The sequence below is a fragment of the Poromitra crassiceps genome, assembly GCF_964638095.1.
Source record: "Poromitra crassiceps genome assembly, chromosome: 3".
Taxonomy (NCBI): Eukaryota; Metazoa; Chordata; class Actinopteri; order Beryciformes; family Melamphaidae; genus Poromitra; species Poromitra crassiceps.
In genome coordinates this window covers 62,178,140-62,250,228 of record NC_139625.1, presented here as the reverse complement: position 1 = coordinate 62,250,228, position 72,089 = coordinate 62,178,140, and the positions used below count along the sequence as shown (strand labels likewise).

The 72,089-nt window shown below is 42.6% G+C and overlaps 3 protein-coding genes across 7 annotated transcripts in view; 2 read left to right on the top strand and 1 right to left on the bottom strand.

Moving 5' to 3' along the window:
- The window catches only part of LOC310772574 (FERM, ARHGEF and pleckstrin domain-containing protein 1-like), a 135,072-nt gene extending 114,127 nt beyond the window's left edge, over nt 1-20,945 (top strand). For all 3 annotated transcript variants that reach the window (XM_083632405.1, XM_083632406.1, XM_083632404.1), the window contains exons 16-28: nt 1,781-1,914; nt 5,313-5,394; nt 5,720-5,781; nt 6,590-6,765; nt 7,533-7,663; nt 9,730-9,798; nt 10,314-10,403; nt 10,827-10,909; nt 12,263-12,375; nt 15,304-15,464; nt 17,645-17,752; nt 18,638-18,789; nt 19,859-20,945. In XM_083632405.1, coding sequence (XP_083488531.1) covers nt 1,781-1,914; nt 5,313-5,394; nt 5,720-5,781; nt 6,590-6,765; nt 7,533-7,663; nt 9,730-9,798; nt 10,314-10,403; nt 10,827-10,909; nt 12,263-12,375; nt 15,304-15,464; nt 17,645-17,752; nt 18,638-18,789; nt 19,859-19,934 — 1,437 coding nt within the window. In that variant the 3' untranslated portion in view covers nt 19,935-20,945. The remainder of the gene's footprint in view (nt 1-1,780; nt 1,915-5,312; nt 5,395-5,719; nt 5,782-6,589; nt 6,766-7,532; nt 7,664-9,729; nt 9,799-10,313; nt 10,404-10,826; nt 10,910-12,262; nt 12,376-15,303; nt 15,465-17,644; nt 17,753-18,637; nt 18,790-19,858) is intronic.
- A 7,384-nt stretch (nt 20,946-28,329) lies between these two features.
- LOC310772842 (gamma-glutamylaminecyclotransferase-like) lies at nt 28,330-35,126 on the bottom strand. The gene is made up of 2 exons (XM_083632771.1): nt 34,992-35,126; nt 28,330-31,383 (listed from the first exon to the last, which is right to left on the bottom strand). The coding sequence occupies exon 2, from the start codon at nt 31,357-31,359 to the stop codon at nt 30,889-30,891; it is 471 nt and encodes a 156-aa protein (XP_083488897.1). The 5' UTR covers nt 31,360-31,383; nt 34,992-35,126; the 3' UTR covers nt 28,330-30,888.
- Nucleotides 35,127-39,430: 4,304 nt separating this feature from the next.
- arl13b (ADP-ribosylation factor-like 13b) lies at nt 39,431-55,689 on the top strand. 3 transcript variants are annotated; one of them, XM_083634086.1, is made up of 10 exons: nt 39,431-40,016; nt 42,281-42,351; nt 43,371-43,620; nt 43,972-44,077; nt 45,705-45,907; nt 46,370-46,481; nt 46,978-47,128; nt 48,952-49,071; nt 50,196-50,264; nt 53,161-55,689. In XM_083634086.1, the coding sequence occupies exons 1-10, from the start codon at nt 39,958-39,960 to the stop codon at nt 53,172-53,174; spliced, it is 1,155 nt and encodes a 384-aa protein (XP_083490212.1). In that variant the 5' UTR covers nt 39,431-39,957; the 3' UTR covers nt 53,175-55,689. The 3 variants fall into 3 exon arrangements, with proteins under 3 accessions (XP_083490212.1, XP_083490211.1, XP_083490213.1); XM_083634085.1 differs by having other exon boundaries at nt 53,007-55,689; XM_083634087.1 differs by lacking the exon at nt 50,196-50,264.
- The last annotated feature ends 16,400 nt before the right edge of the window (nt 55,690-72,089 follow it).

Below are 72,089 nucleotides of genomic sequence, written 5' to 3'. Positions count from 1 at the left end.
CCAGTTACAGTTCAAATTAAAATACAAATAAAACACATCAAACCGAGACTAAAATCCAGCTCAGTTGCATTTCTCGGTTATAAAGACCTACCTGCCTCTGAGGCAGTATAAGAGCATGTCTTCTGTGTAGAAAAGAAGACACAAAAAGTGCCTATAAGTAAAGTAGAATCACAGGTAGAGAAAACAACAAGAATGTTCTTGCTTTCGTATGTCACAGGATTGTAATGCAGGAGTAACCTATGAACCCACCACACAGGCTGAGCTATGAACGCACCACACAGGCTGAGCTCTTCAATCTTGGCACTTGAATAATTAGCGTCCTCCTGTTTTGAAGCAGTAAACTGCCTTTGAAGCCGCTAGTAGGCTTGAACATCTTGCTTATTCCAGGACTACACAGCCATCCTGCTGGTTAGCCTCCAGTTGTTTACAGTAAAACCACTGAAATCAACACAGGAGGGAAACCAGTCTGCATTCATAAAAACATAGATCCTGTTCCCTAGAATGGAGGTGCAGCTTAATGTGGATGGGATAGAATCTTGAACCTAGGGGTTTCCCAAAAAATTTATTCATCTAAGAATCGCAAACCTTATCTTCCACGATTATGAATCGATTCACAACTCCCAAGAATCGTTTGATTTTTGATTTTATTTTAATTATTATTATTGACTTATTTGAATTATTTTCCTTATTCTTCTTTAAGTCACTGAGAACTACTAAGAAATGTGTATGTGTGCAAGGTTAGCATGAATACATGTTACCATTTCTCTTAGGTTTGCCTTTGTGTGTACATTATGGCAATCAGTTGATACAACTTTTTCAAATAAAAAAGTACATATTCTTATACACTTTATTCTGCTTTCATGCACACAGTGGACTGGAGTAGATCCAGAAATCCCCCTATGTACTGAATCGAGAATCAACTTTGAATCGGAAATCCTTTAGAATCAAAAACTGATTTTGAATCTAATCGTGAGATACCCAAAGATTTGCACCCCTACTTGAACCCCTTGCCACCCAAGGTCTGTAGCTGACCCTAACCTCCCTGTGGGTGGGTGTGGGACATCTCTCTGCATCCCCATCTGTCTGTCTCTCATTTACCCTTGTCTTTTTTCCCTCTCAGCTGTTTTTTTAACAGTAGTTTCCATCCGCTTTGATGTGGGAGGAAGGCGTGCGCTGGCGCTTTTCAAAGAAAAAAAAACTAAAATATTTTCTTTGGCTGGCGATACTGGGGCCAGAGATCCCACACCCTTCTCTCTCCCCCCCCCCCCCCCCCCCTGCGACCTTCTGTGAAACAGCTGGACTTCTCTTTGGCCACACTAGCTGATGTTTTTGTCTCAGTGGAATTCAACACCTCAGTGTCAGGTGTTGAAGTGCAGTCCCTTGGGGCCACAAGGATCAAGTGTGTGCGCGCGTGTGTCTGTGTGTGTTCGTGTGTGTGTGTATGTGTGTGTGTGTGTTTGTGTTTGCTCGAGTGTGTCTATTTCTGGTTGCCAGCTAGCTAATCATTATCACTGGTGCAAACACATGCAATTGCACTTTCAAGTCAAATCAATCATTTTGCTTAATTAAGTTAAACATCCTTAGAAAACTATAATTTGTTGCAATTTTGTGCTGTCAGTCATTCTGGAAATCAAGGTCTCACTTTTTTCTTATTTTTTTTAAATGGTGGATATCTAATTTTAGGATGAAACTTACTTTTTTAGGATGAAACTTACTATATGTTGTGTGTGTGTGTGTGTGTGTGTGTGTGTGTGCGCGCGTGCGTGCGTGTGTGTCCCAGTCCTTTCAGAGTGTTGTGGGGAAAGACGAGGCCTTGCCAGACTCCGTTACGAACCTGATTTCTGCCAGCTACGATCCGGTCTACAAGTTCCACCAGGGATTCCTCAAAGAGGTGGAGCAGAGACTGGCACAGTGGTCAGTCCCCTTCTGAAATCTTTCAATGTCTCGCATGGGTCAGAGAATCATCTTAAACGTCGGCTAAAATGGCACATAACGCAGGCATTTATATTGAAATACACTTACCAGTACATACAGCACATATCTATATTGTAGGCTTTTACTGTTGTACATCACCAACATTTCAGGCAACCAATAGACAAGAAAGAGTCAGGGCATACAAGAAAGAGAGACTAAATACTACAATAAAGACCAAAAGAAAGTAAGAAGAAATATGCAAACATGTTGAGATGTGCAGAGATGCACGTAAACACTTATTTAAACTAGGTATTGATGTGGGAAAGCCAAAGAGACAGACAGGCAGCAAGTCTTCAATAGAAGTCTGTCTGAGTGTGTGTGAGATCTACGTTGATAGATCGCACCCCGAAGGGGTGGGTGTGTGTGTGTGTGTGGGTGGGTGGGTGGGTGGGTGGGTGGGTGTGTGTGTGTGTGTGTGTGTGTGTGTGTGTGTGTGTGTGAGTGAGTGAGTGTGTGTGTGAGTGAGTGAGATCTGTTTTGGAAAATTCCCCTCATCCTATTTGAGAGATGGGTTGAGTGTACAGAAAGTAAGGAAGGATATGCTAGGGTAGCAGGTAGTATACCTGCTGTAGCCATCCGACCGCTTCAGCTCATTCAGAACGCTGCAGCCCGTCTGGTATTCAACCAACCCAAATTCTCTCATGTCACTCCCCTCTTCCGGGACCTTCACTGGCTTCCCATCTCGGCACGCATTCAATTCAAAACCCTAGTTCTAGCCTACAGGGCAGTACACCAGACAGCCCCTCGGTACTTACAATCTATGGTCAGGCTCCAAATCTCTCACCGTTCCCTTCACTCCTCCACCAGCGCAGGACGCCTCGCCCCCTCTTCACTACGGGGGCTCAAAAGTCGCTCATCCCGTTCCCGACTCTTCTCGTCCCTGGCACCTCAATGGTGGAATGAGCTTCCACCTTCGGTCAGCATGGCCAAATCACTGCCGATCTTTCGGAAAAGACTAAAGACACACCTTTTCAGGCTCCATCTGGGCCCTTCTTGATCTAACTTCTTTCTCTCTCTTAAAAATAAATAAATAAATAACCTTAAAGGAGAATTTCGTTTTTTTTTAACCCCTCTCCTCACATTAATTATGATCTGACGACTCACCCAGCGATCTCCGCAGCGTTTCTGGCCGTCCTAGCGTTGTTTTGAGATCAATAGCGTCCAAGCCAGTCCTAAAATGGAGCTCCGAGGGGGCCAAGTGGCAGCCTGTCTTTCCTGCATCTAAATAGCCAGTTTTATTCCCGTTTTCGCCACATATCGTCATAATCTCATCCCGCAATAAGCACCAGACTGATATTTCCTCCCGGGCTGTTCCCTGGAGTCTCCCAGGGATCAAATTACCTCATTCGTGATCTCGGTCACCAAGTCTCGTCAAGTCCCGAAATACTTTCCTGCCGGCTGGCCAACGTATCGTTCCAATTTAGTAGGCTATACTAAAATTGGAACGTCGCACGCCAGTCTTCTCTGTATCGTTCCAATTTAGTACCGGTAGGCTATACTAAAATTGGAACGATACAGAGAAGACTGGCGTGCGGTCGTGTATCGTTCCAATTTTAGTATAGCCTACTAAATTGGAGCGATACAGAGAAGACTGGCGTGCAGTCGTGTATCGTTCTAATTTAGTAGGCTATACTAAAATTGGAATGATACACTGGCCAGCCGGCAGGAAAGTATTGCGGGACTTGAAGAGACTTGGTGACCGAGATCACGAATGAGGTAATTTGATCCCTGGGAGACTCCAGGGAACAGCCCGGGAGGAAATATCAGTCTGGTGGTTGTTGCGGGATGAGATTATGACGATATGTGGCGAAAATGGGAATAAAACTGGCTATTTAGATGCAGGAAAGACAGGCTGCCACTTGGCCCCCTCGGAGCTCCATTTTAGGACTGGCTTGGACGCTATTGATCTCAAAACAACGCTAGGACGGCCAGAAACGCTGCGGAGATCGCTGGGTGAGTCATCAGATCATAATTAATGTGAGGAGAGGGGTCCAGGTTAAAAAAAAACGAAATTCTCCTTTAACTTGTACCACTGTTCCTTCAGAAGTTGTAGTTATCATAGACTGTGTTACATAGTGGATTGCTCTATTGCTGACAAAAATGTGTTATTGTAAGTCGTTTTGGATAAAAGCGTCTGCCAAATGACGTAATGTAATGTAATGTAATGTAATGTAATGTAATGTAATGGTAGCACCTTTTTTTGTGTTAAAACACAAAACACAAATTGTTCAAAAATCATGTTTTGGGATTAAACAGTAGAGCAGCTTATAAGATATAATGACGATAATAAACTATTTGTATAGCAGCTTCAGAACAAAGACATTAGAAATCAAAAATATAATGCAAATTAGGTGTGTTTGCATTAGCTGAGTTGAGGCAGAAAAGGAGAGAAAGAAAGGATTCCTGAATGTCATTGAACACATCCAGTAGAAAAATGGCAAACATGAAGAACAGATTAGTATTGGGCAAGTTGTTGCTGTTATTTTGGGTCAGCTAATGTTGCCCATATTTTATGCTTTTATTTGAGGATAAAAACTGAGTCTTGGCAATACTCGAATTTCGAACATTTCGAATTTAGTTGTTTCCATTCAGCTCTTTTCTGCTAAAATGTGACACATCATAATTAACATTCTTCACCAAAAAAATGCTTGACTGGAAATCCAGTTTTTGTGGTAGGTCCACAGGAAATAAACTACATGGAGGAAGAAGGAAGAGTAAGGTCTGTGTTAGCTCTGGTTCAGTGGGAGAAACTGCACTCACACCGCAGGCTGCTGAAGCAGCCAGTGGTAGGAAGTCCATTACTTTTCTGACCTGAGACAAATTAACCAATCATGTTCTCCATGACCGTCGCTGTCGCCATAAAACTCGGTGGTTTGACGTTGCATTGGGAGTGACGTGCACACGCAAACATCAAGTCCTCATTACCCCCATAGGAGCCTTTTCGTTTTATAATGGCCGACAGGAGAAGAAATTGTGTTTTGGTTCTGCTTCAAAGTGCCTTATACTGGCTCACACACACACACACACACACACACACACACACACACACACACACACACACACACACACACACACACACACACACACACACACACACACACACACACACACACACACACACACACACACACACACAGAGCATGATTGTGAACCTTGTTCTTGGAGTGGGCCCAGGGACTTGCTGGTAAGATGAATGGGGTTGTGGGAATGGATTGAATATTTTCCATTTGTCAGGCCCTGCCTGTGTCAAACCCAGCTGTGGCCTGACACCTACTGGTGAAAACACATTACTGCATGCTGCTGATGAATATCACTCTGTCTGTCTCTCTCTCACACAGGGAGGGCCGTTCCAATGCCCATATTAAGGGAGACTATCAGCGGATTGGCGACGTTCTCCTTAAGAACATCCAGGGACTCAGGGTAACTATCTCACTGCACTCACATTACAAGCATTCCTGTGAAACTAGAGTGATCATGAAGGAGAGAAGTGCTGGGAAAAGGAATGAGAAAACAGAGCTTAGAAGAGAGGTAGAAGAGAAGTGATTTAGCCTGTTTTGACTCCTTCTCTTTCTCTCTCTCTCCCTCTGTCTGTCTCTCTCTCTCCGTCTGTCTGTCTCTCTCTCTCTCTCTCTCTCTGTCTCTCCCTCTCTCTCTGTCTCTCTCTCTCTCTCTGTGTCTCTCTCTCTCTCTCTCTCTCTCTCTGTCTGTCTGTCTGTCTCTCTCTCTCTCTCTCTGGCGTCTGCAGCAGTTGACAGTGCAGCTCCAGAAGCACTCAGAATGCCTGGTGGAAGTAGAGCGAGCCTGCAGGTGGGTACCTGATGTGAAACGTAACTATTTGTTGTGTCTGCCTGTGACTTTCATACTGGGCTAGTATGCAATATCCTTACCAGCCAAACCTGTTGTTGTTGTTGTTGTTAACAATAAGTTTCATGAAATTCCACAATTGAAAATATACAACACATGCACTTCCTTACTCATAAATGCATCAAAAATAAATGAATGAATGAATAAATAAATAATTACATTTTAGAGTAATATAGAGTACCCCAGGTATGACATATTTTTGTATGCTTAACCAGAAGTCCCTGCACTTCCTGGTTTGTAGCCAGGTGAAAAAGGCAATGGGGCTTTTGTATCAGATTTCAGTTAAATTAAGGTAACGAGCCCTCTCCTCTGCCTGTGTGCCTCAGGGACAGTCGCAGGCTGGAGGCAGTGTCACAGCATTTAGTAACGAGCCCTCTCCTCTGCCTGTGTGCCTCAGGACCAGTCGCAGGCTGGAGGCAGTGTCACAGCGTTTAGTAACGAGCCCTCTCCTCTGCCTGTGTGCCTCAGGACCAGTCGCAGGCTGGAGGCAGTGTCACAGCGTTTAGTAACGAGCCCTCTCCTCTGCCTGTGTGCCTCAGGGACAGTCGCAGGCTGGAGGCAGTGTCACAGCGTTTAGTAACGAGCCCTCTCCTCTGCTGTGTGCCTCAGGACCAGTCGCAGGCTGGAGGCAGTGTCACAGCGTTTAGTAACGAGCCCTCTCCTCTGCCTGTGTGCCTCAGGGCCAGGCGCAGGCTGGAGGCAGTGTCACAGCGTTTAGTAACGAGCCCTCTCCTCTGCCTGTGTGCCTTAGGGCCAGTCGCAGGCTGGAGGCTCTGTGCAGGGACTTTGAGCAACAGAAGGCCTGCTACCTGCCCTTCAACATCTTCCTCCTCCGGCCACTCCACCGCCTGCTGCACTACAAACTCATCCTGGAGAGGCTCTGCAAGCACTACCCACCCACGCACGACGACTTCAGGGACTCCAGAGGTGGGTGTTCGGGTGTGGGTGGGTGCTAGGGGTTGTGTTTGTGTGTGAGGATGATTCTGACCCTCCCCTTAAAGCCCCTGACACACCCAGCCAATAATCGGCAGTCGGCAATGTCTGGGCCATCGGTGAGTGTCTGTCACCCTAGTTTTTGCAGTGTGTCCCGACCCATTGGGGTCTAGTCGGCCACTTGTCGACTTTTTCTGCCAATTCTACGTTGATTCTACGGCATTGGGCCCTCGGTGAGAGAACTCACTCTCATTGGCTGGCCAGCAGGAGAAGAGAGAGCATGTGCAAAACTTTCTTCTCATTTTTCAACTTCATCTCACGTGATCATTCCAATAGATAAATATTTTCACGACGTGGCCTTCGGGAAAGCCCCTTGAGCCTGTCGCTGTATGATATCGCCCAATTAGCATGGTTTTCCCCTTATTTGTCCACCTCCGCCTCTTCCTTTCTTTCTTCCACCAGCAAAAGACAAAAGATTCTTGATTAGAAGTAGCTATATTATGAAACCGTCAGTGGTGCGAAAATGCTAGGCAAATGCTGCTTTGTTTCCTGTATCTGGTTTGTAAATCTCCAGTCCTATACAGTAGGTCTCACAGGCGCGGAACGTACGAGCTAGTTGACCTTCGGCTGTAGTCTTTGCGGTGTGTTCAAGTGCAACTTTTTGGCCCCGACACAGGAGACATAACAGTCTGACATCATTGCTGCTAGTCCTTTCAACTTGAGTTGGTGTGTCACAGCCTCAACACTCCTTTTCTCTCCAGCGGCCCTGGCGGACATCTCAGAGATGGTGCTGCAGCTCCAAGGCACCATGATGAAGATGGAGAACTTCCAGAAACTCCTGGAACTGAAGAAGGACCTAACGAGCATTGAAAACCTTGCCATCCCAGGACGGGTGAGAGAGAGGGACAGAGGTTTATTTTTGTCTTCGTAGCATCTGTTCTCAAAGCACAAAAAGCTCATAAAAATGAGCAACAACAAGAAATGATCACCACTCATCAGTTGGAATAATCAGTTGGAATAATATTCCAACTGATGAGTGGTGATAATTTTTTTGTCCTCCAATTTAAAACATCTTCTGTGAAAGTTGTAGGATCTGTTGATTCTATACATTGAGAACTAAATTGTTGTAACTAAAACAAATGCTGTTTAGCCCTTTTTCTATGATGAAAACTAGGGCTGGGCGATATGGATCAAAAATCATATCTCTATTTTTAGGCTGAATGGCTAAACAACATTTATCTCTGTGTTTTCTACAAAGTAGTCTAAATGTTCACTTATAATTTTGTCCTTTCACAAAATATGTACACAATGAGATGTTTGATAAATAATCATCACTAAAGGCAAATACGGTAAATAATAGAACAACTACAACAGTTTGGTAAGTTCAGAAAATTACATCATTTTACTGTAATGCAGCCTTTTAAACCCAGGAAAATACAACACTTATGCTATCACAATATCCAGAATCTAAGATGATATCTAGTCTCATATCACAATATTGATATAATATCGATATATTGCTCAACCCTAATGAAAACATTTTGTCAGTGAATCGAAGTTGAGACTAAAATAGTTTCAATAATCGATAACCTAATAATCTACTAATCAGATTCATCTCAGTGAATTTTAATCAGAAGATCGTAAACATGAATGCATTCTTGGGAAAATATCTGAGTTCGATAGCAACTTTTACTGATCTGTTTTAGATTGTTTTTGCATTTTTTTTAATATATATTTTTGCCTTGGTTTGACAGTCACAGTAGAGTGAAAAATGAGTGCCATGCTTTTTATGGTTTTAGGGAACAGATAGTGTCCATGTATGAGTTGATAAATTATTCAGCAGGACATGAAATATTTCCCTGACAACACCACATAAACTGGGGATTATGTCCATCCATGTCCATCCAAAATAAGTAGTTTACACCTGCAACAAAAAGTGACTCACCCTGCCCTTTTGTAGTCCTTGGTTTTCTCTCCATATTGTTCTGATGTTGTTTATGTTTGTGTTGTTCTGATGTTGTTTATGTTTGTGTTCTGATGATGTTTATGTTTGTGTTGTTCTGATGATGTTTGTTTGTGTTGTTCTGCTGTTGTTTGTTTGTGTTGTTCTGATGTTGTTTATGTTTGTGTTCTGATGTTGTTTATGTTTGTGTTGTTCTGATGTTGTTTGTTTGTGTTGTTCTGATGTTGTATGTTTGTGTTGTTCTGATGTTGTATGTTTGTGTTGTTCTGATGTTGTATGTTTGTGTTGTTCTGATGTTTGTTTGTGTTGTTCTGATGTTGTTTGTTTGTGTTGTTCTGATGTTGTTTATGTTTGTGTTGTTCTGATGTTTGTTTGTGTTGTTCTGATGTTGTTTGTTTGTGTTGTTCTGATGTTTGTTTGTGTTGTTCTGATGTTGTTTGTTTGTGTTGTTCTGATGTTTGTTTGTGTTGTTCTGATGTTGTTTGTTTGTGTTGTTCTGATGTTGTTTATGTTTGTGTTGTTCTGATGTTGTTTGTTTGTGTTGTTCTGATGTTGTTTATGTTTGTGTTCTGATGTTGTTTATGTTTGTGTTCTGATGTTGTTTATGTTTGTGTTCTGATGATGTTTATGTTTGTGTTGTTCTGATGATGTTTGTTTGTGTTGTTCTGATGTTTGTTTGTGTTGTTCTGATGTTGTTTGTTTGTGTTGTTCTGATGTTTGTTTGTGTTGTTCTGATGTTGTTTGTTTGTGTTGTTCTGATGTTGTTTGTTTGTGTTGTTCTGATGTTTGTTTGTGTTGTTCTGATGTTGTTTGTTTGTGTTGTTCTGATGTTGTTTATGTTTGTGTTGTTCTGATGTTGTTTATGTTTGTGTTGTTCTGATGTTGTTTGTTTGTGTTGTTCTGATGTTTGTGTTTGTGTTGTTCTCATGTTTATGTTTGTGTTGTTCTGATGTTGTTTATGTTTGTGTTGTTCTGATTATGTTTGCGTGTGACAGGAATTCATCAGGCTCGGCTGCCTCAGCAAGCTCTCAGGGAAAGGTCTTCAGCAGAGAATGTTCTTCCTGGTATGACATCACAGCTTTTCTCAACCATACCTTCCAAATTTGGCGTCTAGGTAGTACAGCGGTAGATTCCCTGCCTACCAACACAAGGGTCGCAGGTTCGAGCCCCCGTGTTACCTCCGTCTTAGTCGTGCATTGCATTGCATTAAGGGTATGAGTCCTGGTCCCTGCACTAGCGCCTCCTCTGGTTGGTCAGGGTGCCTTTTCGTGGGGGAGGGGAACTGGGGGGGAATAGCGTGATCCTCCCACGCGCTATGTCCTGCCGGTGAAACACCTCGCTGCCAGGTGAAAAGAAGCAGCTGACGACTGCACATGTATCAGAGGAAGCATGTGCTAGTCTACAACTCTCCCCAGATTAGTGGAGCCACGACCGAGACAGCAGGGGGAACTGGCAAAGTGCAATTGGGGAAAGAACTGGGAGGAAATCCGGGTGGAAAACAATAACAACATATCTTCAAAATCTCTCTAATGTTGCATACGCCATGAAATGTAACTATAACCTTCTGTCCTCCCTCCAGTTCAGTGATTCCTTGGTGTACACGAGTCGAGGGATGACCCCGTCCAACCAGTTCAAAGTTCACGGCCAGCTGCCCCTCTATGGAATGACGGTACCTAACCTGATTTTTTTAGGGACATTTATGTGTTTTGGTGACTGCACTGCAACTGTGAGATTGATAGGAACAACAGTCAAATGTTCTTCTTTTCTGTTTGAATCACTCGCTATCTCTCCCTGAAAGTAGTGTTTAAGTACAATACATTTTAGAATAATGGATTTTATTTGATTTATTTTTATTCTATTTTATTTAGATGTTATGGCTTACTTTCATATCACATGTTGTGGTTCTAAGCAATTGTGGAGTGTGTGTGTATACATGCATGGTAATGTGTGATGTGTGTGTGCGTGTGTGTGTGTGTGTGTGTGTGTGTGTGTGTGTGTGTCTGTCTGTCTGTCTGTCTGTCTGTCTGTCTGTCTGTCTGTCTGTCTGTCTGTCTGTGTGTGTGTGTGTGTGTCTGTGTGTGTCTGTGTGTAGATCAGAGAGAGTGAGGAGGAGTGGGGAGTCCCTCACTCGTTTACCCTGTTCGGACAGCGGCAATCTGTGGTGGTGGCAGCAAGGTACACACACACACACACACACACACACACACACACACACACACACACACACACACACACACACACACACACAGAAAAAAAGTAAATGAAAGAAATGCAGGATAAATAAATAAATATGACTGAACATGACCAAAAAAAACAATTGTTTTGAATTGAAGCTGTGCCATCCATTATGAATGGATACCATTATGCTCTTAAAAATAACTGTCTGAAAGATTAATACAGGTCAATCTCATTAAATATGCATTCATACAGGACCCAAACCACTATTACAATGAAGTTTACCTGTGTGACCTACTTCCCATTCCCCTGGTCACATTTGCATCATGAAGGTTGTGCTGATTGGCTGTCCATTGTGTGAATAAGTATACACAGTATATACATGCTGGATATATCATTTTCTCATATCCTCATCATGATGTTATGCTTGCTTGCTATGTTGAATTGAGTAAGATTTATTGGCTTCGATACTGCCACTGCATCCCTAAACCCTAACCCTTGCTATGTGAATTCAGTGTACTTTATATGAGGGATCAGCCGAGCAGCATTTTGGTAAACAAACCGCGTCACTGGGTGGAAATGGCAATGGAACCCTATGGAGCCTGAGTTTGAGCGTCTGACTCTAGCCGGCTGACCCTGTTTACATTTTAAAAACGACAGTTCACACAACTTTAACACGACATGCATATATTATACATCAAACTCTTGAGCTAATTCTGCTCTCACTCAGAATGTCAAAATATAAGCGATGTGCTGTATAACTTTTTTTATACACATATACACCCCCCCGATTTTTTTATCCCATTTTTATCCCCCATTAGTGCTAATTGATATTTATCCTGGTTGCTGCTCCAGCATCTGCCGATCTGGGGAGAGCCGAAAACTGGCTCTATGCTTCCTCCGAGACATGGGCAGTTAGCCAGCCGCTTCTTTTCACCTGACAGGGGAAGCTTCACCGGTAGGACATAGCACGTGGGAGGATCACGCTATTCCAACGAGTTCCCCTCCCTCCGAACAGGCGCCCTTCATGACCAGAGGAAGCGCCACATCAGCAACCAGGATATTGCATGTTTTGGTGAAGGGGTTCCTATATGAAGTAAACCCCCGGGAGGCACGGGGAGAACATGCAAACTCCACACAGAAAGGCCCTTTTGACGTATAGTTTTTGAGATAATAATGTTTGTTTGTCACAACTCATACTAGTTGACTGCCGCGGGGTTCCGCATTTCTGGGTGGCAGTGACGTCACGCTGATTCGTCCTATTGATGTTCAAGTTGAGAATGATATTGCCACAGAATGAAGATCACATTTCTTACAGGAGGAAATCATTTCAAAATCTCTCTCTCTCTCCAGCTGTGTGTCAGAGATGGAGAGGTGGGTGGAGGACATCAGGATGGCCATTGACCTGGCAGAGCAGAGCAGCAGCACTCACACTGACCTGCTCTCCACCAGCCTCACTGACAACAGTAAGTGTGTGTGTTGGTGCGTGCGTGCGTATATGTGTGTATGTGTGTGTGTGTGAGTGAGAGAGAGAGAGAAAGAGACTCCTACGCAAGCCACACTTTTCACCCTTGACATCTCTCTCACATTCACCAAATATAGCACCTACAAGTCATCACTATGCCTCAGCTGTCTTGACGTCAACACTTAACATCCCGAGGAAAACCATTTGATGTATATGATGAAAGGTTTTTGCCCAGCATCATATCTTACCCCCAAAAACATTTTGAGTCCTTGAATTTCACCACACAAGACCTTGAAAGCCATTGGGGGAAAAAACACACATTGAATTCAATGTCCAAGTAAGTGTAGGAGGCCTGTTTATAGGGTTTGACATGTGTATAAAAGAAAAAACACTATATGCATTAGGGTGGCAACTAACGATTATTTTCATTATCGATTAATTGATTAACCATTTAATCAAAATGGCCATTGCAAGTTACCAGAGTCCAGAGTGATTCTTCAAATTGCTTACTTAGTCTGACCATCAGATAAAAAACAAAACAAAGTATTCATTATATATTGATATGAAACAGAGGAAAGCAGCAAATCTAAGCATTTGTGAAGCTATAAATGTATATAAATATATATACAAATGTTTGGGATTTGTACTTCATAAATGACTAAAATCGATGGACTAATCAATTAATCGTTTCAGCACTACAATGTATATATAGTGTATATTCTAGTTGAACTAGAAAACTCTCAAGCCTGCTTCTTTAAGCAGGAGGTGTCTGCTGTCCCCAGATAGCATGGTATAGCATAGCATAGCTCAGCTTTGAGGGATTAAGCTGTTGTACCTGTTCACTGATGGGGCCCGGAAACATCCAGCAGGGGAGGAACTAGGTCATAAACAAAATTCCAGAGAAGAGTTATTTATGGAAACGTTACCCGGCCAGTGGGACTTATTGCCCACACAAAGTCTCCTAGTTGAAGTTAATGCGTGTGTGTCACTGACTGGCATTTGTTGGAAAGGGTTTATAAGGGACATTGGTGGTGTTCATAACATATTGATATCGGTGATGTTCTTAACATCATTCAAGAGACTTTTCTCTGCCTTTTTAAATCACAGTGAAGTGGATCAGGAACAGGCGAGCGCTTGCATATTCCTATGGTTTCCATAACTCTGCCTTTCCCACAGAGAGGACAGATATGTTTCACTCCTTCTCTTCCTTTCTTTGCTCCTCACAAGACAGACAGTCGCTGTCAGCGCCTCCTATAGGAATAATATGGTTGGATTGTTCCAGTTTTTCTTTCATCTTAGATTTGTTTTATGTTACCTGATGTATGTAGGTCCCCTGCCCAGCTGTCACTGCCTTTTCTGTTCTATACAGCCTCCACCTGGTGACCTTTGGCTTGACTTCTCTCCATTGTGTCGTAGCTAAACCACCTGCTATGTACAGTTTTACACAAATAGATCCTGAGTATTGGCTTACAAGTGGCAACAAAAGGATAGTGTTTCTCAATATTTTGACGACAGAATTGAAATATAGGTGACTTTGATCTTCTGGCTCCGTTTTCAATGGCAGAGATTTGTTACAAGTCGTAATGTTTTTGCTGCCAGCTGTTTTCGATTTTGTTTCATCTCACTGTGATGATATTATACAATACATACGAAGGCAGGGATAAGCAGAAAAATGCAACAGGATAAGAAATGCTAGCAGGTTACACACTGGACCCCTGCTAAAGTTTTCCTGACCAAAACACATATTTTTAGATTCTGATTATTGTATCTACTGTTATTAATCTATCATGATTTTAGTCATGTCTGCTTTGATATATTTTGCTTCATTGGCAGTCAACAGACTCTAAAATAGAGAATTGATACATGTGTTGTGCTAAAAGGCATTGAGAGAGTGCTAGCTTCTTTCATTCTTCATTTCATTATTAAAGGTCACAAGTGTAATAGTGTGACAACTATAGACTTAATGTGCTACAAGAAGATTGGTAGCAGTTTGAGGTCTTTGTGTTCAGTATTTAGTGGAGAGAAGAGCAAACTAAATACAGAACACACACAGGTGAAACTGCTGCTAAACTTTCACTCAACAGTTGATGAATGCGTCTGTTTGCCAAAAATGCAATGTATTCTTTTAACCACTCACACACAAAAGAAAGCTTACCTTATTCACTATTGTAACAGACTACTTTAGACAACAACACAGTCCTGACATATTTTATCCACTATGTCAAATGTGTAAGAACTCAGGATTTCTACTATGCTAATATTTGCTCATCATGTGCAGACTTGTACCCATTTTGGAAAGAAAAGCTACCTTAAAATTAGGGCAGGGTGATATGGACCAACAATCATATCTCTGTATTTTTAGGCTGAATGGCGACACACAATATATACATTCTCCGTATTTTCTACAAAGTGGGCTGAATGTTCAGTTAGAAGTCAAAGCCACATGTGAGATATCGCAAGCACTTTTATTAAAACAAGACTGTGATCAACATAAAATGCAAAGACAGGGTTTCCTTCCCTGACGATTGGAGCTTTCACAAAATATTTACACAATGGGATTTTTGATAAATAACCATGAGTAATATGGATATAATGACGAAGTCTGTAAAGGCAAATAATAGAACAGCTAAAACAGTCTAGTAAGTTCAGAAAATGACCTCACTCTACTGTAATATGCAGCATTTAAAACCAGGAAAAGACAACACTTATGCCATATCATGATATTATATCCAAAATCTAAGACGATATCTAGTTTCATATCACAATATTGATATAATATTATGTTACTGTTGTATAATTATATTATATAATGCCCAGCCCTACTTAAAAGTCATCAGTCCATATCTCCAACACAAATCGCTTCATCTCTTTTAGCCCTTTCTTTCCTTTCTATTAACCGTCCCATGTGACCCGTGCGTCGTTCCCTCAGAGCTGTCGGAGGATGGAGGGGCGGAGCTTGAGTCAGAGGAGGAGCTGTGCAGCTCACGCTCGTCCCTGGAGCGCCAAGGTCATCGCGGCAACACCACCGTGCACGTTTGCTGGCACCGCAACACCAGCGTGTCCATGGTGGACTTTAGTGTGGCCGTGGAGGTACCTAGACTGTCGTTTGTGTGTCTCTCAATCCTTCTCTCCCTCACATCCCATACTGTTCTCTCTCTCAAGCCTGTCGCTGCGGATTCCGCTCTTCTGCCTTTGTCCTGTGTGTTTAGATGGGAAATGAAAATTCAGTCATTATCTACTCACCCCCATGCCGATGGAGGATGGGTGACGTTTTTCTAGTCCACATCCACAAAACAGTCCTGGAGTTTCACAGCAATACACCGTTGCAGAATTCTGTAAACAATTGAAGTTCAAACATAAAAAACAATCGAAAAAATAAATAAAATGCCTCCATACTGTTCGTCTGGCATAATCCAAGTCTCCAGAAGCTCCAAGATGCCAAGTTGACTTGAAAATACGTTTATTTACACCCTGTTTTTAGCTGAGGCAGGCTTCAGAGTTCAACCACAGGAGTTTTAACGGAGAGCCAGGCATTCATTCATTCATTTATTTATTTATTTATTTTAGGTTTGAGAAGTTGCAAAACAGATTAGTACTAAAACATTATACAACAGAGAATTCAAAGAAATACACAGAACTAGGCTGAAACCTAAACATAGCAACCATGAATAACTTGGGCCCTGTCTGTCAGGCCAGCAGTCCTGGTGCATCGCATGTGGAATAAGGCAGTCTCCAGCACCCATAGGAGCTAGGCTATATACCCTAAGCCCCTCCTACAAGCACAAATCAACAAGTGCAAAAAATAAATTAGCAATTGGCTTCCAAAAAACACCATAATACACGAAGGGTTTAATTCCACACAATTTGTTACATTGGCATCACTGCATACCTGGATGACCAATTGTAATGTCCCATCAGTATTCCAAGCCTGACTCAAAAGAGATACAGAGATATTTAGATTGCAATCAATTTGACCCCTCTCTACTCAACACACCAATGAGAAGGACTACCAGGTGCAGCAGAGAAGACAAAAAACAATTAAACATATCAAGCAGGTAATAATAATTGGCATGGGCTATAGGTCATGCGGGCATCCCCATGACACAGGGTGTAAATAACGTATTTTCAATTTGGTTCAATTCAATTGAGTAGACTGAATTTTCATTTTTGGGTGACTTGTTCCTTTAAACCACTGAGTCTTGGTCTCCCCCCTCTTTGTATCTCTCTGTGGGCAAACAAAGGACCATTCTTCCAAAGTCTTTTGTATTATTTTTCTCCTCATGTCTGTGTTTTTCTCCTCTCTCCCTCTTTCTGCCAATCCATCTCTTTGTATCACTGTCTTTACCTCCTCTCATCTGTCTTTCCACTCCTCCGCCCACCTTCACCTCTGTCTGTCTGTCTGCCTGCCTGTCTGTCTGTCTGTCTGCCTGTCTGTCTGTCTGTCTGTCTGTCTGTCTGTCCACACTAAATGTTGCTAGAAGCCAGTAGTCTGGCTGGTGAGTCGGAGCGGCCCCTCAGCAGACATCAGGGGCCCATCCCTCTCTCTGTGGTCTGCTGGTACAGAGCACACAGCCTGTCCTTTAGTGACACCTGCTGGAGTAGAGAGGTACTGCAATAGTCACAACTTCAGTTTGTACCAAGAAATGCCACTAGAAGTGCATAGAGCGTAAACGAAACAAGTCTCTCAATTTGCCCCTGGGATGACTTATATTGGTAAATAAATGGAGAAGTATAAAAAAATCTAGAGAGAACCATGTTTTTCTCCACAAAAACCACCCATGTATTATGCAAAATGCTGATGAGCAAGGCTACTGGATCCTATCCACTGTCAACTGTCAGGAAAGACCGGCCCCAGTCCTCCAACTTCCAAATCCACTCCAGTCAAACAAATTCACTGTGAAGGCAAGGCCAAGAAAAAAATGACCACAAATCAGGCCTTGGGAAAGTGCTTCACATATTGAATTGATATGCTGCTATGCACAAGCAAGGCTCAGCTAAATATAGATGCATGCACTGACAGTAGCTCAGAGATAGATTTCTGAAATTATGTAACCTAGAAACTAAACTAAACTAATCTTGTATTTGTAATTGTGTGCCAAAATGTCCCAAAGGATTAGTGATTGAATTAGAGCTTGTAGCTGACACATTTCTCTCCTGTCTTATTTTCTATTTTAACACTAAAACTGAATCACCAACATTGTGTGTTTCTTTGTTGAACCCTGTATATCCTTTATTTAATCTGTTTTCTCTCTCTTCGTGTGTGTCTCCAGAACCAGCTGTCTGGTAACCTGCTGAGGAAGTTCAAGAACAGTAACGGCTGGCAGAAACTCTGGGTGGTGTTCACCAACTTCAGTCTCTTCTTCTACAAGTCCCACCAGGTTAGATATAGCTAGCCTGGGTGAACGCAGCCTTCAACGTGACGTCACAGGCTAGGCCTGTAACGCAAGTTCCTTTCTCTTCGTGACTGATAGTACATAGAGGTCACGTGGAGGCTGGGTTTACCCAGGCTAAGATATAGCCTATCAGGGTCGCAACTAACGATTATTTTCATTGTTGATTAATCTGTCGATTATTTTCTCGATCAATCGATTAGTCGTTTGGTCTATATAAAATGTCCGAAAATGGTGAAAAATGACGATCAGTGTTTCCCAAATCGCAAGATGACGTTCTCAAATGTTTTGTCGACAACCCAAAGATATTGAGTTTACTGTCATAGTAAATAAACCAAAAAATATATAATGTATATATACATTTTTTTGTATTACTCAAACTGATTAATCGATGATCAAAATAGGTGCCCATCAATGTAATAGTTGGCAATGAATCGATTAATCATTACAGCTCTATAGCCTATACGAATGCAGTTCAAATTAAATAAGAATGAGGTGGTGGTTTGATCGCAGCACTGGCAGAATTGCTCACTCTAGCCCCGGCTGTGCGGTGTACATTTTAAAAACTGCGAACACAACTCTAACACGACATGCATATATTATACATCAAACTTTTGAGCTACTTCTGCTCTCACTCAGAATGTCCAAATATAAGTGATGTCATGTATAGTTTTTAAGATATTAACGTTTGTTTGGCACAACTCGTACTAGTTAACTGCTGCGCTTCCGGGGGGATTTGCGGTGATTTGTTGTTGTTGTGACGTCACGCTGATTCCTCGTATAGACACCAGAAAACTTGAGACATCAAATGACATGGAATCAGCCCAACTATGGCTTGATGAACATGTCTAACATGGACCCCTCTTCCCACAGGATGACTACCCTCTGGCCAGCCTTCCTCTGCTGGGCTACTCTGTCACTGTCCCGTCCGAGTCGGAGAACATCCACAAAGATTACGTCTTCAAGCTCCACTTCAAGTCCCACGTCTACTACTTCAGATCGGAGAGCGAGTACACCTTCGAGAGGTACTGCACTGCTGACTTCAATTTGACGGATTGTTGAAGAACATTTTGCATAACCGTTTTGTTCCTCTTTTCCCTTTACTGGGTGACTTCCCACTCTGGCTCCTCAAATTCCATTTGGGTTTAATGGTACCTTTCCACCGGATCCATAATTTCCACGCTTCCCATTCATTTTCTATGTAAGCAGCGGCCCGTGCAACGGGTTCTGGTAGTGCCACGGTGCGTTTCATGAGAGAGGGCGCCACGTTGGCTGCTCCACATTTGTATAAAGTTGGAGTCTAGGCTACTTTATGCAAATCAGGGGTGTCCAGCACGAAACTCCTGAAACTTGTGTACAAACTTTTTAACTAACCATTTTCAATCTAACATGAAGACACTTTCAGCAACTGCATGGCTTATTTCAACTGCATGGCTTATTTCTCGCCTCAAACTTTTTCAGAAACACATTTCGGTGAACAATTTTTGTAATAATACTACAAAAACGATTGTTTTGTAATAATAATATATTTTATATATTACAAAAACAGTTCACCGAAATGTGTTTCTGAAAAAGTTTGCAGTTAAGGGAAAATTTGCAAACGAGCCGCCATGTTTTGCCAGTTTGAAATCCAGGGGGCAGATGGCCCAGCAAGTGACAGCATTCGTCCAATCAGGTGCAGCAAAGAACCAATATCGAAGCACGCCTATCACGCGTCCAATACTGGGAAGCAGTGCGATCCCAGCCTTCCGTGAAATGATGCCCCTGAGAAAACATGCCATAAGTGAGATTCTAACCTCCATCAAGATGTATGGTACACTGTAGTATGATGCTGAGATTCTTGGCATGTAAAAAGGCCAACAGAAATGTCTAGAGAAGAGGGTAATTAATGATAATGGGCCTGTGAAAACATTCCTTAGCATAGCTTTAATTTTAACATTCTGTTATCAGCAGAGTCAGAAAGCCTTGTGTTTTGAATCATCAGTGCATTAAGAGCAGAAAAAGGTGCATCTCCCATTAGCAGTGGACCTTAGCACAAAGCCTTTGATTTACGTCGCACTGTAAGTAAGGAGCCGCTGTCCTTTTTTCCTCCAGGTGGATGGAGGTGATCCGCAGCGCCACCTGCTCCGCCAGCCGCTCCCTGCCCACCTCCAGGAAAGACCTTTATTGAGCCATCAGCACCCCTCCTCACTCCTCACCTGGATGAATAAAGACTTGGATAGAAGTATACTGTATCCAGTTGCCAGAACTCCAGGAAAGAGCCCTATTGACACATAATGCCCACCGCAGGCATTCACATCAACACACTAATCGATACTTTTGAAGTTATTTCGGTCCACACACCCAGTCCCAGTCGGAGGACGTCCCATTTCACCTCTGTCCCCTCCACTTAACCAAATCCTCCTCCTCACATGCGCTGCTTGTACTTTCTACACCACTAGTGTCTGATTAGAGGCAGTCTTTCTACAATGGCAGTCATCCACTATGTAATTCTTAATGTCATTTTATAGTTTTTTCTACGCTGAGCGAGCAGCAATGCACAGTCTTGCTGGCAATGTTTTGCTCTTTTGACTTTATTTTCTGTTTGCATCACTGAGTGCGTTCACATGCACAAAAGATCACCAGAAGATATTTAATATTCAGTGTTTCAGGTCAACAACGCTGTTTACCTGGGGAAGACGTTATCCTTATGAAAAACCTGAATACAATAGCGGAGATTTATAAATAGTAGCCTATGTGAGATGCTGATATGCTGTTCTTTTTTACAGTCTGTTCCATTAATCAGTGGTTTATATATTCAAATTATTCATGTATACAGGCTTATTTGTGAAATGGAGAAAATATGTATATAAACAGCTTATAAGATAATGTCAAATAGTGTGTGCATGTGAACACACTCACTGTGATGAGTATTTTTTGTTTGTAAGACAATCTATACATGATGAATAAATGTGATACTTAGTTTGGACACAAAGACACAGTTTTTGCTTTTGTAGGGAAACCTTTTGTACAATACTTTGATACACTGTGAAACGTTCTCCTCTGCTTTATATTCTTTATTCATTTTCTTTATTCTCTTGGTTCTTGTTTTCCTGTGAGGTCTGCCATGTTTTCAAAACACTTTATCTACTTCCAGGGCCAAAAGAGATTTCAGTGCTTCATTGCCAAATAATATCTTCTCTTCTGTATTCCTCCAGGTTTCTGGATTTTACTATTTTAAATAAAGATGAGTAAAGACTGAGTTAACATGACAGCCTCGCTTCTCTGGGGTCACTGCCTGGGACCAGAGCAATTTAGTAAGAGAGTGGCGTCAGCAAAAATAAAGCTGACAATGTACAATTTGATTCTTTAAACGTCTGACCCTTTAAAAGTACATCACAAACTGTCCCAACTTTCTGCAACTCGACAGCGCTGCTTAATCCAGAACCTTCAGAGGCGTCCAGCCTTCGCCGCCTGCTGGTGTGCGCCACACTGCGGTGTGCTGCAGTGTTTTCGTTCCCCCACAGAAATGCACTGCGGTTCCATGTCGCTGTTCCGACCTCCCCTCTCCCAGCCCCCATGCCTAAACCTAACCTCCCCCAGACCCTAACCTCTCTCGATTTAGAGAACAAAAGAAGCATGGACATACCAAACGAAGTGTTTGTTTTTAGCTAACGCTAGTTACTCGCGTGTCGCGTCGCCCATGTTTTCTAAATGGAACGCAAGAATTGAGCGGAATATTTGTCCTGGAGCACAGCACGGTCTTCCGCCCATAGCCGGAAAACTCGGAGCGAGCTTCCAGGCCATCATCCAAAAGAATACCGTCTCCCGCGTGGGGAAATATTCTACCTTTCCGATCCACCGCTTTCATTTACAATTATAATTTACCAACAGAAGACTGTATGCATGGATGATATTATCACAAATATAAACTGGAGACGCGGCTCCGTTTAGCACCGAGAGGAGGATGAAGCTTCTCTCTTATGGACTCGCATGAGGTTTACGCTAGTTAGCTGTGAAGCTATCGGAGCTAACGTTTATTGGAGCTTTGAAGAACAACGTTTGTCACTAAAACGTACAAGAGGAGAAGTTACTGTGTCACTGTATGGAAATGTCTATGTCCAAAACCTGACAGCGTTGGTGAACTAGCGACTTGTGGTGCGTTCCTTTATCGCAAAATAACTGGGATGTGGAGGCTAAATTACATCACATCCGTTTTGTTAGCGTTCCATTTGCAGAAAACTTGAGCTGGGAAGTTCACTGTTCATTGGTCAGATCCAGTCGCTAGCCAGGCTAGCCATTGTTAGCCATTGTTAGCAATAACAATTGACAACATGGCATTTCGCGGCATTTCGCGCATACAAACACTGCAGCCTCATGTCCACACAGATAGATGTTAGGCAGTGCTGTGTGTACAGCTGATTTAATGAGACACAAACAAAACAGAAGTGCTAAACAACATTACTACGATTACTACTACTGTTGTTGCGCGGCGCAGCCATCTTGGATTTTTGAGGTTGGGGCTGCTGAGACTCCTACGAGTTTGGAATGGGAAATACCAGCTCTGATGATGTCACCGCCCAACTCATGACCTTTGAAGTCGTAAGATTACCAGTCCCCAGTTATAAAGGAATGCACGATAACTGCGGCCGTTGAAGAGATATTTGGCCTGTTTGAAAGAAGATAGCGGAATATGAGGACCGAGGAAGCTTATTTGCCTGAGTCTAGACCTTCGGATCTTCCCACTCCACTGAGTTGATTGCTTCTGAAGAAGGAAATGGAGTGTAACAAGTTAACAATTCAGTCTGATATCAGGCTAGAATCTGCTCGTTCCAAACGGAATGAGCAACAACGAAAGCTGCTGGACACTGTTTTAAATCCTGAAGTGCGGTTACAAAGAGTAGCCATACCTCCAGACTTACAGCATCTGTTGGAAGTTGCCCCTGAGCTGCAGGAGTGGCGTCCCAGTCTGGACCAGGAGGACCCAGAGCCCCCACACATTAAAGAGGAACAGGATGAACTCTGGATCAGTCAGGAGGGAGAGCAGCTTCAGGAGGACCCAGAACCCTCACACATTAAAGAGGAGCAGGAGGAACTCTGGACCAGTCAGGAGGGAGAGCAGCTTCAAGGGCCGGAGGAGGCTTATATCACCCAGTTCCAATTCACGCCTGTCCCTGTGAATAGTGAAGATGATGAAGATAAACCTCAGTCCTCACAACTTCATCAAAGCCAAACTGAGGAGAAGAGAGAGGCAGAGACTTCAGACTCTTCTGAGATTGAAGACAGTGATGGTTGGACGGAAACTAGTCAACCTCAGTCTATCTTAGACTCACAGAACAGTGTTCTTGGGAATAAACACTTTAGTTGTTCAGTTTGTGGTAAAAGATGTGTTCTAAAGTCACACTTGAAGAGACACATGATAGTCCACACAGGTGAGAAGCAATTTAACTGCCCATTCTGTGGTAATAGTTTTGGTCAGAAACCACACTTGACAAGACACATGAGAATCCACACAGGAGAGACGCAATTTACTTGCCCAGTCTGTGGTAAGAGTTTTGGTCAGAAACAATACTTGACGAGACACATGAGTCTCCACACAGGAGAGAAGCAATTTAATTGCTCAGTCTGTGGTAAGAGTTTTGGTCAGAAACAATACTTGACAAAACACATGAGAGTCCACACAGGAGAAGACTGTGGAGTATCAGAACTAGCCAGTGCTGGCAAGACTTCAAACTCTGTTCTTGGGAATAATCACTTTAGTTGTTCAGTTTGTGGTAAAAGCTGTGTTTATAAGTCACACTTGAAGAGACACATGATAGTCCACACAGGAGAGAAGCAATTTAATTGTTCAGTCTGTGAGAAAGGTTTTGGTGTTGAAGTACACTTGAAGAGACACATGATAGTCCACACAGGAGAGAAGCAATTTAATTGCTCAGTCTGTGGTAATAGTTTTGGTCAGAAACCACACTTGACAAGACACATGAGAATCCACACAGGAGAGAAGACTTCAAACTCTGTTCGTGGGAATAATCACTTTAATTGCTCAGTCTGTGGTGAGAGTTTTGGTGGTGAAGACCACTTGAAACAACACATGAGAACCCACACAGGAGATAAACCATTTAAATGCTCAGTCTGTGGTAACAGTTTTGGTCATAACGATGGCTTGAAACAGCACATGGCAGTTCACAGAGGAGATAAACGATTTCAATGCTCAGTCTGTGGGAAATGTTTTCATCAGAATACACAGTTGACATCACACATAAGAGTCCACACAGGAGAGAAGCCATTTAAATGCTCACTCTGTGGTACCAGTTTTGGTCAAAAAGGAACCTTGAAACAACACATGATAGTCCACACAGGAGATAAACCATTTAAATGCTCAGTCTGTGGGAAATGTTTTGGTGGGAAAAGAACCCTGGAGATACACATGGTAGTCCACACAGGAGATAAACCATTTAAATGCCCAGTCTGTAGTAACCGTTTTGGTTGTAAAGGAACCTTGAAACAACACATGATAGTCCACACAGGAGATAAACCATTTAAATGCTCAGTCTGTGGTAACAGTTTTGGTCGTAAACGAAACCTGAACAAACACATGATAGTCCACACAGGAGATAAACCATTTAAATGCTCAGTCTGTGGGAAACGTTTTGGTCGTAAAGGACACTTGACATCACACATGAAAGTCCACACAGGAGATAAACCATTTAAATGCTCAGTCTGTGGTAACAGTTTTGGTTATAAAGGAAACTTGAAACAACACATGATACAGTATCATTAAAGGAGAATTTCGGTTTTTTACACCACGGTCCTCATTTCCAGTTTAGAATATGATGTTTTACTCACCGAAATAGTTTTGCGTCATTCAGATGCCCAGGGAAGATTTTGAGCTCCGAGTACACTCTTCAAACAGGCTAGAACCGCTAGAACGTGAGCCCACGGGGCATTCTGCACGGCAGTGCACGCGCTCTCTAAATGACACTTTTTCTGTCAGATCACGGTTCATTATGGTTGTAAATATAATTATCTAGCTAATAGCTACAAGCTAGGCTAACAACAACACCGGAGTCAGCGTTGATCTGCCCCGGTGGGGTTACAGTGCGTATCGTCCCCCTCTGTGAAACCACTTCTTCAGAGAAACCACAGAAGGGGGACGATACGCACTGTAACCCCACCGGGGCAGATCAACGCTGACTCCGGTGTTGTTGTTAGCCTAGCTTGTAGCTATTAGCTAGATAATGTTCTAGCGGTTCTAGCCTGTTTGAAGAGTGTACTCGGAGCTCAAAATCTTCCCTGGGCATCCGAATGACGCAAAACTATTTCGGTGAGTAAAACATCATATTCTAAACTGGAAATGAGGACCGTGGTGTAAAAAACCGAAATTCTCCTTTAAGGCCATGTTCACATTACAGGCAAATATGATTTGCTGAGTCATTAATCATTATCTTGATTGGTTTCCCAAATCTGATTTGGGAGTGTGTCCGCACTGCCACAAATCTGATTTTCAAGTCAGATCTGTGTGTCCAAACCTAAACAGCCTATCTGCATGGGTTGCTATGGTAATGACGTGGGCGTCAGTAAATACGTACGTTGGTGATGTGGTTTTCCTGCGCAGAAGCATTTGATGACGAGTTGCGAGTGACGTTCAAATCAGATTTGGTGGATCTGTGCGTCCGCACTGAAGACACATCAGTCAAAAGCACATTTGAAGCAGATTGGAAACTACCTCCATATGTGGTTTGGGACAAGTGACACAAATCAGACTTGGAGCGTCCAGACTCATAAAACCAATCTGGATAAAGTCATTAATAGGTCACTAAAGTTCACAAATCAGATTTGGCCTCCTAGTCTGAACATGGCCTAATACTCCACACAACAGATTTCACTTAATATTTCAAATTAATTTATCAGTGGAAACATATTATGAGGCCATTGATTGAGTGATTGTCACAACATTTCTCTTCTAAATGAATGATACAATTAAAATCATTAGTGTCTCAAAATGAGATGAAACAAATGGGAATATTATTTGAAAATTACACTTTTGTTTGTTAGCATCTTATATTATCCTGCATTTCAATTGTTCAATTGAGATGACCGTCAGTATTGTCATATATTGCTATTGAAAAGTTGCATCAGGCATTGACGTCTCATGAAGGAAAAGTGGAGGCTGTTCAGGATGGTTGGAAGATAGAGATCATCAGTTTACATGAAAGAAACTGAGTATTTCTAAATCTAACATCAGTCAAGACATTCACTGATAAAAGGGCAAAGTTCTGACTCAACACATCAAATGGCTAATCTGTCAGAAAAGGTTTGCTGTATTTTTGTATCGTTTTCATAACTTAGTGTCCACATTTAAATGCAATCACTAATGAACAATTGATTTTGTATTTGAAATGTAATTCCTGTCTGGTTTAATTCAGTATACTCATTAATTGTGAATTCACACTGTAATTTGACTTGCTGGGTTTATAGAGTTGTTAGTACTCTTCCCAGACACTTAGGTTATCCTTTTTTCGGTCACACTTCACAATACTGTAACATAAAAACTGGGTAGTTATTGAGGAACTAGTCAGGAACGAACCATTATTTGTATTTGTATTTATTGATTTATTTGAGGGACAGTGCACATTAATTAACATGACTGTAAACATGCCAGTGTTAGCCAAACGGCTAATTTTCAACTAAACTAATTTTCAATTAGTTGATGAATAGTTCATGATTAGTTAATAGGGAGTTCCCTAATGGTAGTTACTTAAGAACTGACCATTAGTTACCATTTTAACGAACCAGTAAGTAATGATTACTTAATTAAAAAAAGATTGTTTTTCTTTCGCTAGTTCATGAGTAGTTAATGGGTAGTTACTTAAGAACAGACTATTAGTTACCATAGTTGTTACTAGGGAATTAATCATTAGTTCATGATTACTTCACCATTAGTTACCATATTTGTGCCCCTTCAAGTAAAGCAGGCCACAATACTTAGTTGTTACTAAGGGGTTCATCACTACTTCATGATTACTTTACCATTAGTTACCATGTTTGTGCCCCCTCAAGTAAAGCAGGGCTTCATACTTAGTTGTTAGTAGGGAATTAATCATTAGTTCATGATTACTTCTTTAGTTACCATGTTTGTGCCTTAGTTGTTACTAGGGAATGCATCATTACTTAATGATTATCTTACCATTAGTTAAAATCACCCACCTAAAACAAATATATACAAGAGATGTTCCCCTTCGGCCTCAAGATTGTAAGTGTGGCTCTCTCCCAACTGAGCTATCCAGACTGTTCAGGTATTTCAGTCGGTAGAGTCTATACTATGTATTTGCAGAGCTGGAGACCAAGTACTTATAGTATTGAAGGTATATACCACCCAAATAATACTTAGGTATATCCCAGCAAAATACTACAATTTCGTTCTCCACTGATTACCAGGGGCATGTCTTGGGTCTTGTAAGCCAACTTTGGTGCTCAGAATGTGGGTAAAGGCAGGCTGGAGGGCAAGGGGGCTGTTCTGGGTCTCTGGGACTGACCCTAGTGCTCAATGGTTGGGTAGAGGCAGGCTGGAATACACCTTTAAAATTATAAGTACTTAATCACAAAGTCGTATATGGGTTGAATACACCTTCAAAGTATAAGTACTTGGACAGAAAGCAGTTTTATACCTTCAATACTATAGGTACTTGGCGTCTGGCTCTGCAGATACATAGTATAGGCTCTACCAATTGCACCAAGTTAGCAGTTGGTAGAGAACCAGACGAATCTGGGGGCCAAGGGTTCAAACCTCACGTGGAGCAACTCTTGTATTTATTTGTTATAGGTAGGGTCATGGTAACTAATGGTAAAGTAATCATGAAGTAATGATTAATTCCCTAGTAACAACTAAGCATGAAACCCTGCTTTACTTGAGTGGGCACAAATATGGTAACTAATGGTAAAGTAATCATGAAGTAATGATTAATTCCCTAGTAACAACTAAGCATGAAACCCTGCTTTACTTGAGTGGGCACAAATATGGTAACTAATGGTGAAGTAATCATGAAGTAATGATACACTCCCTAGTAACAGCTATAGTAACTCATAGTCTGTTCTTAAGTAACTACCCATTAACTACTCATGAACTAGCGAAAGAAAAAAACATGTTTTTAAGGAAGTAACCATTACTTACTGGTTCGTTAACATGTTAACTAATGGTCAGTTCTTAAGTAACTACCATTAAGGAACTACCTAATAACTATTCATGAACTATTCTTCTTTACATGTTGTGGACCCCAGGAAGACTAGCTGATTGCCATGGCGTCAGCTAATGGGGATCCTTTTAATAAACAAATAAACTATTCATGAACTAATGGTTCCTTCCTGACTCGTTCCTCAGTAGCTATCCAGTTTTTTGTTACAGTATTGTAAAGTGTTACCCCTTTTTCTTATAGCAGGTAGAATAACTAATAATTGAATCTGTCACTATATAACTGTTCTAACAAACATACATTTTCCTTTAAAAAAAATGGTCCAGGTTCACTTGTTTCAGCTTTTATTTTTGATTCACTGACCCTAATTTACAGTCAGTTTATTCACTTTGGGTTTTTTCCACATTACATTTTGATCACATTATAGATTTATGTTTGAAATGGGTCATGCAAATAAAGGTCTTGATGACGGGACAATGGTGATGTAATATTCCCCACAGCACTTTTGGTCAACTTCACTATTTATATTTGCATTTCAGGCATTTAAGCAGCTTTAGAAACTTGACTGAGCTTCACACAGTTAACACAGATTTATGCTGAGTACAAGACTTGCTCAAGGGCCCTTTGACCACAGTTGTTGAGGGAGCCAAGAGTACGGCCATATGAAATTATGACCCCCCTAATTCTTTATGACATGGCTCTCTCAGACAGGCTCTTCCACATGTTTCTTATCAAGTGAAAACCAAGTTGTGAGGTGACGTAAAGGTCCCACGCAAGAACCCATAAGCCCTCTCTCAAAACACCCCAATCGAAAAGATTTTGATAATTAGGCCTACATTTTTTAATCAATTTCAGACAAATTATGGAAAATTCTGCAGTATTCCATGTTTTACAGTTGATTCAATTTTTATTACCAAATGATGATTCCGCCCGCCCCCATTTTGCGGAAATCATATCATATGGTCCCAGACAAAAGCATTTGTCCTTCATTTGGGACCAGCGAAATGTCCTGATAATGGGGATTAACATTTGGAATTAATGCTAGCTGTTGATAAAGTCATAATGGCTGTAAAGGGTTTTGAACGACTGCAATAAGTTGTAACATAAACTAGCTTGCTAACGTTACTTGCTACTGCCTTATTACTGCATCCTTAATTGGCATCGTCTCAATTTTCATTGTGGGCATGAAAGCTGCATCTCCATCATCCCTGGTTTCACCAGACCAGCTGTGAGTGTGCGGCTGTGCGCTGCTGTCATTTCAATGCCAGTAATATAAATTTAACGCCAACTTCAAACTTCAAAACCAAGATGAATGTCTTGGGTTGAATGGCAACAGGGGAAAAAATGAAAACACTAAAGTGCTTTTATTTAAGTACAACACTTAACTGTACTTAAAGCCGTTCAAGGCCTTGGAACTGAGACAACTCAATTTGAGACGTTTTTAAATTATTTAAACAACCTAGAGATACCATGGAGTCATATGTTGTCATCTTGGATAGATAACAATATTGTTATCTATCTAAGATTATTATTGTTATCGAAGTGCATTACCATGACATATACATTGTCTAAAGTTAAACTTGGTGTGCTTCTGCCCAGCCTCCTGTAACTGACTATAGGTCGTAAACTAAAGTATCATAGTTATGAATATTTAATATATTAGGTAATGCTTTTGACAGCTCCCCTCAGTTCATTTCCATTATCAAATATCAAAACAACTTCATATAGAGAGCCAAAGTGAACATCACTTCCTGCCTTTCTCTGTGTACCAGCATCTGAAAAAATATGAATGGTGGTAAATGAGACAGACGTTAGTTTTTTTATCCCGCTTGAATTGTGCCACGGGATACACATGTACATTTTGTCAATTTAAAAGATAACGAGAAAGTTGCATTTTGCCCTGAAACGGAAACGTAAGCTTAGTTTTCTCAATCGACTCCATCTCTCGTGTCGCACAATATACGGTCACACCATCAACATGGACTGGCGGGAGAGACATCACTTATGCCACTGGTTGTGCGTAGTCTTTCTGATTCATAACTTATAGTGCCACAGTTTTACCACAAACTGTGACTTTCTTGACTTGCAGTTATCTTTTACATTGACAATCATGATATGTGTGTACCCTGTGGCACAATTCAAACTGGATTTAACAAAAGTAAGTCTGTCTCGTTCACCACCATTCATATGTTTTCAGACGCTGGTACACAGAGAAAGGTAGGAAGTGAGGTTCACTTTGGCTCTCTATTTGTTGGGTGCTGTGAGGTAAATAAAAACTGCTGTTGATTATATCTTTGATGTCAAATTTTAAGTGCTTTTGCCACCTTGATCTTATTGCCCTGAGCTCCTAAAGCCTCTCTTGCAGAGTAAATTTAGGAGGTAATTTCATGAGCCTGGTAAACCATCCGCTCACGTTAACTCACATTCTGTTTGGTTCTGCGGGGCTGTCTGGCCTCCAGCCCGGGGCAGGCGTTTTCACAAATTACAAAGTCTACGGGCCAATCAGGGACCTGCCTCATAGTTGACATCATAACCGACCAATCTGGGATGCCGCTGGCCAAACAGTAATGGCTGTACCCATCCCTCTCTGGCTCTCGAAGCAACGAGCAGTAATGTCAACGTTTGCTGAGTTTAAACAGCCATAAGTGCAGTTATTGCAGAATTAGACTCAATAACAACAATTAAACAAGAGCAGGAGTTTCTCGGTGGAAAATACTTTTTCGCCGTTCTTCCAAGTGGATTTGGATTTGACTGGATCCGATGCTGATTGGCTGAAGGGATGGATTTGGCGACGCTGATTGGCTGAACGAGTTGTCTGTCAAGGCAAGTACTCCGACCCACTGAAATTACTGTGTATTGTTTGGAGTCCAGACTGATACGAAGAGCGAAACCTAATCTGAGATGACGAATCAGGATGGTTTTAACCAGGCTATAATTTCATTGCCTGCTGCCACATCAGTCTCTCGCCTCTCTGTAGACGTACTCCAACCCGTGATCTCCGAATGAGTCATAGTTCTCGTAGCTGGGCAGTGAGGTCCATTCCGGCCTGTAGGTGGTGGTGCTGTACACAAACGCCTCCACCATACTTCCCGGCGATGGCGTCTCCCCTCCGTCTGTGCATCCCACCCACTCCGTCACCTCCAGCTTCAGCGGAGTGCGCTGGTACATGGTGGGGACACCCTCGAAAGCATCCAGGAACTTCAGCATGTGGTCGTCCACTCTGTAGATCTCCCCGGCGACGCGCTGGCCCTGGCCGGGGAGGTTGAGGAGGCGAGGGATGTTGTACACGCCGGCAATGACCAGCGGGTGCTTCTCGGTGGTGCGGGCCGACCCCAGGAACTCGGCGTGGCCGTTTGCCTGGTCGAACATGCGGTAGTAGTTGGGCTGCCCCTTCTTCAGGGTGCCGTAGACAAAGACATGAGTCATGTGGATGAAGGATGGGAGGCACACCTGCAAAATAAAACGGGAGAGATGAGCATCCTCTTGGCAGCTGCAACATTCTTAGTGCTCCTATTGATTGCACATTTTCTTTCTTGTCAGTTTTCACTGCATAGTTACAATATAATAAAGCAGTCTTGAATATATAAGTAAACTAGCTGCGTAGCAGCCTGATCATCTAGTCGGCCCGGTACAACGCACACACACAACTGTTGTGCGTTGTGCTGTGCGTCCATAGACTGTAGGTGTGCGTCTAAGGTCTGTGTGTGTTTTGGGGCTTCTCTTGAAGGTCTATGTGCATTTTGGGCTTTTATTGTGAAGATGTGTGTGTATTTGTTTTGGGCTTTTTCTTGGAAGGTCTATGTGCTTTTCTTTTGAAGGGATGTGTGTGCTTTGGGCTATTATTTTGAAGGTCTGTATTTTGAGCTTTTATTTGGAAGGTTCTGGGCTTTTATTTGGAAGGTTTTGGGCTTTTATTCTGAATGGGTCTGAGCTTTTATTTTGAAGGGTCTGTGATTTTATTTGGAAGGTTCTGGGCTTTTATTTTGAAGGCTTTAGGCTTATGGCCTATGTCCACCAGCTGCCATACCGCATCTGGTGTACATTGGGTGTTAAAAGGTCCTTTTATTTCAAAGGTTTTGTGCTTTTTTGGCCTTCGAACGTGACATCAGGCCAGTGTATGTGTGTGTGTGGTTGTGTCGTGTTGTGTTGGTATTGTGCCATCGGGCTGGTTCATGAATCATGACACAAACCGTGACTCACAGACACCACCCACCCATCCAATTTTATAGATCAGACTGGTGTAGTGAGCAAGGGTCTGTTAAGCTCCATGCTCAATTTGTTGTTTGTTTTGCTGTTCCTGTGAGTGAAGATGATAAAGAGAAATCTCAGTCCTCACAACTTCATCAAAGCCAAACTGAAGAGAAGAGAGAGGCAGAGCCTCTAGCCAGCAGCTCAACTGAACAGATGAAAGACTGAAGACAGTGACGAAGAATGGATGGGAACGAGTGAACCTCATCAGTCAGGTTTAGACTCACAGAGAAACAGTGAAATTCTCGGGAAGAAACACTTGACTTGGTCAGAGTGTAGTCAAAGTTTTGGTCTTAAACCAAAGTTGAAAAGACACATGATAGTTCACACAGAATAGAAACAATTTAATTGCTCAGTCTATGGTAAATGTTCTGGTGACAAAAAAAAAAAGCTCAGTCTGTGGTAAAGGTTTTTATCATAAAGGATAGTCCACACAGCAGAGAAACAATTTCTTTGTTCAGTCTGTGGTAAGGGTTTTGGTAAAAAATCAGTCTTGAAGAGACGCATGATAGTCCACCACACAGGAGATAAACAATTGAATTGCTCAGTCTGTGATAAAGGTTTTCGTCATAAAGGATACTTGAAGAGACACATGATAGTCCACACAGGAGAGAAACAATTTAATTGCTCAGTCTGTGATAAAGGTTTTCGCCATAAAGGATACTTGAAGAGACACATGATAATCCACACAGGAGAGAAACAATTGAATTGATCAGTCTGTGAGAAAGGTTTTGGTCTTAAAGTACACTTGAAGAGACGCATGATAGTCCACACAGGTGAGAAACAATTTAAGTGTTCAGTCTGTGGTAAATGTTTTGGTCAAAAAGGACACTTGAACAAACACATGAAAATCCACACAAGATAGTAAACATGTAATTGCTATCTGTGGTGGAGGGGGGATTTAAGTGTTTATGCATGCCAATATGTACTGTGTGTGTGTGTGTGTGTGTGTGTGTGTGTGTGTGTGTGTGTGTGTGTGTGAGACACACACACACACACACACACACACACACACACACACACACACACACACACACACACAAAATTAGGCATAGGCCAGTGATGCCCAACCAGTAGATCGGGATCTACTGGTAGATCTCAGGGTGCTTACCGGTAGATCCCAAAATCATTTTTGGATAATGAGTGTAACTTTGTAGTGTGAGTATTCAGTCAGTCCGTGCATGTTTATTGTAAATGGACATTTTAAATATACATTAACAAATCTGTTTATTGTTCATTGATTATCACTTATCATTGAAATTACAAACAGCATTTCATTTATGGCCATGTCTACCCACACTTAATAGTTATGAAGTATGGTAGATCTCGTGCTAAAATTTTAAAAGTAGATCTGAAGTGTAAGAACGTTGGGCACCCCTGCATTGGCCTAATATGGAGGCTCATTTGGTTCAGCCATTGGATGCAGCAGGGAGACAACACATGCAACATAACAGAGTAGAGGATTTTGTGAACGGGTGGTGGGACCTTTGTGCTTTATACAAGACACAGGTCTAATAATCACTGAAGGTCTTTGGACTGTGTTATTGCAGGGTAAGTCAGCAGCTCAATCATTAATTATGATGTGAGGTGAATGGTAATCTTGTCAAAGGATAACTGCGTCCTCAAGAAAGACTGTACTACTTTCTGAGGCGCCTCAAGAGATTTGGCTTGAGATGAGATGAGAGATAAACGTTATTGTCCCAGGAGGGAAATTTGTCTTGGCAAAAAGTGCTTGTACCAACATCGGTGTAACAGACACAGTAACACAGAACAGACACGGTCACAGTCACAGCATTGCACTAAAACACAGGAAGAGTGCCAGCTAAGGCACAAGATTGCACAGCCCTATTGCATGGTGTGTTTAAATCATCCAATCCCATTAGTAAGGGAAGAATAAAATAAGCAATAAAACCATAATACCATAAAAATCATAAAAATAAAAATCAAATAAAAATCGGCAGCGGATTAGATAAAAGAATAAAAGAGTAAAAGAATAAACCAATAAAAATAGGATTAAGAGGTAAGAGAATAAGACCAAAGTAAGAGCAGTAAAAACAAAACAAAACAAACAACAAAGGCTTTAAATACCGCTCCTACTTGGATACCTACCTAACCTTACTGGAGTGCTACACCTGGGGGAAGAGCAGGCTGTTTGTTCAACAGTGCAATTGAGGTGGGGAGAAAGGAGAGCTTATAGCGGTTGCTCCTGTGTTTGCTAGCTCTGAATCTTCTCCCGGATGGTAGCAACTCATATTCCGAAAATAAAATGTGAGAAGGGTCAGTCAAGACTTTATGAGCCAGGCTGATCACCTTTTTCTCAAAGATGGACTGGAGCGTCTCCGATTCATTCTTTCCAATCACTTTCAAGGCTGTGTGGACTATTTTTAGAATTCTTGCCTTGAGCTGGACGGTCAGGGACCCAAACCAAGCCGCCATGCCATATCTAATCAGGCTTTCCAACACAGCATTGTAAAAAGTGGACATGATAGTTGTGCTCACACCAAATAGTCTTAGTCTGCATAGGAAGTGCAGGCATTGCAGGTAGTCTACATTTGGTACTTTCTACATTTGGTACTTTGAGTACCAAAGTGCTTGTGAATTTCTATCGCTGCACCATTGAGAGTGTTCTGAACTTCTGACAGGTTGCATCACAGTGTGATTCGGCAACCTGACTGCCCAGGAGTCAGGACTGCAGACGGTTACAAAGGACTGTGAAGACAGCAGCTAAAACCATCAGCACAGAACTGCGACACCATAACATCATTCTACACCACTCGCTGTTCTCACTCCTCCCATCCAAAAAACTTTACCAGAGCATCAAATCACAGACGGCACGGTGGCTCAGTGGTTAGCACTGTTGCCTCACAGCAAGAAGGTCCCGGGTTCGAACCCTGGTCCGTCCCAGGTCCTTTCTGTGTGGAGTTTGCATGTTCTTCCCGTGTTCGTGTGGGTTTCCTCCGGGGGCTCCGGTTTCCTCCCACCACCAAAAGACATGTTAGGGTTAATACAGGTCTTTGCAAGGCAGGCAAAAGAAGTGGAGTTGGTCCCCGGGCGCTGTACTGTGGCTGCCCACTGCTCCTAGTTCTACGAAGGTTCCTAGTAGAGGATGGGTCAAATGCAGAGGATGAATTTCCCCATGGGGATAAATAAAGGATAACTTAACTTAACACCTCTCAGTCAGCCCCGTTGTCAGGTTGCTGAACAGCTGAACCATACACACTGCAATGCACTTGTCATTTTATTATATTACTGTATATTATATTATATTATATTATATTATATTATATTACTGTATATTATATTATAGGCTATTGTTTTTGTGGACTGTGGTTTTGTATAGCCTATAGCCTACCCTGAGTGTATACGTAGGGACACTCACACGTCACGGGCAGCACGGGGACCCGGAAGCGGGGGAAACTCCCCATTCAAAACAATGAGCGCTACCCCCCATGCTACCGTTTGTTGCACAGCAACAGACCAGAAGTAACTCCAGAGTGTCCCTACGTATAGCTACTATCGCCTTTGTGATGTGACTGTGTAACCTGCTATAGTTATGTTGGTTTATACCTTTTCTTTTCTTGTCTGTCGTTTGTCATCATGTCCTTGTGTGTTAAGGCGAGGGAGCCCAGAGCAAGAATGTAATTGTATTTATATGACAATAAAGTTGAACTTGAACGTTAGTAGACTATCATGGGTTTTTAAGGTATTTATAATTTATTTGTGATTTGATTCGTGGAGACACTAGAAATTAAGGGATTTTTCATGCCTTTTGTGCAGGTTTTATTACTGAGTTATTCTTGCAAAGTTCCTGGCTGTCTCTCTGAATTTTATATTAAATATAAAGTAAGGAGGTGAAAAACAAGGGGTGTGTGTTTTTGACTGGGTCTCCTCCATTATAACTCCCATCATTCATTTGCGGAAGTCAGTCCTGTTTGTTTGGGGTCACGTAGGATGGGATAGGATAGACTTTTATTGTCCCGAAGGAAATTTGTCTTGGACATACACCTTATGGCTGCTGTTTGGCAGACAACACGTAGGCTACATACAGACAATACATACAGCACATACATCAGAACTATTACAGTAACAGTTAGCAAAATTGCACACTGCCCAAAAAGTACAATCCAATGCATAAAAGAGATTATAAAATATATATTTGCTAAAAACAGAATTGCACATTACCCAGATGGCACAACACTGTAGCCTTCTGTATTTAGATTAAAATAGGTAAAAACGAATATAATCTGTCTGTAGCCTACGTTGAAGCTGGAGTCATCTACATATTTAGCCTACAGGTAGGCTGCGAGGCTTTTACACGCGCACATATACAGATACAGCCTACAGATAAGCCTGCTACAGAACATAACAAAACATATCCAGGGAGGCATGATAAAATCAGAGTCATCATAACAAAATAGCATAGTTTAGCGTATATAATGCAGCACAACTTTTTGGTGATAGAAAACATCGGGGTCGAGTTTAACCTCGCGTCACCAGGCTCTTCTCGGCGAGAAAGAGCCTGGCTCCCGCCCACAATTGATTTTGTCACCCTACTGGTTCCCGCCTAGAGCCCGCCCTAGACCGGATGGCAGCGTTTCTAGCTCGTCAACTTTCACGTTAACTTGACAATTTGACCCAAGTATCAGAATCCTCTTTCACCGTTTTGACCGGTGTGTCAAGGCGGTGGTGGCGGAGATGCCATATTGCATAAACGTTTTGTTTTATGTAACGCTAGCTTTGTTTTGATCAGACTCTAGTTTAGGTAACATCACCGCGTCAAGCTAACGGCAACAAAGACGTTGTTAGGCGCATTGCCATCCGGTGTTAATTCTGGGTCCGGGGTTTACGCCCCCATGACAAAAAGCGGGGTGGAAGGTGCCCAGACTAGGTCGAGTTCAGCAAGTAGCAAAACAGCAACACGTTTATTTAACTCATTGAGTGCCAGCCACTTTTGGAGAACGGATGCTCCCAGTGCCAGAGTTTCAGAGCGTTTTCAGTGATTTCTCGAGGCCCACAGAATATTGTGTGATATTACTATGTAAACACTGAACACGCACAAAGAACGATGAGACTCTATTCTATCATCTGCAAAAAAAAGTTTATTGATCCCATTTTCCGTTCTTTAGTTATGAGCCGGAGAAGATAGGCTGTTTTGAGCAAAAAGACACTTTTCAAATTAGAAGCTGAGTTATTCCGCCTTTTGTGAAATGCAGCATTTCAAGCACATTCACTGAGTCATCTGGTGGGCATCGGATATTCTGGCTTGCGTTTGTCAATCCTGTCCTGCTGCCTGGGTCTGTCTGGGTGTTGTGTGTGTGCTGCTCTGCGTGCCCCCTCCCCCCCCCCCCCCCCGCCCCGCCCCGCCCCGCCTCGCCTCAACTGCACACTCCTCCTCCTGTCTGTGGTGGCTCTCTGCTGAGTTTGCTGTGCGCACAGTGAAGGGTGCTAGACATCCTGCTTTTTTACAGCGTTCCGCGTGTGTTTGTCACCGGCAACGATGCTTCCAGTTGGGAATAATAACAACTCCACGGTGTGGATGTGCGGATTTGCTGTCGCAACCGACACGGAGCGGCTCAATTGTGGGAGCAGATTGGCTGCTGCAGGCACAGCTGCAGTAACGTGCTTCAGCATATCGATGCATACGGATGCGATGCGATTTCCGTTTCCATAACGACTTCTTCTTTGTTTTTTCCTTGCCTTTCTGTTATGTGGAGAGCACTGTCGCCACCTAAGGGTTCTGTAAAATAGGTTAGACACATCCAATAGCTATAATATTTGTACATCAGAGGCAGAAGGCTTTGATCGACGCCCCACCGTCAAAAAACGCAATTGACGAACATGTCCGTCCTTGGCACTCTACGTTACTAATTGAAATGACGAACATGTCCGTCCTTGGCACTCAATGAGTTAAACAGAAACGGTGGTGCGTTGAAATCATAGGTTGCGACGACATCGTTCAACCCGGAAGCCGTAGCAAAACGGTGTACAGATTTCAGATTGAAGGCATTTTTCTTTGATTTGGGCTTAAAAGCATTGGGTTAACTTAAAAAGTCTTACCGATAGTGAAATGAAGCGGGTCGCTCGTAGCAATGCTCTCATTGAAAAGTATGGCTCTGCTGCTCCAACCGGCTCCAACTGTCTGACATGCGCAGAAAATGAATCGAGCCTGCTTGTTGAAAGAGCGCTCCCCGTGGGACAAGAGAGAGAAGGGCACAACAGTCATGTGACTTTTCTTGCCCCAGAAGTGAATTCTCCATTCATTTTCTCCATAGACATTTCAAAAAATCCTTATATAACGAGTTTTAAGGCTTGAACCAAGCCAACCAGTCTTCCACAGAATCGTGAGTGACCATAAAACATTTTACTTTCAGCTAAAAACTAAAACTAGAAGGATGGGGGGGGGGGGGCGAATTTTCGATTCCACCCCCTCCCCCCTTTATTATTATTTTTTTTTTGCTGAAAGTAAAATGTTTTATGAACATTTAAACTCGTAATATAAGTATTTTTTTTATTTCTATGGAGAAAATGAATGGGGAATTCACTTCTGGGGCAAGAAAAGTCACATGACTGTTGGCTCTCTGACAGGACTACAGAGTCTGTCGCCAGGGTGAAAGGCCATCCAGAAGGAGGCAGTAATGTAACCTGACTCCGCCAGATGGGGGCGGCATTGTTCCACAAATTCACAATCCCACCTCAACAAATGTGAACCAACCTCCATCCATCTGGCAGCGTCAGGTTAGCAGTAATGCAACTTGAAGAAGAAGAAGAAGAAGAAGAAGAAGAAGAAGAAGAAGAAGATTAATAAATCATTTGTTGACTTTGTAGCCTCAGATTTAAAAAAAAGTCACTTATTGCTATGGAACCCGGATATATTATGTTAAAAATGGCAGATTGAGGCATTGTGGGTTGAATCAGTGTTTGCAGTGTTTGTTTGTTTGTTTGTTTGTTTGTTTGTTTGTTTGTTTGTTTGTTTGTTTGTTTGTGGGAAATCATCCTATGGTAGAATGTGCCAAATATAAGACAGAAAGGGGAAACTTTTATAACATTTTGTCAGACCTAGGAGTTGTACCATTTTATCTGAACTTATCTTGGTTGGCCATAAGAACCAACAGCTGATCCCAAAAGCAGTTTTACAGAAGTGTGTTTGAGTTATATCCGTGTCCTGCGGAGGGCAGTAATACGCCTAGTAGCGTCTACACTGCCGGAAATTTGAAAGAAGAAGATTTTGTTGCTTATGGGTGACGCAAGCACGTCTGCAGCTGCAGCCTAGCAGCAGAAAAAGACGGCATAAACAAAGTAGAAAGCTAGCGTTAGCTACTTGGGCAGCTATCGGGTTTATTTAATTGTCAAGCGCTATTTTTATGCAGCCTGTATTATAACTGATATACAATTCTGGCTGTGCTGACAACGTTAGCAAGGTTAGCTTTAGCTAACGCTAGGTTGCTAACCTAACTATATAACGTAAGCGCTAATACATTAGCGTCGACGTTTAGCAAGCCAGGATTTCGTATTTCTGCGAACTAACCTTATTTACAACATGTTTTGGTAACATCAGCATCAGGTAACGGCCATCTAGCGTCAAAAGCGTTTTAACGTTAGTTACGTTACGCTAGCCATTTAACACGTTAACTTCGCTACGTTAACTGTAACAGGTGATGCTAACGTTTGTTAGACCAGCTAGGCAGTTATTAACCACTAAACAAGGCTGGTTAATGGTGGGACGTTCCTAGATGACTAACGTCACGTTAGTTGGCTGTAACAGTCATCTGGACTGCAATGTTTAGTCTGATGGCGAATTGCTGCAATTGGTTGAAACGCTGGCGTGAGCCTGCAAGGTATGTTATGGAGCTCCTAACGTTACCCATCTATCTCCCCTGACCCTCTCCTTGCCAAAGTAGATTAGTTACAAATTGCATATGTCAGCCTACCAATACATTTTTGTTCCCTAGTTTGCAAGAAGTATTTGAGTAGTAGTCGAAACTGGTGACCTGTCATTCTCGACCAGTCAAGTCTATTCTAACATGTTCAAATGACAACTGTAAGATTGAGATGTCACCCCCCCCCATATCAATATTTCAAAGGCTGAGTAATAGATTAGGCAATAGGCATTCACGTTCTATAACTTTCATTACTCTAGCTTGCTACCTGATCGCAGGTTCTCCTCTGGAGTGGACCCAATGCAGGATCAGATCCACTACCTGTTGCAGTTTAAGAACAGCATTTATTTTGATTTTTGGTGTGTTGTAATTGAGCAATAAGGCCAGATGATGAATTTTCACATAGTTACATGTTGGCAGACATTGTCCCACTGCCAACATGTAACTATGTGAAAATTCATCATTAGCTAGTGTGGGGTGTCTCTAGCTAATTGAATGAAAAGGAAAAGGTGCCTGTCTTTGTTGGCCTTCTTTACAGACTATGCCCTGCTCAGATGTGTTGTGATGATCAAGATCCCTTTGTTATGTATGCATTCATATGCATTTTGATGTGGTGTTTAATACAGTTTTTACATTATTTATATGGTACATTTCATTACATGGTCGGTCTACATATTTAGGATTCATTGGGGCTAGATACCAGGCTAACATATTTAACCAGTTGTCCCAATTTTCCTAACAATGTTGTTTTCTGTTTCATGTTATTTATGTAAAAAATAATGCTAAAATAATGCCAGTCCTGTGTGAAACCAAACTGCATTGTTTTTTTGCAGCAGTTGTTTAAGGTGATAACCTTTGGTTACTGGAGAGAGAGCATGTAGAACTGTAGTAAGACCTTGAGGGCTGCAGGGTGTGATGGCCAGCGAAATGTGCTCAGACTGCTTAACCCACGTGGTAACTGTATGGGATCTGATCCTTTGGTCTTAGGTAGAAATCCTCACCTAATCCTAAGGCCAGCTCTGTCCACTGGGTCTTTGGTGGGTTATAGGTTAGCAGACAGGAGGCAGTCACTATCTCAGTGTTCTGCCTTCTGGGGTTTACATCGAAAGGCTTCCCTGATGAAGGCCACTTGGCTCCGGAGGACGGTTAGCTGGATAGTGCGCTGGATGTCCTTGCAGCGCAGGTGTCGTAGTTAAGTATGCTCAGCTGCCAAGTAGGCAAGGCCAAGAGGATTTTTGTGTGTTTTAACTTAAGTGTCTCTCTGATTAGGGTCTTGCTGCACTGAGTCTGTCACCTTTTCAGTGTGTGTTCTTGTCTCTAATGGATTGGCTCCTTTACCTTGTACTTTGTGTATTGTGTGTCCCTTTCCTCCTTGTTGAAGAGCCGCCTAACCTCAACTCAATACAATAATTTCTAGTTTTTTTTTAACTATAGAATCATTAATTAAGTGGATCCAACTTCTCCAAGAACAGTGTACATGAGTATAATGTGGGAGAAAATATAGGTTAAGGTTACACATGCGTACGGACTGGAAATTTGCATTCGCATGTGATGGTTTTATTGGGGCTGGCTAACTAGAGCCAAAAACAAATTCTGCCCTGTTTGGAAATCTTGTATTGTTCTCAGAAACAATTTTTGTTACATCTTGATTTAAAAAATAGGATGGTAAATTTGCAATGGAAGACCAACAACTTGGGCCCTTTACTTACTACTCTCCTAGCTTGCTGTCCAGGTGTGTGTGTGTGTGTGTGTGTGTTCACGCGCACATGTGCATCCACCACCTGACCTGACTGATGCTAACTCATCCAGTGGGCTGTAGTGTGCAGATCCTTATGTTGTCTTGGTCATCCAGATATTGAGCAGCTTATCTCCGTCCTCGACACAGTTGCATGAGTCATTAGAGCTAATGCCGGGTAGCAGCTTTTAGCTTGGAGCCTCACAGCTGTCTGCAGGCTGCACACATGGTTTAGGCTGGCTGTCTTTCTGCCCCACATACAGCTTCTAGACCCCACTGGTTCAGTACAGGGTTTCCTGTGTGCCACGGTGTATCCTTTCACCAGCCACTCAATAGATTACCATTGTGTGTTTTTTTGCCGGTGAGTGAAGCAAATCTCCCAGCCATTTGCATATTTTTACTTATTTCGCTGGTGGCTGGTGCCAATTTTGTGCCCTGTACCCTTTGTGTGTAGTCATTGTTCTTTTGTTTTTTTCTCACCTTACAGAAAAGTGACTCTGGTGATGGTGGGACTGGACAATGCAGGGAAGACGGCCACGGTCCGAGGGATCCAAGGAGGTGAGGAGCCACGTTACTGCATGCTAACATGCGCAACTTTTATTATGATAATACAAATATTTAGTTTAATGTTGTCCTCCTTGTTTCCTTTGTCTAAATCACTTTTAATCTGTATTTCTTCATCTTTTTATCATTCCATAATCCATATTTATTTTAACCATTATGCCATTCAGCTACATGTGCGCATGTGAAAGGTTTTATTGACCTTAATGGCATGCCTTCTCTGTTGGAGCCGATATGAAATCAAATTTTTCCCCCCCAAATTCTGTTTAATTTCCCCCCAAATTATTATTATTATTATTATTTGTTTCATTTTAATTTTGGGGTTAGGATCTCTTTTTTTCTTTTGTTTAATGACTTGGCTCTCTCAGACAATCTCTTTGAACATGTTTCTCAAAGTGAAAACCAAGTTGTGAGTTGATGTAAGGGTCCCACACAAGACCCACCCCCCCTCTCAAAACAAGCACCTTGAGATTTTGTTGTATTTTAAAGTGTGCTATATAAATAAAATCCATTATTATTATATTATTAAAACACCCTGATCCAAAACAATAATTTCTCTAGGCCTATTTTACAATTATGAAATCATTTATGTTACTACAATAATTAGATCTACTTTTGATTTTGATCAGTAGGCCTACTTTCTATCAATGAAAAAATGCTGAAAGCGTCTTGAGGAAGGGCCAGTGTGGCCCGAAACGTCACGCTGTATGCAAAATAAAAAAATAATAACGGGAGCTCGTTTTGGTGTGCGGATCATTCTTTTTTCACTGTAAGTAACCTTTTGATCCAGCACCCAGGCCCAGTGTGACCTAGTTTGGATGTGCGTGTCCCTGTCTACTTTTTGCACTACTTTCTATCAATTTCAGCCAAATTATGGAACATTCTGCAGTATTCCATGTTTTACAGTTGATTCCATTTTATGACCAAATTCCATGATTCCGTCAGTTTTTTCCGTTTTGCAGAAATCATATGGCCCTATTCTCTGTGGTTATTATATATGTTTTCTTCTCTTGCAGAGAGTCCCCAGGATGTGGCTCCCACAGTGGGCTTCTCCAAGGTCGACCTGAAGCAGGGTAAGTTTGAGGTGACCATCTTCGACTTGGGCGGTGGGAAGAGGATCCGGGGCATCTGGAAGAACTACTACTCGGAGTCGTACGGCGTGGTGTTTGTGGTGGACTCCAGCGATGTCCAGCGGATCCAGGAGACGCGGGAGACCATGGCCGAGGTCCTGCAGCACCCACGCATCGCTGGAAAACCTGTCCTTGTGTGAGTGCCAGAACAGGAGATTTGTATGTAGTTTTCCAGAACGGGAGTTTTCAAAGCGAGAAATCTCAGCACCTGGTGAAGTAATCATTGAGACATTGGTATTGATAAACAGCCTCATCAAGCTCCTGCAGATATATGGATTTTGGTCATTTTGTGTTTATAAACAGGAAAAATGTTACTTAGACTAGATCTAACGTCTGTCACAGCTGGGATTGCAAATGTATTTTCCGTTCTTTTTTTGTGTTAAATATTGTAGCTAATTATACAACAGTGAATGTTTTAGCACATCCGCTTCCAGTTCATTGCACTAGCACAGTCACTGACGTCTCTGGTTTCTCTCTTGACTCGCAGCCTTGCCAACAAACAAGACCAGGAGGGAGCATTGGCTGAGGCGGACATTATTGAGAACCTGTCTTTAGAGAAGCTTGTGAACGAGAACAAGTGTCTCTGTCAGATCGTAAGTGTTTATGCACCTGTTGTTGAACAGCAGTTGGATGAGGTTAACGGCGTTTGGTTTAACCGAGTCTCTTCAGCTATATATAGATAAGGAGCTGGGTTCATTTCTTTTAGAACAGTTAATTCCATTCCTACCATTCAAATTAATTCACACACCATAACATTCATAACATATTCCATAAGGATGGTGTAGCAAAATATAGGCCTTTTTGGTGTATGTTTTTCACTGCTATTTTTGTTTGCGTGTACATTTTTGTTTTGAGTGTACAGCACTTTGGTCAACTGTGTTGTTTTAAATGTGCTTTATAAATAAAGTGGATTGAATTGGATGTTTTGATCCCAAACACCTTGGATATTTACCATAGGTGGCCCCAGTGGGAATACATCCACTCTCCATGTCATGATGCTCCCATTAAGCCATTAACTACACTAGAGTCATAGCCACATTTTACATTCTCTGCATTTAGCTGACATTCTTGTTCAGAGCGACTTACAATAAGTGCATCTTGTCAACAGAAGTCAAACTGACCATATCACAGTCTTCATCAGTTAAGCCTTCACTAGGAATAAGTAGCTTCAGTCTCCGGCAAATGTACACTGTTACCTGAGACACAGTGATTGAAACTGTGACCTTTCTGTTATGGGATGCCCCCTAATAGTTAGATTTCATAGTTTTGTCATTTAGAGTAGAATTGTACCGGTGACATTTCGCCAGTGTAGGAAATTAGCCAGGGGCAAGGGCAAAAATGCTCCAAGACATCTCAGAATGTGCCTAAAAACCATGATCGAGGGGCAAAAATTGCCCACAAGATTTTGAGAATTTAATTTTCATTCAATTCATTTAATTCCATTTCCATCTCTAACACCTAGCACCTAAGCTGCCAGGAGAAGACGACGAAGAACACACTCACACAGCAGCGCTGGTGTTCACATTACGCTTTAGCAAATTTATGCCATAATTACTATTTTTTAAACTGACCTCAACATTGTAAATGCCCCCATTTTTTAGACAGTGGGGGCAAAAGTTGCCCAAGAATATTTTTTAGATTTCCTACACTGCATTTCTCTTATGGAACAATCCTTAACCACTGGGCCACATTAGGGAGTTTAAGCAGTGATGTTTTAAGGACGGCGACAGGGTTCCAACCGGGTTGCCGTAGTCCCGGAAGCACATATTACTAAGCTGCGTGACACCAAAACACTATGGCTACTTCTTCCTGAGTGCTGCTGGCAACAGCAGACATGCCTATGAACAAAGAAGAAATTTGGTCAAATTAGCGGACATATTTAACAAATATACTCTTTATCATACAACTACTAATGATAGAATCGAATATACATGGCAGTGCCAAATACGATGAAAACTTGTAATTCACATGCTAACAGCTCGGCGTACTGCCGGGTACATCAAACTACTCCTTCCGTAGTCTACAGCTGGGCTACAACGGGGGGAGGTGGCTAGATAGAATCGCGCATGCGCAAAGTGGGTCTCGATGCCATTGCCGTTGCTCCAAGCCGTGGTTGCTTAAACACCCTAATGTGTAATCAAAGGATAGCATGAGGGAAAACACCTGGAAATCAGGTTTCCGTTTCTTAAAACGTCTCATCTCTATGCGTTTCCATCACAGGAGCCGTGTTCTGCAGTCCTGGGCTATGGCAAGAAGATGGACAAGTCCATCAAGAATGGCCTGAACTGGCTCCTCAGCAACATTGCCAAAGACTATGAGGCCATTACTGAGCGCGTGCAGAAAGACACAGCTGAGCAGCGCGCCCAGGAAGACCAAGACAAGAAGGAAAGAGCGGAAAGAGTACGGCGGATACGAGAGGAGAGGTGAGGACACGGGAGACGAGTGGCAGATAAAACCTCTTGAACTCCCAATGGAGTGGAATGTATCTACTCTAGTTGGAACAGATCAGTTTAAGTCTGTTTAACTCCTAATGGAGTGGAATGTATCAGTCGGAACAGATCTGTTTAAGTCTGATCCAGAACGAAATGCAGGATGAGAAGGATGGGAGTTGAGTTAAACAAGTGAAAGAAGATGGTCAGGATGGAATGGTAAATGAAACGAGGGCGCAGTTGATCTGAAATGTCAAGAGTGGCAATGTGTGCAATCTCTCCGGGCTGCGAAACACATTTGGGAAAATTAATTTGCGTACCACTACCACTGAAGGGTAGGAATACTAATTAAAAATGCACATGTGCGCTGACCTCAAATAATTCTGTTTAAATTCAGCATCGTCATTGAGGAGGAAGGTTTAATTATGAAAGGTTAACATCCTGTTCTGTCCGCAGAGAAAGGCTGGAGAAGGAAGAGGCGGAGCGTGAAGACAGGCAGATCCAGGAAGAGGATGATGATGAGAACATGCCCAGCCCCTTCCAGCCAATAGGCAATATGATCAATGAGGTGTGTGACTTTAGCATCCAACCTCCACTGGGCCCTGGTACTAGGCCACTTAGAGCTGACACGAGTCATAGCCATTTATGAAGCATGTATTCTACAGCAGTGGTTCTCATAGTGGGATCCGAGGACCCCCAGGGGTCCTTGATGAGTTCCAGGGGGTCCCAAGCAAAAAGGGGAATAATAATTTTCACTGTAATTCCATCCATAAGTAACACAATGACAGAATGTATGACTATTGTATGTATGACATACACTTTCTGTAATAAAACAACTAAAAGCGAAAATCATATCAGATGGATGGACCCTGGGACAAAATCTTATCAAATGGGGGTCCGTGGTCTAATTTGTGTCAGTTTAGGGGTCCTTGATATGAAAAAGTTTGAGAACCACTGTTCTACACGACTTGGATACTCTGCACCGTACACCCTTCTCAAGTCCTGATTGATGTGATGTCCGAGGTCATATGATAATTCCTTTGTGGTTTTCATCTTCCCTTCAGACCGAGGACAAAGAGGAGAGGAAGAGGCAGAGGCAGCTGGAGGAGTGCAGGGCCAATAGCCCGAAGGCGGATGACGATCAAGAGGAAGAGGAGTACGAGGAGGACAATGACGAAGAGCCAGATGACGCAAGACAAACTCCAGAAACCGCCGGTATGTGTGCCGAGCGAGCAAAGGTCCCTGCATGGCTTTACAGATTTTCAAACTCATCTCCGTTCTTTAGACTTGCAGTTTAGTTTGCATCTGATTGCAGTGTTTGAAACCTGTTAAAATTACTCTATGCCAGCATTTATTACAGCCAGTACTTTTATAAAAATGTGTCTGGTGGTGCCAAGATACTGCCTTGGAAGCGACACAAAAAAGCTAAATAAACTGACAGCTTTGAAGAGCATTTGCTTGCAGCATGTGGTCATGCTTTGCACCATATGGAGAGTGAATGGGAGCTTGTACAAGTTAAGCCAGAAGTCTGTTTTTACTTTGAAAGCAGATTATTGAGCTAATATCTAGAGTCAATAGCACCTATTTTGTTCAAGATGTTAAAAAGTTTTCGTAGGGGAGGTATCGAGTCAAATGTAGCAGCAGTTTCACACAAATCCCAATCTCTTCACTGAGTTCAAACCCAGGCTTATGTGATAGTTAAAGATAGATGCACAGTAAGAAAACACAATATGTTAACCCATTGATACCTGATGCAGTATTTGTGTGTGTATCCCTTTAAGAGTGCAAACCACGTGACGTGGTTCGCATTCTTAACACGTTGAGTGCCAATGACGAGATATCTCGGCTTACAGGATCCAACCGTTGAGTGCCAAAGACGAGATATCTCGGCTTAAAATTTTTTTTTTTTTTTTTGACGGTGGGACATCGATCAACCCCTTTTACGTCTCCTATACCAATATTGGAGGAAGAGAATGTGTATAATCTATTTTACCGACCAGCTAAGTGGCGACAGTGCTCTCCAGACAGAGAGAAAGCCAGCAAAAACAGCCGCGGGAGAAAGCCATTCTCAAGGAAATAGCTGGGCGAAAACGCTTTCGATTTCACACACACACACACACACGCACGCGCGCGCACGCGCGCGCACACACACACACACTCACTCGAGTACCTTTGAGCATAAATAAGACCAGAATCGCAAAAGCTTCATCAAAGCTCTCAGCCGACACCCCAAGAAACGAACGAGCCCGTTTTACAGTAATCCAGACTTGCCCGAGAGCAGCCGCGGAGCCAGCAGCAGCAGCACAGACGGAGGGAGGAGTTTGGAGACACACACACACACACACACACACACACACACACACACACACACGCACACACGCACACACACACACATACACACACACACACACACACACACACAAACACAATACAGTATACAGACTTGCCCAAGGGCACCCATAATCACAGGCACGTGAGGTGGTTCTAAAAATCCATTTATCTCAAAACTCTCTGAAAATCTCTGAAACCATGCTGTACTCAACGGCTAATATCTACATAACTACTAACTCTACAAACTAACTCTTTTAGACAGAGAAAGCACACATTCTATTAGTACTTTTGTGAACTTTGTGTTCAAAAAGTCAAAGCAGAAAAGAATCCTCGGCTCTTGTAAAATGAGCCAGAATCCTCAAAAAAACCCTCTGGCAGAAGCTAACTACAGTATTGAAAAAAGGCTGGCAGTGAATGTGTTAAAGGGATACACACACAAATGAGGGATATACATGTAAATGCTGCATCAGGTATCAATGGGTTAAGGGAACACATTCGAAACTCTGTGAGCGCGTGGACTGTGCTGAGGTCCACTGATGAAAGCTGAAGCGAGGAGAGGAGATGGTCTCCTCAACATCGCCTAGATTCAGTCGAGTTTTCTGCCTGCGTTTGCTTATTAATCACGTGATCCATTTTGAACTTCAGAATGTGCTGTTTTTGGGAAGTCTAGTCTCGTGAAACAAATGGCCAAATGTCTCTGTACACAGCCTCAGGCGAGCAAGTGAAGAAGAAGAGCAGGAAGCTGCATCTGAAGAGGAAGCACCGGGTGGACCCGCTGAGGACAGAGGACGGCCCGGCGGAGAGCCCCACACCCCCACCCCCTCCAGGTTAGTCTGCACACCCTCCAGGTTAGTCCGCACCCCAGGGAGAGCCTCTGTCACACGGAAGACGGATAGGGGAGACGACTACTCGGAGAGAGGGAATGGAGAGTGGGGTGAGGGAGAGATGGATATACAACATTCGCACAAAGACTTGAAAGTTTGGAAAATGCTTAATTTGAACAGTTATGTTTTCAAGGTTAGGGAAATGCTTGAATTCGAATATACTCCTTAAAAATGCTTTAATTTTTAACGCAATCTGGTGTTTCATATACACAATCACACATGTAAACAATCCCATCGTCATATTTGTTTGTCTCCTGTCGTCTCACACTTTGATTGACTTGATATGAATCAGAATCACTTTTATTGCCACAGTATGCAAGTTACATAGAAGGAATTTGTCTTATGCAGCGTAGCGGTCAGATCAAAGAAGTAGGAAAGCTAGCTAAAGACAATCACAATGTTGTATTCTGTATATTGATCTGACCGCTACGCTGCATACAGACACTAAGACAAATTCCTCATATGTAACTTGCATGCTGTGGCAATAAAAGTGCTTCTGATTCTGATTCTGATATGGGTGCCAAAATTCCCTGTGCTCCCATTAGATGTGATGAGTCTCTAAATTGCTTAAGTACCTTGAAAAGTCCTTGAATTTGATTCATAAAATGCTGTACAAACCCTAGATATATCCCATTAGATTGACTTGACTTGCACTGAGGTAAGGCAACAAAGATGATTTAAAGATGGGGATTAAGTAATGGCAGGAAGGAAAGATGGTGAAAAGGGAAATCATGTGAAACCTGTGCCAAATTTCTTTGTTTTCTTTGTCTCATTTTGAATTACTTGATTAGCAAATGGCTGATATGATTATGAAAAAAAGACATTTTCATTGTGGGGGAAAAAGGCTCAAATTTACTTTTTACTATTAATATGATTACATTTTTTGATTAATATTACAATTATTTTCTGTCGGATGCATTCACAGTGTTTCTGGTCATTCTTCTGAACGATGCGGTCAGATCATGAACAAAATTCAGTGTCAGCATCACTTTGGACTTTGTTTTCAGGTTTTGCGGCAGTTGTCATGACTGGAGTTTGTTTGTTTTGCTCTGTATCTCTCAATTTAGTGGGATGGGCCACACCCAAAGTTTCTAGGCTGCCAAAACTAGAACCTCTTGGGGACTCGAGACATTCTGGTAAAGCTGCCTCCCAAGTCCAGTTGTGCATGGTCCCTAACTGTTCCCTCATGCTCAACATTAAAGGAACACTCCACTGAAAAACAATGCTGATTTATTTTGCACATGATCTCACACATATCTGAAAAACTGTAAACAGTTTGGCAGTTATTGAGAGTTGATTTGAGTTAAGTTGTGGACCAGTGATGTCGTTCATGCACAAATGACATCACTGGTCCACAACTTAACTCAAATCAACTCTCAATAACTTGTTTACAGCTTTTGGATGTGTGAGATTATGTGCAAAATAAATCATCATTGTTTTTCAGTGGAGTTCTCCTTTAACAACTATGTAATTTGTTTCCTGCATTAACTCCATTAGATACTGTAGCTGTTTTCATCCATTCATTAACCCGGTTTTATGGATTAACTCATTCACTAACTGTCACTGCACTAACTCAGTGTTTCCTCTGATATTATACAGCACTAGTGGTTTTGGATGTTATTTTATTTTTAGTTCCACCTGGTTATGGTTCTCTAGTGCAGGTTTCACTGTGCTAAAAAACAAATTTCTTTGGATAATTTATCATAAAAACAATCACATACTATACTCTAAATTAGCACTATACTTGTTTTAGAGAGGAATCAGGTGAAATCATATGTTAGCAGTGGTGGTGGTAGTTTTCTTGCTGCGTTTTTGCAGAGGAAACACTGAGCTCGGTCTGCCTTAAGATGTGTTCTGACTGGTAATTAGCATCACAGAACATCACTGTCTTTTCCCTCTCCCCTGCATTTGATCAGGCATGCCTCTGAATGTGTATGGATCCCTCATGGTGGCAGACATCTTAATCAACTCAACACGGCAGAGTGTCTGGATTCATCCTCATTTACCCCCAGCCTGCATCTCCCATTTACCCCTGTGCAGCATCTTACACGGCTGTCTGTCTCTTGTTGCTTACATTGTTTTAGGGTCATGCTGAGCATAACCTCCTGTCATTTTAACACTTTTGAAAGGATTATGGTTATTTTCATAGCTTAATGCGTTTTGATTACATCGTCTTACGTTTTACAGCTTGTTATAGAAATAATACCAGAGAGGACATGATCTGCACCGTTAGTATGCTTATGATGGTGATGCAATAGGTATGAGCCGAAGCAGAGCTCCAGACTTCCCATAATCGTGATATTAAGGAGCATCCTCAAGAATATTATGGTTTTTGTACCACGGGTAGAAGAAGAAACTAGGGGTGGGCCAATAGATTTGGAAAAATTAGTATCTGATAAGTTTTAGTAAAATTGTCTTCCGATCATTTTGGGTCATTTGTGGATCATCCGTGATCAGAGAAAATCATTATGTTTTGTTACGTTAAATTACTTTTCGTTTGGTTTGATCTCATTGGGTAGCTCTACTGTTTTTATAACTTTGTCATATAACATTAATGTGAAAGATCAAAGTAGAGGACTTCCACTTTTTTGAAGTTCGATCATACAGTATGATCATTAGTATCCGGGCTTACTGTACAGATATTAGGGGTGTGGGGAAAAATCGATTCACCATATCGCGATTTTATTTCACGATTTTTTTATCTTATCTTTTTATCCCCCTCTTTATTATTATTATTATTATTATTATTTTGCCCTACGGATGCTTTATATCCAGGTCAATTCACACACACCTGTGTACATTGTACATTTAATTTACCACTTTTATGTGCAGTATAGTAACGATGCTGCTCAAATAAATCTCAGAAAAACTGACTGTACACATTGTTTTTGGAAATATGACTTATGCAATCTCTAGAAGTGTATGATTAAACTTTTTTCCGCGTTCTAGTGTTTAAAAAAACAACCAAAAATCACAATAAATTGTAATATCGAATCGCAATATATATTGAATTGGCACTCGAGTATCGATCCAATTTTTATGCCGATCTCACATATCTCAGGAACGCCTGGACGGAATTTCATCAAATTTGCCTCCAACGTCCACTTGGAGTCAAAGATGAACTGATTAGACTTTGGTGGTCAAAGTTCAAGGTCACTGTGACCTCACGAACGCCATTCCCAAGTTTGTTAACGCAATATCTCAGGAACACCTTGACGGAATTTCTTCCAATTTGGCTCAAACGTCGACTTGAACTGATTAGATTGTGGTGGTCAAAGTTCAAAGTCACTGGGACTTCACGACCACTCGTTTCGTGCTCGTTAACATATCTCAGGAACGCCTTGACGAAATTTCATCTAGTTCGCCTCAAACGTCCACTTGGACTCAACAAGATGAACTGATTACATTTTAGTGGTTAAAAGTCAAGTTCACTGTGACCTCACGAATGCCATTTTCAAAAACGCCATATCTCAGTAAGACCTTGACGGAATTTCTTCACATTTGGGTCAAACGTCAAAGTCTGGACAGACATGGATGTCGACTGCTCACTTGTTGGTGGAGGCATATATCCGCGGTGCGGTCGTTCTAGTTATTCTGAAGTTATCGGCCCAGCCCTAATGAATACAAAAGTAAAAAAAAAAAAAGATTAGAAAAAACAAGATTATTTGCCAACTACTGCCCTGGTTACCACAGGAGTCGTCAGAGCAACCCCTAAGTCACTGCCAGTCATGCTTATGTGTTTGCAATGTGCCTTCGACTAATCCATTGCCTTGCTGAAACTACCTGCTGTGTAATCGTGTCACCTCCAAATGACTGGTTGTGTTTGTGTTTCAGGACTTGGTGGATGTAGTCATAACCTTTCCTCCTCCCCTCCACAGATTTTTTCAGGAAGCCGCTCCCACCCCTTTCAGTTAGGCCGCGGCCGAACGGCGACACTCATGATGTCATTTCTTAACCCCCGCCTTCTCCTTTTATTGATTGACTTTAACTCTCCTCCAATCACGGCTCTCCCCTTTTGCTTTCTGTCTCAAGCGCGCAGTGTATAGACATCCAAAAACAGTCACTGCAACAGATTGGGGATGTGGCAGTCTCAGAAGCCCGACGGACATGTTCAAAAACAGAGGGGCATCGAATGGAATCTTGCCCGGAAGCCATACTATTGTCAAAGAACTTAACCTTGCAAAGAACTGAAGGCCAAAAGGTCGTTCCATTGCAACATCAGCACACAGCAAATCCGCCATTTTGGCCTGAAGCACACTACCGTAATGACGCCAGTAAAACGTCCTGTCTACAAAGTGCCGTACAAAAGTACTTGTACCGAAATTACCTGTGTTCCTCCCGGTCATGGTGTATGTCTCTGTCATGGTTCTGTGCTGTTTCCCATTGGAGCAAGGAGGCATTTTCAGGCCAAAATGGCAGCAGCACTGTTGTCAACAAAGCTCGAGGTCATGGTCTCTTGGCTTTTATACTCTTTGATTTTGTTTCAGAGCCTGATACAATTCTGTGTGAAATAACGGAATTTGCCTGAACTGGATTATTATATATTTTTAAGTTTCAAGTTTTACAAATGCAGTCTCCATTTGACGAAGGCATCTTTGCTGCTGAAGTCTTGTCGCTACTGTAGTTTTAAACTTTATTTGTTATTCTTAATATCAGTATTAGATGGTTTTGGACATCATGTGTCCAACGAACGTGCTTTTTCATAGACAAAGAATGTAAATATGTTCATTATAACTTTAAGTTACATGTATGTTTTTGTCTGATACTGACATAGAGTTGTATACATACTGACATTTGAAATGACACTTGAACTGTATTTCCCCATATTGTATTCACATCCAGTTACACTGATGCTTAAGGTGTGCTTCAGACAAAGTGAATATGATATTGGGAACGTACGTAAATCTGGAGAAAAGGGTAAGCTGTCTAAATTAGAACTGTTCTAGTTGGCTTTTCACAGCTATGAGTGCTTTAAATGTGATCATTTTAAAGAGTGGGAAACCTGGTGCGTCCGGGTAGTGCAGCGGCAGTTTCCCTGCCTACCAACACGAGGGTTGCAGGTTCCCACCCCCGTGTTACCTCCGGCTTGGTCGGGCATCCATACAGGCACGATTGGCTGTGTCTGCGGGTGGGAAGCCGGATTAAGGGTATGTGTCCTGGTTGCTTCACTAGCGCCTCCTCTGGTCGGTCGGGGTGCCTGTTGGGGGCGGAAGGGAAGTGCTACGTCCTGCCGGTGAAGCTCCCTGCACGTGTCGGAGGAAGCATGGTACTAGTCTATGGCTCTCCAGATTGGCAGAGGGGGTGCAGCGAACGGGGCAGCAGGGCGAATTGGCCAAGTATAATTGGGGGGGAAATCAGAAGAAACGAGTGGGAAACCTATCTCTTTACAATAGTGGAGCCAAATGAGGATGAGTCACAGCTGAACACAGGAAATGATCCTCTTCAGGGGTGAAATGTGCGGAGCCGCTCGCTACGCCACACTGCACATGAAAATGACTTCCACTACATCACCGTAGTTAATTGCTCTATTTTAGTAATGAGATGCATCCACATTTCACTTAAACACTGCAAAGTTTGTATGGATTGGAGAAACAATGCCATGAAAGGGAACGGCATAGTACATTGTAATGATTGTTGTGATCCATGGTAGGGAACTTTTTCTTAATCGAGTGCTCTTTTATCGATCTCTTGCCAGCCGCCTCCTAAAGGATTTGTTTTTATTTATTGTTAAAACTATGTAAACATATATGAAAATATATTTTTGTCTTATTTGTCTACAGGCCTACAGAATCTATCCGTTCTGCTGTTTACACTGTATATCTGTTTTTAAAGTGATATTTCTCTTTGGGGAAAAGGTTTCATGCGTGATGAGCCTCAGACATTTGCTCTCTGAGCTGTGAACCATTGGTGTTCTGGCATTTCAAGATTCAAGATTTTTATTGTCACTCCGTAGTATCACATGTGAAATTCTTGTGCTGTGAACTCTTAAGGCTTAACACTTAAGGCTTTTCTTAGTTTCTAGTTCCCCTTTTCTTTCCCTTTTGCAACATGATGGCGGCGCGAATACACTGAAACAGAAACGATGCAAAGCACAGGCAGTTTCCATGCCCTTGTTAACAGATTTGAGCGGTCACACTGACCGCGGCGCAGGTGGCTCGCGGCCTGCATCGATAGTTTCCGCGTCTGGTCTATTTTTGACGCGAGCCACAAGCGATTGTGTGCAGCCCTGCAGCCAGGCATGAAGTCAGTACAAGTTGTAACCGCCTGGCGCGGAGCAAAACGGAGTGCTTCTGGTGTGAATGGCGAGGCTCCTGCTTGAGCTGAATTTACGCCTGGCACCGCTTCTGTTTTCCATTGTGTTTGCGCCGTGATGGGGACATCGCTACAGATGCCTGAAAAGCCAATATGAAGCTAATGCATAGAAAAAAGTATATTAAAGGGAAATATCACTTCAAATAGAATCTACATCTTTGTGTTTTTAAGTCCATAGTTAAAAAAGATCACTCCTTGTTAATGAGCTCGATGTTAAACTATTTTTTCTACTCAGTTTGAATTTTATAACGCCACAATAAAAGGTGTATTGAAAAATAATCCTTAATGATTATAATCAAGTTGTTTTTTGTTTTGTTTTCCTATAAGTCTATTTGTATGAGCATAGCCACCAGAGAAAATAGAGGTAACCTCCCAGTCCCGACCATCACTATTCTTTCTCAGTGCAGTGAACTGAACAAACTCATTACACTTATGAAACGCACAGTCAGGACATCTCTTTTGTTTCTGATTACACACTACAGTAGTGAAGTGTCACTAATGCAAATTGAACTGCCCTAGGGCACAGTGAAACAGTTTGCAAATCAGTGTTATTAAGCTGTACAGTAAGATAAATGAAGCTTCACCCAATGAGATATATACCATTTGAAGGGGATTTTTTTTAATGGATGGATAGCACAAAATTAAAACAAATTGTAGGGGCATCCTGGTGGCTCAGCTTAGTAGAGCGTGTACAACAAAGGCTTAGTCCTTAGCGTGGCTGACCCGGGTTCGAATCCGACCCGTGGTCCCCCGCAGCATGCCACCCCCACCAACAAAGGCAAAAACGAATCTAAAAAAAAAATGTAACAACTATAATATATAAGGATAGGCGGGAATTTAAATCCCAAATTGACAAAACTGGTGCTAAAGAAAGAAGGCTGCTCACCTTCAGTAATACTACTTGCATTTGGAAAGCAGGGAGGGAGAGACAGGAGAGAAATATCTGGCAGAATATTATGGATGACCAACAGAGGCACATCTAGCTCCAGATGTGGCTGACTTAAAATCACTTGACTCTCTTGGTGCCTGTTAATTATTTGCTCTTTATTTAACCCTCGGGCAGGCTTTCACGATAGTTTACATTTTTGTCTAATGTCTACACGCTGCACTGCAGTCATTATTTGCAACTCATTCCACTGCGTAATAGAAGTCTACTATTGATAATTCTCCACATCTACACACACAGACACGTGCATTTAAACACTAAGAAAATGAAGAAAAGGCATACTGTACTGGCCTCGTTAAAGGGCATGGTGCAGGTTGGAGACCACATTGCATTAATATGTGGAAGGGGTATATAGCAATGGGATTTGGGGGGAAAAAACTTTTTTCAATCACACATAGCTGCGTTTAGACTAGTTTTTGTAACCAGCAGGGGGCACTGGTCCATTTCATGGAACTACCTTTTGTGATGTCACAGGGATGCAAAATAGTCACCTTTAGGTGACAGTCACATTTTTCAGCCCAAAATATGAGGATTTCTGAGTGGTTTTATGTCTGCCCTGGTATCTGTCACCTTTTTTCACTCTCCATGACTTTGCATCCCTGTGTCAGCCCCAGCAGAACATTCTCCTCTTGTGATGTCACTCCTGTTATGTCACACGCCCATTTATAAAATGTCACCTTTTCCTCCATATTTATACCCTGGGGGCCTGTGGGGGGGGGTCTTTGTCTTTTTGGAGTGTTTTCACTGTAATCATAAGCCCAAAATGTCAATTCAGATTTTCTTTTACCTGCACCATGCTCTTTAAAGCAACAGTTCACCCAAAAATGAAGGTGTTGTCATCTACTCAACCTCCTGCCAGATGAAACACAGGTGAAGATTGTCCATATAACACACACATTGACTTGAGTTGTACTGAAGTCAATGGTAGCTGGTTTTCTCTTGAGTTGGCTGGCAACCTCCATGTGTGTTATATGGACAAACTTCACCTGTGTTTCAACTGGCATGAGGGGGAGTAGATGCTGACAGCATTTTCATTTTGGGTGAACTACTCCTTTAAGCATTCACCACTAGAAGTCTGTTGTGTCTGTGCAGGCATGACCACAGGCAGAATAATACAAGCCGAGAGAAAAAGTTGTTTCACAGTGATGACTTCATCACAATACTCCTCTCTGTCTCTCAGATACGGATCTACAGTGTTGTCGTGTTGTTTATTGGCCCGGGAAGAGAGGAAGGCCTTCCTGCAGCATTGTTGTGAAGCCAAACAGGTTTATCTAAAGAGAACGGCCCTGTGATAAATGATATGATGGCACGGTAAAAACTCATAACAAAACGCCTTTGGAAACTGGTCTGAACTGATATCAGAGAAATAAGTCCCCGATTAGAAAAATGATGCAGTTGGCAGCTATGGATGAATACAGATGTCATATCAGCTTTCATTTTGGCACAATGTCTTTCATCGTTGGTGCAGGCCGACGTAGGCTATCAACATCCATTCAATATCAAAATGCTTGTTGGAGGATAGTCATTCTATGATTGAACAAAAAACTCTACAGATACAAATATAGATCCCCCCCCCCTTTTTTTTTTACATTAGTCAACGTATCACACTACTCTCACATCCTATCTGACATGCCCTCTGCCCAATGAACATACTCTTAAAGATTTACACCCTATCACTGTGTCCATCAACTACTATTTAAGACACTGAATGTCTTCTCGTTCATTAACTGTAGGTAAGGGGATGTAAAAACTACACAGCGAGCTTAACAAGGACAACACACAAAGACGCATACTCTGGTGTAAGGAGACCCAGTTTTGGACAGTGCAGTTTGGCACGTTATGTATCAAGTCTATTTCCTCACAAATAAAGAAAGCTAAAAAGGAGAGATGAAATATTAGGAACTGCAGGTAGGACCAGGGAACCCCAAGGGGCTCATTACAACATCTAACTTCAGAAGATGTTTGTGACATGTGATTTAATGATTGAGGAATTTATATTTGCATCATTCACCTGGACTGATTAATTAGTCGTATTTATTTCACACTAGAATTCACACTAGTTTTCTGTTGCAGTACTTGAAGTCTGCTGTGGTCACCAGATTTCAGCATAGCCTCAGTGTTGTATAAGATCATAAAGCATCTCTATAAAAACAAAGTCCAACACAGAAATAATCAAAACATACTTACACACTATATCTAGTGTGGGTAAACCCAGCCTCCACATGACCTCTACAGTATGTACTATCAGTCGTGAAAAAAAAACTTATACTACAGGCATAACCTGTGACGTCACGTTGAAGGCTGGGTTTACCCAGGCTATGTGTTATCAACAGTCTCTCTGATTGGTCCAATCCAGGGCTGTCAAACTCATTTGAGATCAGGGGCCACGTGCAACCCCATTTGGTCTCAAGTGGGCCAGATAAAGAAAATCATAACCTATATGACAAAAGCTTAAAAACAAAAAATACTCTTTTAGTGTAAAGAATTACAGGTACATTTTAAGAACACATTTTCACATAGTTATCTCAGCTACCATTAAACAAATGGTCAAATCTACTGTCTGTAACTGTGCATTACAATTGATGGCAACTGTGCCATTCTCTATGGTCAAGGGTAATGAAAATACTTCACCATTTAGTGATGAATACAGAAAACATGAATAGGCTACTTAATATTTAACTTGCTCCTGAAACCTGCTCTTAGCCTTCACAAGTGTATCAAATTGGATTGAAGGACTTCTCAGTGCATTTTTCACACTTTGCAAAGTCATCCTGTGGGCCGAATTGGACCCTTTGGCGGGCCAGTTCTGGCCCTCAGGCTGGATGTTTGACACCCCTGCGCTCTAATCTGTCAAGTCTCAGACTGTACAGGGTAACTTTCCTCCTTTCAAATTTACAGCCAAACTCAAATCAGCTGTCAGGTCATGCTCCAGTTTGAATTTGCAGATTGGCAACACAGACAAACAAATCAAGTTTGATGGCTTGTGTCAAAGCTGCTAAAAGTCAACCAGCAGCCTGAGCTCGCCATCTGAGCTATGAAGATATTGCTGCAAGAGAGACTGTGAATGTGTGTGTGAGACAGAGTGTGTGTGTGAGAGAGAGAGAGAGAGATGTCTACCTTGAATCAACAAATTAAAAGTACACTGTGCATGGATAACCTCTGCCTCTGGTGACAGTAAATTAACACAAGTTGGGAAAAAATAAACTTCTGGGGAAAAAACATCACACACGCACACACACACTTGAGAGCAAGTGTCTGTGGTGTGTGTGTGTGTGTGTGCGGACTGTGTGCATGCCACAGACGTCCTCAGTGGCACAAGAGAACAACAGTATGCTTCTGCCAAGTCGCCTTGGAGACCATGAACTCTGGAGTCGGCGCGAAAGCTCGAGGGGAAAGACATCCGAGTCCAAAATGGATTCGGCTGCAGAAGAGAGGGAGTGCACTGCGCTGTAGGAACTTGACCCACTTTTTAGATTAATTATTGAATTTTAGATTAAGTGGAGCCAATTTTCAAGCAGATGACAGTGAAATGCCAAGGGCCCTGAATAACATACACTCAGCAGCCCATAGACGGCAATCTGAAAACAAGCATTTGGGTAAATCTATTTTGTTAATCTACTTTTTTATGAACATAATGCATTTGAATAAAATGTATATATATTTTTTAATGCATTTTAATTTACAGGTACCCTAGTTACATATGAACTATTTGTAATTACACATGAACACCAAATGTAATTACACAGTAATTACCAATAGTTCTAAATTACGTTCATATGTAGTTACATTGTAACAGACCTGTAAAATGGAGTGAGTCTGTTCAACTGTAGTTCATATGTAGTTACATTGTAACAGACCTGTAAAGTGGAGTGAGACCGTTCAACTGTAGTTCATATGTAGTTACATGGTACCGGACCTGTAAAGTGGAGTGAGTCTGTTCAACTGTAGTTCATATGTAGTTACATGGTACCGGACCTGTAAAGTGGAGTGAGTCTTTTCAACTGTAGGTCATATGTAGTTACATGGTACCGGACCTGTAAAGAAGCTCCCGGCTGGGACAGAGATTGCTAAAACCCAGTGGTGGATTCGAACCACTGAACTTCTGATTGCAAAGCAAGCGGCTTTAACCACTCAGCCACGAGGGCTTTCCAAATTTCATGGTGGAGTTTAAGAGGATAACTGTATGTCAGTCAGATGTAGTTGCTGTCACTTCATAGCTTTGTTATTATACACAGAGACTTGGGGGAAAATATTGATACTTTATTTAGTTGTAGGTATGATTTTGTCCAGAATTCCAATACAAAAATTTGAGTAAAAGTATTGTAGATATAGAGGTAACAGTGAAACTATAATCAAAATAGCCATTCTTCTACATTCTAATTGTTAGCTTATTGTAAATGAGTCATTTCCCCATCAATTTCCCAATTTCTCAATTTGTTGGGGACCCAGTCGAAGCCCCTCAAAGACCCCTTTGGTCAGCAGCCTCCCGGATCATCTCTCCCCAAAGTCTATACCCCCCCCCCCCCCCAGTCTATAAATCCCCTAATCCGCATAAGGGGGGAACTCCCCCCTATTTGATAAATAAATTGTATGCACTGTGCTCTAGAAACATTTAGTTATATTTAAAGATTTTAAATAAAAAAATACATTCTAATAATTTTCTGAATTGTGGTGTAAATAGTCCCATGAGCCATTTACAGCTCAGGGGGGGCGGGGGGCGGGGGGCGGGGGGGGGGGGGGGGGGGGGGGCTGGCACAGGCACAGTCACACTGCAGAAATGTATTCACATTAATCAATATTGCCTGTCTTTCAAGCTACAACTAACAAAGTATCAACATTTTCCCCCAAGTCTATGCTTATAATAACAAAGCTAGGAAGTGACAACTACATCTGGCTGACATACAGTTATCCCAAACTCCACTAAGAAAGTTGGAAAGCCCTCGTGGCTGAGTGGTTAAAGCCGCCTGCTTTGCAATCTGAAGTTCAGTGGTTCGAATCCCCCACTGGCTTTTAGCAATCTCCGTCCCAGGCCAGAGCTTCTTTACAGGTCCGGTGCCATGTAACTACATATGAACTACAGTTGAATAGACTCACTCCACTTTACAGGTCCGTTACAATGTAACTAGATATGAACTACAGTTGAATATACTCACTCCACTTTACAGGTCTGTTACCATGTAACTACATATGAACTACAGTTGAACAGACTCACTCCATTTTACAGGTCCGTTACAATGTAACTACATATGAACTACAGTTGAACAGACTCACTCCATTTTACAGGTCTGTTACAATGTAACTACATATGAACATCAGTTATAACTATTGGTAATTACTGTGTAATTACATTTGGTGTTCATGTGTAATTACAAATAGTTCATATGTAACTAGGGTACCTGTAAAATAAAGGGTTACCTCTGTGTTTGCCTGTTTAACCCTTCAGACTATTTCAGTAACAGGAAATCTGTTTGTAATCTGCCAATGGGGAGAGATTTCACTCGTTTCCAATGTAGCTCTTCAAACCACTTGTTTGAGGAGTTTTCTTACACCATGAAATCGCTCCACTGACATCAAGATGATAACGACACTCAAACATTCTTGAAAAATAGTTGAGTTACACTGGAAACAAGTGAAATGATCTTACCCACTTGGTGGACTTCTGCACTTAAATAAGACTTTAAGACTCAATACTAGGCTAAATGCTCTGCACGCAGAAAGTGATATGTTTTATGGGTAACACTTTAGAATACAGCCTGCAACTTACAGGGTAAGTACAGGGTAACAAAATCTGTACTTAGGGTAAGTACAGGGTACACAATTTGTACTTATAGGGTAAGTACAAGGTAACAAAATATGTACAGGGTAACAATCTGTACTACAAGATGTGGATTTATGGAATAAGGGGGTAATAAAGGGGGACTTATAAATAACATAGCCGCAGTTCCGCACCTATTTTTGTAACTACCCGGTACCTATCCTGTAGTTACAGGGGAACAACTTGCAGGGTAACAAGGGTACAAATTCTGTACTTGCAGGGTAAGTACAGGGTACAAATTATGTACTTACAGGGTGAGTACAGGGTACAAAATGTGAATTTATGGAATAAGGGGCTCCTGTAGTTACACTGTGGTTACTATGTAATGAGGGAATTAACACTGCTTTAGAATGCACCCCGTGCCCCTGTAGTTACCATGTAGTTACAGATGTTAAGATGAAGATGTTTGTTTTTTATATTCAACTGTATTTATTGTGGGCCTCATTTCTATGTACTTTGTCTTTGAGAGCCACAACAGCATTCTCACATAGGTGTCCCTTCCCTCCAGGTGGGAGAATGCAGTGTGTAACCCATGGGTGATGGCGCCCCCTGTGCTCCTGTTGGGGCGTCATGCAGATTGCAGGGGTCGTGGGTGCTGGTGGGGGGAGCATGGGGCGGATGAAAAATACATAAATAACTGGTCAAACTTCACCGAAATGATGTCATGTTGAGATATTTCCAGCGCAGCATAATGGAGTTTAATAGCAGAAAATCTAAGTACAGCGGCTTCTTTCTATAGACTATACATTTTGCACTAATGTTGCACAATTATATAGGGACAAATCTATCATGGAAGAGGAAGACAGTCCAATTTCACCACTGACAGAAGCCTCAATAGACCAGAATGCAATGCAGCCACAGGTGGCATCATTTATAGATCTGTAATAGATAATGTGTGAGCTTTTTTGTAGTAAAAACAAACAACTCTACTGTAGGTTTAAAAATGAGCCTCCTATAGCCTCTGAAATACGTCCACAATTTTTGCAGTGAAAAAATGTGTGTGGGGGGGAGATAGACAAAATATGGATTTTGAAAAGGGGGGGGGGACATGTCCCCCCACCCCCCCGTCTATATGGAAATTCCACCCTTGGGAGGTTGTCAAAGACATTCCGGGTAATGTAGGAAGCAACAGAAAAGAAATACAACACAAACATGACTCCTGGAATGCATTTGACATCACAAATGGATTATATCTGTGTGTCTGTGGTCTCAGGAGGAGCGTGATGGGATCAGCTCCGCCTCCCTCTACAAATGACATCACTCCCCTAAACGAAGTGTCTTCTGCACACTGACAACAAGGAGAACGGTAATGAGACGTCCTACAGAAGCACTGCACAGATGTTTGGAAATGCCTAAAGTGAGGATGTGCAACAATCAGACACGATAAAGAATACTGGAGGAAAGCAGATTGCGGCGATAATTAAAAGAGCTCATTTCCAAACATGTGATATAGATTTTTTTTTCTTGAAGAGTTGGGCGCCCAGAGAGTCAAGTGATTTTAAATCAGCCACATCTGGAGCTATATGTTCCTCTGTTGGGATTTAAAAAAAAATTGACAGCTATTTCTCTCCTGTCTCTGGTTTCCAACTGTCCAACAGCCTTTTTACTCTAATCAGCATAATTTTGTCAATTTGAGATTTAAATTCCCTCCTATCCTTAGTTGCTACAATTTGTTTTAATTTTGTCCGCTCCATCCATTGAAATAAATGACTGCATTGCAGCGTGTAGACACAAATGTAAACTGTCATGGAAGCCTGAGGGTTAAAGAGCAAATAACGAACAACTGGTATTGTGATTCATGATTTGTGCATCTGTCTTTAAGATGGGATAGAAATGGTAAATGGGTAATTGAGTGTGCTGGTGTGCTTCTTGAGGGGGTCTGCAGTGCCAGTAGGTTCAGCCTATGGGAGCAGACTGCTACAGTATATTTGGTGAATCACTGCTGTTGTGTATCACCCCTATTCACTTTCCTGAGTTTTACACTGTGCAGTATTTCCCTGCTGCCTCCAGAGGGCAATGCAGTCCCAGTGATCACTGCACTACATACATAGGACGGGGAGTTGGGAATAGTTCAGCACTATTAACAACTGTGAGTCTCTCCATTCATCTGGGCTGAATAGCTTCTTTTAGCGTGTTCCCAGAGCCGACAGAGTGTGTGACCTCAGCCTGTTGACTATATAGTGTCTCAGGAGAGGCTATCTACTGTATTCTGCTGAGTGCTGGCAGCCGATTTGAACACAAGAGGCAGTGGGGCTGCATCCTTTAATGCAGCTCATGTAGTGGAGCATTATGTAACAAAACAGAGCAGCCAAGGACGGCACGGTGGCTCAGTGGTTAGCACTGTTGCCTCACAGCAAGAAGGTTGAGGGTTCGGACCCCGCTACAGCCAGGGTCCCCTCTGTGTGGAGTTTGCATTATCTCCGCAGGCACGTATGGCTTTCCTCCCACCATCAGAGACATGTATGTTAGGGTTAATACTCCTGTCAATGCCCTTGACCAAGGCACTGGCAATCGAATTGGAGTTGTCGCTACACTGCGGCTGCACACTCCTCCTAGTTCTAAGAAGGTTCCTAGTAGCCTAAAGCATGGGTCAAATGTAGAGGATGAACATCCCCACGGGGACAATAAAGGATAACATAACATATAGAATCGTGTGATGAGCAGGTCTTGACTGCACCTGGAAGGTGCACATCCACAATGCAGTCACGCAGTTAATTTACCTCGTTCCCACCAATCAGAGAGGGAGAGTAGGTAATACAGTCAGTCAGCACCAGTGGCTCCTGCATTACTGTACATTACTGGCTTTCCTGGGGGAGGTAAGCATGTCTGGCCTAGGCTACTCCTTGCATGGGAGACTGGTGCTGGAAATGGTCTTGGAGGACTGAGGAGGTGCTCCTCCCCTCAGGTCTCATGAATAATCTCCCCAAAGCCCCAGGGCAGAGGCAGGGACTCTGTCCTGTGAGTGAGCACCGTCTTTCGGATGAGATGTTAAACCGAGTTCCTGACTCTCTGTGGTCAATAAAGATCCAATCGACACTCTTCTCCGGAGTTGGGGTGTAACCCCGGTGCCCTGACTAAACAACTCCCACCCAGGCTTTCCTTCCATCATGGCCACCTAATCATCCCTCGTTACTTAATTGGCACATCCAGTCCTCAACTCCCCACCACGATAGTTGATGTGAGGTGAGCGTTCTGGTGCAAACTGGCTGCCATGCATGCTACACATTGGTGAGTTGAATTCCCTCCCCCTGCCCTGTTATGTGAAGCGCTTTGAGTATCTAGAAAGGCGCTATATAAATCCAATCAATTATTTTATTATCACTATGGTGGATGTATTGGGGTAGGGGGGGGGGGCAGTACAATGTTTCTAACAGCACCCCTGGTAAAATGCATGCACACACAGATACAAATCATCATCCGCTTCATGCATGTTCACCATCACATGCTGGTGCTGAGTACAGCCGGCAGCGGCCTGTAAACTCCCTGTCGATATTTGTTAGCCCAGCAAGGAATGGAGGAGACTCATTAGAGTATTGTGCCGAGCTGTCCTGGCTCAATCCAGTTGGCTTTCACTATGCGGATTGCAGTGCATTGAGATTGTTGTAGTGCAGCACCCACTGCAGCGTTTAGTGAAAGCACTGAGGGAAGAGATGAGGAGAGAGAGGAGTGAATGACCCAGGATCCACAGACTTCAGTCTTTGTTAAGTTAAATATCACATTAAACAATAGGCCGATATTTACTCCTGCAATCTGTCCATTATGACACGGAATGTCCATCCGGCATGGAAAGTCCGTCCGTTATGGCATGGAATATCTGTCTATAGAAGCAGCTGCGTCTATATAATGATGTCATATTGGTAAACAAACACAATCCATCAACTGAGCATGCAAACGCCTCCGACTGATGTCATACCCATTGATGATGTCATGCCCCACAATCATCGAGTGGGAGGACCGACTGATGATGTCATATCACCAAATCATCGAGTGATGTGACTGATGATGCCATGTCCCACAATCGTCGAGGGGTCAGTGGTGACTGAAGATGTTATACCCACTGATGATGTCATAGACATTGTGACATCATCAGTGATGTCATATACTATGTCATCAGTGATGTCACCTAAGCAATTGTGATGTCATCAGTGATTTATGACAGACACAGAATGTAGGGAAACAGTGGATGGATAAATCTAGAAGGAGGCGGTAATGCAACATAAAGGAATCCAAATGCCATAGAAGAAGAAGGGTAATAATGTCTGCACCACCTACAGTACTTCTCATCAAGATCCATGTGGCCTTCATCACTGCCCTTTATGTAGGAGTACAGAGGTGTTCAAGTCACATTAGACACTGTGTTAACTATGCAGGTAATTTTGCTGTACATTTAACACAATTGATTTGTCTACTTGCACATTTAAATTTGTAGACTTTCTTGAGTTTCATGAGTCTGAAGCTTTTGCTCCACATGAATATGTACATACTTAATGAGTTTGCATCACTACTATTTTCAAATGTAATCTTATCTGCCGGGAGAGCCTGCACATTTCCACTGCTGCCAGTGTGGGCAGACCATGATAAGAAGGATGTGCTTCCTCAAGCACATTGAATCCTGCACATTGTCTCCTGGAGCTGCGTGTGTGGGGTGGCTCTGGCAGTGGGGTGACTCTGGCAGTGGGGTGGTTCTAGGCATCAGTGTGTGGGGTGGCTCTGGCAGTGGGGTGGCTCTGGGCGTCAGTGTGTGGGGTGGCTCTGGCAGTGGGGTGGCTCTGGGCGTCAGTGTGTGGGGTGGCTCTGGCAGTGGGGTGGTTCTGGGCATCAGTGTGTGGGGTGGCTCTGGCAGTGGGGTGACTCTGGCAGTGGGGTGGTTCTGGGCGTCAGTGTGTGGGGTGGCTCTGGCAGTGGGGTGGCTCTGGGCGTCAGTGTGTGGGGTGGCTCTGGGCGTCAGTGTGTGGGGTGGCTCTGGCAGTGGGGTGACTCTGGCAGTGGGGTGGTTCTGGGCATCAGTGTGTGGGGTGGCTCTGGCAGTGGGGTGGCTCTGGCAGTGGGGTGGTTCTGGGCGTCAGTGTGTGGGGTGGCTCTGGGCGTCAGTGTGCGATGCTTTAGTCCAAGTCGATGTTTGAGGCAAATTTGATTAAATTCCATCAAGGCGTTCCTCAGATATCGCGTTAACGAACATCGGACGGACGGACGCCTGTACGTACAGACGGACGGACACTCCGACTCCATAATGCCTCCGGCCTGGCTATCGCCGGCGGAGGCATAAAAACGGTAATGTCTTCATTTGATGTAGAATGCAAAGGACATGTAACTGGTTTGTTAAACTCGCATACCAGGTATATTGTATTTACCGCGGCTGGCGGCCGGCAGGCAGCACTCTTCCCTTGGTGTGTCCACACCAGCCCGCACGGAAGCAGCCGGCTGCCTGGTTCAATCCGGACCCCACTCGCGTAGCGCCAGAACACCCTCGATTTGGGGGCGGAACACACCAGGATTGGCCAACGCCAACTCCAGTCCGCAGAACTGTCAAAGCAAAGGTAACATTCTCACATAGCATTCAGAGTGTGATTGGATCCTGCACTGGGATCAGAGGGAAAAAATCGTGAAAGGGGAGATGCAAATGTTGGACTTCATCTTCAATGTCTTGGGAAGTGTGGCCCATCATCTGATGTGACATTTGCAACCTCTTGAGTTGGGCCTTGGCTCACTGCTAATACCTATACTGTATACATTATTTCGTGTTATGCAAATGCTGGTTTATTGGATAAGTTACTTGTAGTTTTGGTAGAATTACAAATCTCAGTATTCATTGTGAAAATATGGGAAACAAATAGGTACTGTTATTAGAAAAACGTAATGGAGCCTTTTTAAAGCACTACACATTAGTTTGGTAGTTGCATTAAAAATAAATCCATACTACTGAATGAGCTATAAAACTATTTGTTGCCAAATGGAGTTTGATAATTCTAGAAATAATTAATGTGATAACTTGTAAGCTTGTTAACTATTATTGTGCAGTGCAGAGAGGACTTCAGCAGGGATAGGTGCAGAGAGGACTTCAGCAGGGATACAGTAGGTGTAGAGAGGACTTCAGCAGGGATACAGTAGGTGTAGAGAGGACTTCAGCAGGGATAGGTGCAGAGAGGACTTCAGCAGGGATGGGTGCAGAGAGGACTTCAGCAGGGATAGGTGCAGAGAGGACTTCAGCAGGGATAGGTGCAGAGAGGACTTCAGCAGGGATGGGTGCAGAGAGGACTTCAGCAGGGATAGGTGCAGAGAGGACTTCAGCAGGGATAGGTGCAGAGAGGACTTCAGCAGGGATACAGTAGGTGTAGAGAGGACTTCAGCAGTGATAGGTGCAGGTGCAGAGAGGACTTCAGCAGGGATAGGTGCAGAGAGGACTTTAGCAGGGATAGGTGCAGAGAGGACTTCAGCAGGGATAGGTGCAGAGAGGACTTCAGCAGGGATACAGTAGGTGTAGAGAGGACTTCAGCAGGCATAGGTGTAGAGAGGACTTCAGCAGGGATAGGTGCAGAGAGGACTTCAGCAGGGATAGGTGCAGAGAGGACTTCAGCAGGGATAGGTGCAGAGAGGACTTCAGCAGGGATAGGTGCAGAGAGGACTTCAGCAGGGATAGGTGCAGAGAGGACTTCAGCAGGGATAGGTGTAGAGAGGACTTCAGCAGGGATACAGTAGGTGCAGAGAGGACTTCAGCAGGGATAGGTGCAAGCTGAAATAGCTTTGATCATGGGAACACATTTTGTGAAAGAAGATGATGAAATAAAATAAGCCTGGACCTGATCTCTGGTGTTGACTCTTGTCATGTTGTACCAGTAGGGCCTACAATACATGGACTTGCCATTTTCATCTATTGCCATCTTTTTCAAATCTTTGGGTAAAAAGTTTCATCAGCTCTAGTTGGGTGTCCATACAGGCCCAATTGACTGTGTCTGCGGGTGGGAAGCCGGATTAAGGGTATATATTTTCCTGGTCGCTGCACGAATACCTCCACTGGTTGGTCAGGGCGCCTGTTCGGGGGCAAAGGGGAACAGGAGGTAATAACATGTTTCTCCACATGCGCTACGTGAAACTCCTCGCTGTCAGGCAAAAAGAAGCGGGTGGTGACTGCACATGTATCGGAGGAAGCAGTCTACACTCTCCCCAGACCGGCAGAGGGGGTGGAGCAAGGACCAGGACAGCAGGGGCAATTGGCCACTACAATTGGGGAGAAAACGGGGGTGGGGTTAGGGAATCCGAAAAACCTTGATCAAAAAAGTTATACTGCAACACCTGGCTAGACTGGGGGATAACTATGAATGTGGTAACCCTGTCACATCACACTTTGAGTTGGAAGTGAGCCCCCACCTGCTTTGCAAAGAAATTCATACATAGGCATCAACTTAATCTAATCTGCATTTAAGAAACTAATCTGTAGCATTTAAGCATACGCCTTTAGCTCAAGATGGCTTTAAGATAATGAAAAACAGAACATTCAATCAGGTGTGTCCAAACTTTTGACTGGTAGTGTACCTGGAGATTCTACCTAAATACACATGGACTAAACATCTTTTCTTTTTGACACACCAACAGTATTGCTGATGGAGAACTGACTCTGCCCCCCATACTGTAGGCTACGTTAACTACTCAAAAGCTGAGAAGTGCTGGCTCATGAGAACGAAACCGGATTCCACAAAAGCAATTTGCACCTATTGGTAAATGAAGATAGTGAGTGTCCTGTAAAGCACTTGAGCTGAAGCCCTTCCTATCTAGTGCCCTCATCTGCACCTGCACTCAGCTGTGCTAATGCGGACCTATTTCTGTGTCACATTATAAAAGCATTTCTGATCCAATAGCCTCATGGCTACTATAAGTACTCATCTAAAACCAAACACTATGCACCAGACGGACTCTGCTATTGGTCCGTTCATTCCACAGCGGGAGCCAAACATCTAGCATTTAGTGCACAGAATATGGACACCATGATTCAATAGGTGGAGGTTAGCAAATGGCGGGAGAAGGAGAATGCAGAGAGGCGGCGAAAAGAGGGAGATTAGAACGGGCGGGGAAAAGGCAATGAGAGATGGCAGAGAGAATAAGAAAGACAGATAAGGGATAATGAGGTGTTCCGAGGAAGAGCGATAGGGAAAAGAAAGGAAAAGCGCAAATAATGGACGGGTGGAATTTGGGTGGACGAGGGAGGAGAGAGAGAGAGGATATAGGGGAGGAAAGGACTGGAGGGAGATTGTGGTATCTCTCCATACTCAGCAAAACAAGGGCTAAAAACAATTTGAGCTGGGTTAAAAAGGTGGCATGCTGGGAACAGCCGAGGTGCAGAACGGGTTTTCTTTTCTTTTTTTTTTACTTTTTTCTCCCAAATGTAGCCAATTATGCCCCGTCGAAGCGGTCCCGGTTGTTGGTCCCCAGATCGGGTCTCTGCAGTGCCGATCTGGGGAGGGTGCTGTAGAGTGTAGACTCTCACATGCTTCCTCCGATACATGTGCATGGAGTTTCACTGGCAGGACGTCAGAGATGGACAATATTTTAAATAAATAATCATTTAAAATACGTATTTCAAATACTTTTGTGTATTTTGTAATTTATATTTGGCTGGGCAGAGGAAATTAAGATGTAATTTGTATCAAAATACTTTCAGGGCTTGTATTTGTGTATTTTAAATACATAAAATAAAATAAAAATTACGTCATTTTATTCTCAGATTGACACATTTATATCCCCAGGTTTAAACTGTGGAATAAAAAAACGCAATGTGAGATGTCACTTCTTTTTTGCCGGACCCAGGAGGGCCGGTGTCGGTGCAGAAATGGCTGGCCTTCAGAAATCGCTTGGGTAGGCATTTGATTGGCTGTACGTCGGGCACGTGGTGGGATTAATGTGGGCAAAATGGCTGACCGCTTTAGATTAGCTAACAAGCTAACACTAAGCTACTGATGTTCAGACATGATAGACATTACAAATATAAATCAGGGTTAGGGGTTAGGGTTAGACCCATAGATAGGTTAGACCCCGTTGTGGACCCCCAGCCGAGCACTTCCGGTAGGGCGAGTAGGCTAGTAGTCGCAGGACCCCGAGATATTGTTGTGTAGCCCGAGCTAAATCCGTACATACACCGGGCTACACTGATTGACTTACTGACTGACTGACTGACGGTCTGTCTGACTGACTGACTGACTGAGTCACTGACTCATTCACTCACTCACTAACCTGAACAAGCTGATAATGTGGACTTTGTTTAAAAACAGTGACAACACAACTAAAGCTCATCTAAAATAATCATCCCATCCGGTTTTCTCAACTGGGGAAAAAAGCAGTTGGAGATATTCACACAGAAGTGAAAGTTTGGGGGGATGATCAGTGATTTAGAATAATTGCAAAGATTGTCTGCAATATTGGTGATTCTATAGAGAGCCAAAGTGAACGTCACTTCCTGCCTTTCTCTGTGTACCAGCGTCTGAAAAAATATGAATGGTGGTGAACGTCAAGCGACGATACTTTTTTGATCCCGTTTGAATTGTGCCACAGGGTACACATGTAAATTTTAAAAATTAAAAAAATTACTTTGCGTGTCAAGAAAGTCGCAGTTTGTCCTGAAACTGAAACATAAGGTTTGGTTTTGACGTGTCGCACAATATACGTCACACCATCAACAACATGGAGAGACGTCACTTATGCGACGGGCTGTGTGTATCTTTCTGATTTATAACTTATAGTGCCACAGTTTTACCACAAACTGTGACTTTCTTGACTTGCAATGTTATCTTTTACATTGACAAACCGCTTGACATTTGATCTGAGGTGGGCAAAGGCCGCCACCGCTCATGTGGACAGACAGGTAGGTATAGGTAGCCCATGGATGCATTGTAAAGTCTG

Excerpts from the sequence above, each read along its gene's own strand:
- LOC310772842 (XM_083632771.1), bottom strand. The coding sequence starts at position 31,359 with ATGACTCATGTCTTTGTCTACGGCACCCTGAAGAAGGGGCAGCCCAAC.
- arl13b (XM_083634085.1), top strand. The coding sequence starts at position 39,958 with ATGTTTAGTCTGATGGCGAATTGCTGCAATTGGTTGAAACGCTGGCGT. Across the intron at positions 43,621-43,971 it reads GCTGGAAAACCTGTCCTTGT|CCTTGCCAACAAACAAGACC; the intron begins GTGAGTGCCAGA and ends CTTGACTCGCAG. Across the intron at positions 49,072-50,195 it reads CACACCCCCACCCCCTCCAG|TGGGATGGGCCACACCCAAA; the intron begins GTTAGTCTGCAC and ends CTCTCAATTTAG.